Below are 62,847 nucleotides of genomic sequence, written 5' to 3'. Positions count from 1 at the left end.
CCCCCACACTCACTCACTTGTAATAAACTCCTACATGAGGTGCCACAATTAGTTGTACAGAGTTACATGCTTTCACCATGCCAGCAGTCTTGGGGTGTGAGTCTGAATACCAGATCCACCCAATGTGAGTTTGTTGTTTGGTTTGTCAGCACCAGAGTGGCAAATATTCTGTATCACTAGCGCCCTCCCGGGACACTTTAAGTTGACATCCTGTAGTACTGTTCAAAGTGTAGTAACTAAATTCACTCACTAACTACTTCAAGGTGGTGCTAAGTGTAGCATGAAAGTTTGATATGAGGAACATTTGCTTTCCTGTGGTGGTAGAATCCCACTTGCTGTATTGGGGCCCCCAGCAGAGCCTAGCTGGTATACAAGTTGATGATGTTCTGGTAGAATCCCACTTGCTGTATTGGGGCCCCCATCAGAGCCTAGCTGGCATACAAATTGATGATGTTCTGGTAGAATCCCACTTGCTGTATTGGGGCCCCCATCAGAGCCTAGCTGGTATACAAGTTGATGATGTTCTGGTAGAATTCCACTTGCTGTATTGGGGCCCCCATCAGAGCCTAGCTGGCATACAAATTGATGATGTTCTGGTAGAATCCCACTTGCTGTATTGGGGCCCCCATCAGAGCCTAGCTGGTATACAAATTGATGATGTTCTGGTAGAATCCCACTTGCTGTATTGGGGCCCCCATCAGAGCCTAGCTGGTATACAAGTTGATGATGTTCTGGTAGAATCCCACTTGCTGTATTGGGGCCCCATCAGAGCCTAGCTGGTATACAAATTGATGATGTTCTGGTAGAATTCCACTTGCTGTATTGGGGCCCCCATCAGAGCCTAGCTGGTATACAAATTGATGATGTTCTGGTAGAATCCCACTTGCTGTATTGGGGCCCCCATCAGAGCCTAGCTGGTATACAAGTTGATGATGTTCTGGTAGATTCCCACTTGCTGTATTGGGGCCCCCATCAGAGCCTAGCTGGTATACAAATTGGTGATGTTCTGGTAGAATCCCACTTGCTGTTTTGGAGCCCCCATCAGAGACTAGCTGGTATACAAATTGGTGATGTTCTATTGATTGTAGCTTTCCTACGTTTGTCAAAATTGTCATATCACTCTAAACACACAAATTCTGAAAACATGTTATTGAACAGAAAACATGAAAATTCAGTTTCATTTCAGATAAACTGTTCATCAAAACAGTTTTGGGAAGACTGTCAAGTTAGAGATTGACAGATATTCTGGTGTACTTCTAATCTTTTGGTCTTTTGTTTTTCTGACATTTAAATGAAATTTATTAAGATGATGAGTCAGGAATCTGTCAGTGTTACTACAGCCACACTGTGTTGAGTTGTGTCCTAGCTGCTCACTGAATGTTTTCTATGTGGTTTTGCATGATATTGTTCTTCAGTTTGCCTTAGGTGTCTTTCCTCTCACAGCTACCAGCCACACCCTCATGCAACTAAAACACTGATTTCATTCTCATTATATACTATGACATGAAGTATTTTTTTGCAACTATACATTCTTTATTGCAATGAATACTCTTTACGAAATGTGAAACCATTCTGAAAATGTGTGTAATGACACTCACAGCTATGCAACCCCCTCCCCTGTTGTCATAGCAGTGTATGACATAATCAGTGAACTGTTGCTCTAAGTCAGAAGTTTATTAAAATTACATTGGTGTATATATTGTTTTCAGTTCACCAATAAAATAGCACAGAGACAAATTTATGTTATGTATTGCTGACAGAAAAATGTAAAAGTTACATTAAACTAGAATCCTTTTATGGGAAACTGTATGACTCCACTCTCAGGTTAGCAACAAGGTCAGGTGAGCAACAAGGTGTGTTCTGACTTGCTTGTTATTTCCTTGGGACTGATTAGATAAAGAATATTTTAATAATTCCCAAACACATCTTACAAACTGTCAACTACTTATGACTTATACCTTAAACCATTTCAACTTGAAAAACATGCACATTATTCACCGTATTTCTTTTGAAAAGTATGGAAAATGTAGAGTGGCATTTGCAATTACATGTCCAGATACAATCTGTCAAAAAATAGTCTTTAATTTCGAACTGTTGAAAAGTTTATGTTGAGAAGGAGTACTTGGTAAGGGGCCATAAAGACTTTTGTATGTAATGTAAGGATGTGCTAGATGTTAGAGGGTAGTTCGGCAGAAACGGATCTGTCGAAGTCATCATGTGGTGCTACAAAGGAATGGTGTAGTTACTGTGGCCATCTGTCTGTTTTATGACATGACTGATGTGTATGACAAAGTCATTTTTCATGATGGTTATTTAGACAGTGGGAAGCAAGGCATGTACCAGTAGTCGGTAGACTAATAACTAGTCTCTGAAATGAACATGTTTTACAGATAAAAACACTTTAGGAGAAAAGGACCTGAGACTTTATTTTCAGAAATTGTGGAAATCAAGACTTACATGGGCTTTTATGGATATATTTATTTCTGGGCCTATATGACAGTCTACAGTAGTCATTTGGTATACTTGTACACTGCTACTGCATCTCCCTGCTTGACCTTAAACACACAACAAGTTTTTTGAACACTTTACATTAAAAGTTAATTTGTTACAAATGTTAAATATGAATCTCTTCAGAGTTTTAAATTATGCACATGTATAAGACTGTCATTTGATATAGTTTCATTAGTGATCGAAATTATACATATGTCTGATTGTCTAGTGTTAAGCATTTCATTTAGTATATTCAAGACTTTATGTGTCAGTTGTCCTCTCTCTTGTAGATAGTTAGCCTGTGGAATTTGTGTGGTCAGTTATTTTGTTTCATTCATGAAAATTGTCTTTCATAAAGTTGGAAATAATAATATATTGACCTCCACCAAAGTTATTTACTTAGTTGGGATCTCTTAGTTTCTTATTATCCATGTTATTCTCATCTTAGAGTTGTCACATTTCCCATCCTACCAGTGTGCCAAAAATTATCTCAAAGAAATTATGTGTCCACATATTCTGTAACAGCTACTGAACTAGTTGAACAAAGTTTGGAACACCCCCTCCAAAGTTGCCCATCCTGTTTCCCTGAGACAAGATCAAAGCAACATGGCTGTCATCTCTTGTTGCATAGTTCCTCCTCCGTTCTGCCTTGCCTGGTCTGTCCATCCTGGCATCTGGTAGTGGCAAGACAACCCAGGACACAACACACAGACCACACTTCTGCTGCCACACATGATAAAACTTGTTCATTTACCAATCACCCCTCCCTCCTGCCTGTGTGGACCCCGGTGCTCACTGTCTAAATTTGGCTTGTGTTTGGTGTGTGTTTCGCCAGGCGTCCCCTACAGCTCTGTGACGGGGAAGGGAAGCCTACTACTTGCCAGTCAGCATGCCCATGTCAGGCCAGTCATGAAACCGCTTGAGGTAGGTTTTTTTCACTTTTATTCAACTTTTGACTGTTTAAACTTTGTTTTAAAGGTGTGTGTGGACAGAGAGGAAGAGTGGAGGTGAGGAGTTACAAGTTAAAGTGATAAATCAATGATTATTTGTGTGAATGAGTCCCATGTTTGGCTCACGGTTCAGTGGTAGGAATCGCAGGCATCTGTAGATGGGATATATACAGCACTACGCATCCTTGGCTCGTCTTCAGAGGTCATCATCAGTCTTGTGTCATTCTACAGTGAGGTAAACAAGGGATGGTACAGACAGCATCCATACTTCATCAAATGGACAGTGGAATTGTCTAGTCAGTTTTGCCAGATCTTCTGCGACTCTAATATTTGTTGAGAAAACTTGGCGAGATGGGGAAGGGAAGTTTGTCAGATGACAGTGTAGACAGTGCAGAGATAGGATGAGAGAGGAAGGGGCTATTTATAGTCCACAGATGCTAGAGATGGGAGCTGGAGAAATGGGGCTTGGAGATGAAGTTTCATGACACTCTCCCAACCAGCTCTCAAGTTATTTGAGCTCAATGTCAATATATCTTGCTATGGCAGGAAAATGAGTTTCACAAGCTAAAATGATTGAGATGGTCCTAGTGCGTCCCATGCATTCATCAGGCACGTTTGTCCCCAGTAGCTGCCCTTGGTCCCCAGCAATCCAGGCCCCATGTCAAAGAGTCAGTTAATGACATTCAATCACCCTAATCACTAACTGAGTGATGCCACTACTGCTTATTGTCCACCACAACTTGGCTGGATTTGTCATAGAGATGTATTGTCTGTCCTTGTAGGGTAGACATTTTTGTGGTATTGATCAATATTGATCATGGGGACTCATTACCCCGATTGAGGTCTCTCTGCCTGTGGGAACCCACCAGCCGTCAACCAACCCTTCAAGATGGTCTGTATATCTTCTTAACAGAAAACTTCCTATTATGCCAAAACTATAATCTGCTGGACCACAAAAAGACGTTTATGATCATGTGCAAGAAATGTCAGTGCAGGGTCTTTTGTTGTTGCATCAACAACTTGACAGAGAGCTGTTTGGCCAAATAATCACTCTGTTCTTCTTTCCTCCCTGTGGTGTGGCATTCCTCCAAACCCAGCCCCACCAGTCCCAATTAAGAAGATGGAATCGAGCGAGTCTGCAGTGTGCAAATGACACCCAGAATCAGAGAGTATTCTCGTTTAGCTTCAGTCAATGGTCACGTCAGTGACAAATTCCTGCTTTAATCTGATAAAACCAAACTCTGATTCCAGCAACAACATTTTGGCTGGCAGAGTCATCTGTCTTCCCAACTCCCCAGACTTTGATTTGTCAGTCGTGACATGAAAAATTCCAGGTGTCTCCATTCTGTGTCAAAGCAATTGTATTTATGTCCTATAACTCAGCATCTGTCCTTCTCCCACTGTCTCTCACGACCACATGACACAAGTATTGACAAAGAATAAAGAATTGTTCAATTACTGCACCAAACGAGGGAGCATCGGGAGTAGCATGCCCAGCCATGTCTGTATGTTTCTTGGATCCACCGGGTCATGAAATCAGCAAAGGTCAAGTTATTGGATGGTTCAGTTGTCCCTGTGCAACCCCATGGTAGAGATTTATACCTGGTAGTGAACAGTACTGGGGTGTCCACTTATTGAAGCTTCCTCACCCAATACATTCACAGCAGCGGAGGAAAGGAGATAAATCAAAATACACAACGCATCTGATTTACAGGTAGACACAACCCTCCCTGCATCATAACCAATCAAGTGGGCTCTATAGAAATCTGTTCAATATATCAGCAGCAATTCACTCCACAGCTCAGGGGCTTTTAACAGGGAAATTATAGATAATCTGTGTGCAAACATAACTGGATGTGGATTGTATGGTGTAATGAATACATGGCAATATTTGATGTTGTAGTTTGACGTTTCTCTTCCCCAAGGAAAAGCTAATAATAACCTGACAAAATAATATTGAAATATCATCAGTGGAGGAATATTTTTTTTGATGATGTTAACAACATCAACAAGAGACGATAGAGGGGGAGTTATGATAGGAAATACAGGAAATTTAATACCTTGTGAAGGCTAAAGAGGAGCTGTACATAGAAAGTTTATGAAGACAAGAGTAATATTTTTTGTATATTCAGACTTAATTATTATTATCATTATTCTTTTTACAGTTTCTGTGGTTGTTATGTTTCTAGGAAATAATTTTATATTATAATGAAATTAAATTATTTAAGGAATTTGATGTTTTAGTTTCACATCATAGTAGAATGTTTTATAAAGATCGTGGTAAACATACAACATAACAGCCTGGAACAAGTGAAATATTATCTTATATGATGCAAGTAGTGGCTACTTTTTACTAAATTACCATGTATTTGATCAACAGCTTTGTGAACAAGAATCTAAATCATCTTGTTATTTAATGAAATAATTTGTTGTGAAATTGAAAGAGTCAGGAATTCAAGCCCTGCCTCCTTCTTCAAATCCCAGGATAATTGTACTGAGCTGATTTAAAGGGAGTGCTGTTTAGAATTCTGTATTCAGAACTGATAGTTCATGTTTTTATTTTTGTATTTATGATTCCTCTCTTTCGAAAGAAATCTGAGATAAATGATTTGATCTTTGGGAAATTCAATGAATTAAGCAATATGCAGTATTACAAATATTCTTTTAATACATGTACATTGTGGCAAAGTTAGATAATGAAATGAACAAAAGAATAATTTTGAACACAAACTGCTCTAAAGTTCACTGTTAAACTGTTTTAAATGCTTTCTGTTAACTATTTTAAATATTCACTGTTAACTGTTTAAATGTTTTCTGTTAACTATTTTAAATGTTTACTGTTAACTGTTTTAAGTGTTTACTCTTAACTGTTTTAAATATCTACTGTGAACAGTTTTAAGTGTGCCTGAGGATAATTCTAGAGTTGTTTTTAAACTATTTGAATGTCTAGGTGAAAGACTGCTACTGCAGCAGTTCCCCCTCCTCTGAGTCCTTCCTACAACAAGATGGGCTGTACTGTGTGGGACTATGCTGATACCGACATATCAGCACCCACTAAATATCTGTTAGCCTCACACGATAATAACTAGTTCCTTCAACTTTTCTCGCCTGTCCATCATCTCTCATCAAATTTTCATAATCATTGACCAGCAGTGGAGTGTTGAGTAATGTTATCTTTGTGAGGGAACATAATCTATGTGCAGTTTTTGTTAATTTCCTCTGAGCCCTGCCCCTTCCCTCCTCGGACCTTACCAGTGGCCGCCCGCCTCCTTCACTACCAGGAAGCTCCAGATCACTGTTATTAAGACCATGACAATAAAAATCTGCCTCGTTAGGCCCGAGCTAGAATAACAGTCTCGAATGAAGAATCCGTGCCGAGAGAGGGAGGGCGATCGAGAGAGTAAGAAAAAACCGTCCACATCAATAATGAGATGAAATGAAATTATGTGTCTAACATGCTCGACAAGTTCGCTCCTCATTTATGGCTCGCACATTGGTCCATTACCTATACTCCATGCCTCCCGCTTATTACGCAGGGCATCTGTCATTTAGTAACAGGGATTTTTGGAATTGTTTCTGTTTAAGAGAGAGGCTGGAACACTCTGAGAGGCAATGAAGAGTTGTCAGACCAAAGTTTTTCCTCTGGCTTAAAGTGCCATCCTCTCAAATAAGGACAGTTTGTGTATTTCCACACACTAGCTGTATCCCTCCAAATGAAATAACTTTTCAAAATAGCAAACATGTATGTTTTGGGAATTACACAATTGCATATCAACCTGCTTTACTACTAGTGCTCTGAGTTACCCCCAGGGAGAACAAAGCAATGAATATTCATGGTCGTGGCAGTTTCCATCGCAGCATGGACATACGGATGTTTGACAGACCTCCTCGACTACCAAACCTTCACAATGTTATACGACATTTTGCTGCTATGAAATCGGAGTTTTCTATGAAAACAGCGTTCTTTTTCCAGGCCATCCGCTGTACACACCCCAACTGTTTGTGTGAATGCTTCTCCCCTGGAAAGTCCTGTCTCCGTCAGTGTGAAACATGCAAGCATGGTTGGGTCTCTCACGGTAAGTGTCTCACACCTGTATATAACTGCATAGATATTTCATCTAGCTCACCTACCTATGATAGATACATGTGTTGTCTGTATGGTTTACATGTAATTGTGTGACAGTATGGCAGAAGTCAAAACTTGACTTTTCTGTATGTGTTAACAGGTTCTGCTTGAGTAGTTGTGCATGTGGCATTGGTAGGTAGAAGTTGATTACTGTCTCTCATACAAAGACGGGATTGCCTGTAGTTTTTCACTTCTGAAGACATTGGTACACATGTACATTGGTACAGAGTTCTGAATATATCAAAATATATTCCATGACTGAAGGACTCTGACACTTTAAAACATTTATGTTTTGAGAAGTATTTAAAAACAAATAATGGGGGGAAGTCACACTAACTAGTTCTGAAGGACATGCAAGGATCTCTGTGAGAAAGCAGGTACATGTCAGCTATGGAATGGCACCTATCTACATACAGCGCATATATTACTTTTGCTCTCTTCTAATTTGTGTAGGGACAGCCAAGAGGTAACTTTCTTTCATGTGGCAAAACCCTTGACAAATTCTCATTGACAAGAACTTGTTGTACATTTCAAATATTTAGATCATGCAGTGTATTTTGGAAAACGAAAGATTTCATTCAACTGTCGGTAATTTCACATGGAATCGGTGACGGAGATTGTTGTGTGAGTTGAGGAAGCATGACAAAGCGGCATCATACTGTGTTAGTGGAATTCTATGCTGTTCTTTATTTGTGTGTACTTCTTCATAATTAAGTTGTATGTCTTCGTTTTAAGATAAGCAAGTAAACAATGAAACAGAATATATACAGCAAATGATGATTGATTGATTGATGTAAAACAGTTAGAAATTGCACTACTTCCCATGAGCTTATTTCATTATTTATCCATTTGCAGATTTTGATATTTTTTCATGTTTTTCAAATAACAGGATACAGCCAAATCTACCCTTGATATGAAATCATGAGAAAGAAATTATGTTGCTTCTGTTTGTTCAAAACATATTACATAACATTGTCTTTGAAGCCAGTGGCGTTTTACACATTATATATCACTTAAAACTAAAGGAAATATGTTGTCCTGTTCTATAACATAGCAGGTAAAATTACATAGCCCTCAAATATGATAGTAATTAAAGTTAAATTGTTTAAATACCAGATCAATCAAAGTTTAGAATGGTCAAGTTCAAAGAGGCATGCATTACCTATATAAATCGTGTGACATTGTTTCTCAAGGTTAGGTTTCTCTGTGTATCGAAGTTAATGCTGTTGAATGTTCGCCCATCAAATATGGTTTCTAATTCACACTTTTAGAACTTAATCAGCTCAGATCATATTTGACATATAGCAATGTTTAAATGTTTAGGGTGGAAGATAGTGACTAGTGGCGCAGGGGGCCAGGAAATGATGTGGGTGAGGCAAGTTTGTCATCTGTCAGGTGCCATCAATGCCTGCCTGAGAGACAACACCAAAAGTGATTTTCCAGATTCTAAGATGTGCCAGATTTACACATATCTCCAAGGGAGATGCATGGCAAGGATACCATGATTGCTATATTTGCAAAATCCTTGATATATCCCATTTGAGAACTATTATTCTTTGTAATGTAACATAACGCTGTAAGTCCATTATCTGCAAGATACAACTTGAATAAATGTATGTTTGTCATGTAAGTAATACGTAGAATGATTGCACACGTTGATGTTGCCATTGCAACTGAAGAACGGTTTAAATATGTTGAATAGGTTTGAGATCATTTGAAAGTTTCATTACTTTCTTATATCTGATCATGTCATACTAAAGATGCAGACATGAGAAGTCTATCATCACTTATAATCTATGACAGCTTCCTGTGTTTAAATACAACTTAATCCCTCTTATTAGGGTGTGCAATATAAGCATTTGTACGCCATGCTGTTAATCAAGTTATCACCTCTATAAAGTCCTCTACAAGTCTATTATGCAGGTGCTTGGATCGGTGGGTCACTTGGAGCATATTTCAGTGGCAAACATCATTTACTGGTGTAGGTGCATTCATAATGGTTTCATTAGCAACAATATTGGTTTGGTTAGGGGTTATTAACATCTTTGTGGAGCTTTGCAGAAGAGGAGTTGTATCTTCTTCTTCCATTCCTGTTTACTGCAAAAATATGAGAAACAAGGAGGTACTGGATTGACTCAAAGAGGAATAATGTCTTGAACAAAAAACATCACATTCATGATTTTAGTTTTTTTCATGATTAAATGGATGGATTGGGTTACAAATTGATGTGGAACATGGAATGTGTTTGTTTCATTGTGTTTTGTAATTAAAAGGTTTGTTTCTGGTCTGAATGTAGAACATTTAGTGATAGAATGATCAGAAAGTGCAACAGTTCCTCTGATATGTTATAGGAAAGTGACATGATCATACAAGTGAGTTTAAAACCTGTATACCCTAAAGTTCCTCTGTTCACATGCCCCCCACACTTCTGGTATGTTAAAAAGCTCCTGGCCAGGAGACATGGCTCAAAATTGGAAGAATATGGCAAAGTAATTCCCTCAAAGACATTTTGAAGCTTTCTCTTGTTATCAGAAGTGATCCAGCCCCATTGATTGTCCTGTTAGATACAGTTAGGAGATAAGGCTGTTGCTAACTGCCACCAGACCGGGAATCCTATCCCAGGCTCTAATCACTTCCTGGTGTTAATTGCTTTGTGGTCAGCTGTGGGCCTCTTTGTTTAGGTAACAGATGAAAGTACATACTGGTACTGGTCGCTGGACAGTAGATACAGGCTTGAAGCATAGTGCTCTAGAATTACTACATACAGCTGGGTCAGGTTATGGCAGGAAGGTAATGCGCAGTGATGCAATCAACAAGGCGCTTGTCTTGAGGGTAATGGGGCATGGCTGTGGATAATGCTGCTGTCTTTGTTTTAGGCTGGGATTTCTAATACATTCCATGCTTGGTTATTCTTTGGTTTGGATAGTTAGTGAAAACTTCCATACAAAAATTATTGGTAATGAAACATTGATGAAGTCAGGATAAGACAAGATAGATAGGGTAATATATATTGCAGAAACATTCCATTTTTTACATGCATTGTTTAAATGGCAAGACATCTTGAATCACATAAACTTTTACAGACTTTAATACACATAAACATACATAATTGTTGACAGACAATATTAGATACAAATCAGGATTTATGAAATTTCATCATGGCTTTAAGAAAAAGAAGCTACATTATGTAACAAGGTATTTGTAGTACAACAATGTGCATGTAGTTAGTCAATATATATGGTGAGTGACACATTTTCCACATGTATCACTGCCATCTTGCAGCTAATCAAGATAAACGAATGTGTTATGTATATCATTCAAAAGTATAACTCAAGATGGAACTGTATCAGATAGAATGAAATGATTAATCTTCCTCTCCTAATACATTATATGTTGTCAACAATGTCCATTCCCCTTTGCCATATGTACATTTTGAATGTCTCTTTCTTTTTTGAACCACAAGGTTATCCCTTCCTACCCTGTCTACTGCTACTCAATGTGTTTGTCTGTGAACAACTTTTGATAACTTTCAAGAGCCAAAATTTGCTGTCTGGAGACAAGATGTATAGATGGGTAGTTGTCTCCCTTGACCTCTAGGGAGGTCAGTAGGTGGTAGGGAAACAAACGTCCCCTGTAATCTACAGTGAAATCCTTGATTTTCTCATAGATTTAAGCACTGGTCAATCAGAATCACATTGTTGTAGTGTAACCTGATTTCTACTGATTGTGGGCCTGGCGAGACAGATGTAACACAGTACTAGCAGTGTAAATGTCACCGGGGTTGGTTGGCCCTAGGAAGGGCTGTAAGTGATAACTAGAGCTGACAGACTCCAACTACAGGTCCCCCTGCAGGATGGGGAAGACAGTGGAATTACCTCACTCACCGCAATGACCACATTGATTGCAATCCTATGGTCTGTCTGGAGCCAAGGTCCAATATTGACTTCTCCCCTTTAAACTAAAACACCTTGGTAACACTTTCATGAGTGAAGGGGCAAACATTTTGTAAGTCCAACATGGCAGCTATCAACCTGGTGGCATGCATTCTGGGACTGATTCATTCCCTTTGTGGCCAAACACTGATTAATGAACAGACATATCTGTTGGCTACTTCATGACAATTTTAGAACTTTATACAGTTTTAATTCATTTAATTTTGCATATTTGGCTCACTATTTTGATCTGTTGTTGATGATTGATGATGTCTATGTTTCATGTAGGTGTTGTTCATAGTAGTTAATTGCAGTGGCCCCTGGCTGAGTGTGGTTGTAACCAAGCTGTGTCTAGGGAAAAGTGAGTCCAGGAGATAGTGCCAGCATCCTCCTCATTCCCCACACATCCTGCCTCATCAGTTCAGTCCTAATCTTCTCCGTGTCCATCTGTGTCCAGCCTTTTTTCTCCTCCACTGCAGTTACCATCTCTGCTGTTCCCCCTGATCTCACATTGACTGCCTGGTACTGTCCTACTGTCAAACTTCCAACTCACCATCTAATCTCATTTTCCTCAACACTTGGCAGAATTTGTCACTATTTGTGGCAACATCAGATGTTTTTTGAGAAATCTTGCTCTTAATATTTCATCATTTTGGACATTGTTCTTTTTTTCATTCTTTTGAAGTGAAACTTAAGAAGTTAAATTTTAGTTTCTTTCTTCAATTCATTTTAGGCCATTTTACAAGTAGAAAAAGAGTTTAATTTTCAAGGAGTAAAATCAGATGGGACACTTCTGTTCTTATGTCATCAAAGCCAACTTGTTAATAATTGATCATAAGGCAATCAACCCTTTGTCAAGTTGATAAATCAGCGTGTGTGGTCTGCTTCAATAATAATTCTGGCTCCTCTTTTACATTGTCCAATTATACAAAACTATTTACGAAACTCAATTTTCCAGTTGTTACCATTTGTTGAATATTACCTTCATTTAGCATTGTTTATTAGTAAATGGTAAGGCTCAGCTACACACAGGGGCTTGAATGTCATGTTTATGTTCAGCTAGTGATGGAATGCACAACAGCAGGACAATGGAATTCTTTGATTCCTCTGAGTCTTGTCTTCCCATGCAGTGATGTTTGTCAGCTTCCCCCTCCCCTATTCTTCTGGTGCTGCCCCTCACCCCCCTTCCAATCCCACCCAATTTTGCTATCCCCTCCAGGCTAGTGTCCTCTAGCCCCTCAACACAACTTACTACTCTTCCTTCGGACAGATGTTTCCTTGGCATTTGGCTTAGTATCCAAGACAAGTCACATGCCCATGTATGGCTGAGCTGCCGCCAGTGTTCACGGTGATGTAGGGGGGAGGGAGCCTGTCCGCCTCTACCAGTGTTGCTGATGTGTGTGCTGCTGTGTCCTTGCTATCCCTCATCAGAACATCCTGCCCAGGTCCTATCTACTCAAGTCTGGGTGTTTATAAATGATACAGCCCCCATCTGCTGTTGACGTCTGCTGGTGGCGTCTGCTCCAGGCTCACTGTCATGTGCAGTACCTGCTCAGTAATGCTGTTACCTGTAAGGGAAGAGCGTTACCTAGTCCTCATATGTTCCTCTAGACAACAATTACTTTGTGTAATTATCAACAGTGATGTCTCATGTCCTTGTCAATGAATCACACAACGTCTGCTGTCAGTTTCCTCTGTAGTGATGCCACAAGGCCAGCTTGTTTCAGGGAATATTAATTTAACATATAGGGTTGAACTATCAGCCAGCTAGCCAGCACCATGGTCAGCCCATGTATTGCTGTTGGTAACAACCAACCAGTCATTTGATCGTGGATGTAAGCCAAGTCACTTCAACAAATGGCTTGTATTATATGCAGTTTGTCATTACCCATTAATGTATCTGCTTTTGTATTTGTTTATTGAACCTTGTGCCATATACCACATTACCCATTAGTTTCAGGGAAGGAAACGTCTTTTTGCACAGTTGCAATGGAATTGAGTAATTCATCATGAGACATAATTGTATCAGTAACAACACTTTTTCTTAGGTCTATGTAGAAGTTTTAGAACTTGTTTTATTTCACGTCCCTGTAATTAGATGACCAATTAATTATTCATCATATATCAATCTTAAATATGAGATGATGACATGCCAACAATACTTTTACCATTTAATCTACAAGATCTATCTCAGAACTTAGGAATAAAATGTAGAGAATAGAGTGAAGCCTGAAGTGAAATGTTTCCCTGCAGACTACGAGGAAGTGGGCTTGCTTGTGTCTGGTCCAGGCCATGTCCCTTAAGGCCCTAGTTACGTTTCACTAGTGCGGGATTCTGTGTTGCTATATATGTTGAGCAAGACGAGAGATTGTAAAATAAAGGTCACAGAGGTATTTAGGTTCTGGAGTGACACAGCTACTGCAGATGCTCTAAACAATGCTAATTGAATCCAGTATCTTTTTCTCTTTCAAAAAAGTCCCAGAAGTAAAACTCCATTTTTCGTCATCTGTTAACCCAGCCAGGGTCCTGTCTAGGGGAAAAATGGCCGTAAATTTTAAGTGCTTTGAGATCCCCAGGCTAACTAAAACTAAAATGGTTTTGTTTTGACTTTAGCACATTCAGGCTTGTAGCTGCGTAATTCTGTTTTTAAAATTACATCTGGGATGAAAAGCCACTTTGTTGACAGTCGTTTTATCAATTACGTGATCAGCATGGGAGTCATGTGCTTGGTAAACGATGGCAGCCTTACATCACGACTCGGAAATAAAGTATATTTGTGAAATCAATTACATTTTGTACATGTGCTGGTGTCACATTACGGGAATACACTCAGTTAAAACAACACTTGTTTACCACTGAAATACAGCCATGGAAGACACTATGGCTTCACCTTTATATAGTTCCTCTTTTTCTAATCATGAAATATATATTAACTCTCTAGTTTCATTCTCATGAAACTTAGAAAAAACTTAATTAGAAACAACATGCTTCTTGTGTGAAATCATCTGCCAGGAGACTTTCATATGACATAGAGGTCTGACAATAAATGAAAGAGTATGGCATTATGGTAAATGGTCATGACAGACAATATGTCACTTGTCACTTCCTCTAGTTGGATGAATTTATAACCTGTGTGTTGATCATTGTGTTTGATTTTGATATGTATATGTATAGCAGAAATCAAAAGAGAAAAAAGTAAAACCTGTAATTTGCAAATTTGCCTCCGTTTGCTGGTTGACTTGATGTATGAGTGATGTTTTATCACATGTTTTGCCAAATATGCTTGATATATCATATGGACTATCCAGGCAAAACAAAAAGTTGGCTGAGGGCATCAAATTTTAGATTCAGAAGACCACTGTTTCTAGTTGTCATATGCACCTGCAACAGTTTGTTCTAAAGGGGAAACAATAATTACTCCCATGCCCCCTCACCTAATCCAAATCTATGACAACTCAATGATACACATGTATTCATTCTTACTATTGAGGTTAAAAGCTTTACTTTGATGTCTTCTTCCATTGTAACCGACCTATGCATAATTCTACTTCATGAAACATTCTGAAACATTGTCTCCACATGATAATGATCTATACCTTTCAAATCAAAGTGAATGATAACCATTTAATATAGACAAACAAATTCTTAAAAACATTTGACACATTACCTGTCTTTACTGCAGTGACAACTAGCCTGTGGGAACAAGGGTAGATAACTCCCAGGAGAGTTGGGAAATTATCTGCCCTACTTCCACTGATCTGATATTACTGTTAACATAAACCTCCACTTACTGTACATCGTAGGGGCTGGCACTCTACAACTACACCATCATTGTCAGGTTTTGTCCTTCACTTACCGTACATCGTAGGGGCTGGCACTCTACAACTACACCATCATTGTCAGGTTTTGTCCTCCACTTACTGTACATCGTAGGGGCTGGCACTCTACAACTACACCATCATTGTCAGGTTTTGTCCTCCACTTACTGTACATCGTAGGGGCTGGCACTCTACAACTACACCATCATTGTCAGGTTTTGTCCTCCACTTACTGTACATCGTAGGGGCTGGCACTCTACAACTACACCATCATTGTCAGGTTTTGTCCCCTACATTTGGTCTATGGTGTGATGTAGAATAACATGCATATCATATTGTACCTAGTGGTCAAATTGGTTTCACAACTTCAAGTATTGTAGAGGCAAATGAAAGCAACATTTCAGCAGCTGGATTTGAGCAGTGCTTCTTGGGAGTGTTGTGAAGCAACAAATATAAAAATTATTTCAGTATTTTGGAAGGATCTATTTATTATGCAAATATGTAACAATTGCATTCCTTTGAGGATTAAACTATTTTTTTTTATTTATATTTTCAAAGTGACCAAAATGTTATTGATGATTCATTATCCATGTACAGACAACACTAAATTATTTCATGTACAACAGGATGTATTCACTCAGGTAGAAGCTTGTGAGAAGACATTACTTGATCCTTTTCATATTTTCAAGAGCTTATAAATGAAATTGTGCATCGAGATAATATGACAAAATAATCCAGAATGATTTATCGTCTTGCACTTCATCCAGCAATAAAGTTATGAAATCTCTTACTGACTTGGCCATGCTTATTTAATGCCATGCTAATTAAGGATCACATCATCATTAGAGTAGGGAAAACTTTTATAATGATAATTGTTCACTAATTGAGTATCAGTGAACATACAGTTCATGGCAGTTTAAAGCTGGAGTAAGCCAAAATTACAGGATGGAAAAATTAGTTGCAAAGATGTGAGTGTACTCTGTCAATGAAAGTGTTCTACTATTGAATCCCAGGTATTTGTAGACACTTGGCATCGGGCAGTGTATTACAGTTATTGACTTTCAAGGGAAACTCTTTATTACAATCACTTTCTTTGGTCATTAATAGTTGTAAAAATCTGACTTAATAATGACTCAACTTTCTCATCCAACATTTCCTCTGCAACTAAGAGCATATAATTCCACAAATAGAAATTGTTTAGATTCACAAAATTTCTAGATTTTTCAAGATGGGATAAAGAAACTGAATTAAATCATCCATATTTGCCCATGCCCAAACACAGAACATACGTCCAAATAAAAAAATAAGCAGTTTATAAAGCGAAAGTTTATATGTAGCTGCTACACACTTGATTATGTGACAATTAAAGAATAACATCTATATTCTATTATTTGAAGTTGGAAAAAGGACTTGGTCTTTAACCTTTCATCAATTGGTTAAACATTTACATTGTACTCTTAAGATCAAACATAATATTGGCATTTTGATATTGCTGTGTAAAAGGCACTTGTCATCATGACGTAATAGAATAATCATCCTGGGAACTATATTTTGTCTTGTGAGTAGGTAGCCCTGATTACCACACACAAGTGGTAGCAATGGAGGGCAAGAGGCTTATCTTGGTAATGTCCTGATTGGACCTAAGTATATCCGACTGTCAAACTTATTTATTTCTCAAGGTACTTGTAGACTCGTAATTCATCTGATTGTCAATAATGACCAAAGTTGGTAAAGTTCCGCAACGCAAAATTTTCCCGTTCATTGAATGTGAATGTCTCCTAATTGGATGATAACATAACTCTGTCGGTTTAAACGTGGACAAATTCATGCAGGGAAGATGTAATACTGACAATCAATGGAATGTCCCGATAATTGGCTTTACCCGTCTTTGACATCGGTCCCGACTGAATTGCTGTACTGTGTGCAGCGGCCGAAAAGACCACATCGCCAAGACAAGATTAATTTGCCGGCGACGTTGAAATATTTCTCAGATGTTTGCCCTGGATGGTCACAAAGTGAAGAGTCTAAGAAATCAGAACTTTACAAAATTTGCTGTCTATTAAGCGGCAAAGAGATGGGTATATTAGTCTTTTATTTTGTCTCATTTTTCTTCATGGCCAAGTGAAAATCAATATGAAGGCGCAGATTCTGCGGTGCATTTGTTTTCATCCTGTCACCGCCTGTTTGCGTCCATCGTTATATTTCGGGGGTTGATTGCGCTGACACTTGCCAAACATCCATATTAGCATGAATCATAGAGCATGGTACAGCCGGCAGGAACACACAGGCAATTGCCCACTCGCCAGGCCCAAAACATTACAGAGACTGTCCAAATACTTGGAGAAACCGTGTTTGTGCTCTGTCAAAAGAGATTGGTATAATGACCCACCTCATTAGGACAGCCACTCATAACGCCACAGTAACGATGATTTTTGTGACGGCACTCATTGTAGTCTTTGATTTCTCCTGCCTTTCCTGATGACAGCTCGGAAATCACACAGTCTCACACAAATACATTGCGATTAAAATTATGTTCGTTTCCGCGCAAATTTTCACCAACATTAGACATGGTTTTTTCAGTGATTGAAGACTCCAAAGTCTCTATAAACACTCTGTTGTCGTAAATGTCGTAAGGGAGTGACAAATGTCTCAATATTTTCTACTTATTATCGACAGTGTGTTCCAAGAAGACAAATACATGCAAATTACTTGACGGCACTTTGCTAGTTGTGAAAGGGGGATGTCACCACACTGTGGGATCTACATCTCTCAATGCACACAAGATCAAAGGTTACAAATAATTGGATGGATAAATTATCAAAATCTGAATTCAGTGAAAAAAATGTGTTTTCAGCCTAAAATAGTCCATCATTTGTCATGTTTCAAACTTAATTCAACTTCTTAGAGAAGTCCACTGGATTTTCATGGATTTTTTCCCCCTTCATGTAACGTTTGCATACAAACTAGTCCCAAGTTCACCCTCAAGTAGCTTTTTTTCTGTAAAATGTTCAATGACTAACTTCTGTTGACATACTAAATGAAAAAAATCATCCTTTAAAAGGAATCATCAATCTTTCATATATCCAAATTATGCACAACTAGTTAGATTTGTTTTGATGTTCAGTGAAAGTGATATGACGAAACACAAGTGGTCTTGCTCTGAGATATCCTAGCACTAGACACAAACTTTAGGCGACCACAATTGTTCCATCAGTCTCATTGTAGTAAACACTTCTAGCAAATACATAATGTTCTTGTTTTTAGCTTATAAACATTGTGTCTATTTTTGAGTGAGTGACTAAAGTATTTTGCACAAGAATCTTAAGTTTCTGATGAAATTAAGTAAATATATTTTGTTATAAAAAACACACTCTGAGTGGTTGATAGTGTGATAGCAACAATATCATGACATGATGCAACTGCTGCAAGTGAAGCCCTTGTTCAAGCTCTTGTTACATTGAGGCTTGACTACTGCAACAGCATCCTTTCAGTCCTCAATTTTAACCTCCTTGATAAGCTTCAAAAGATCCAAAACACCTCCACTCGCATCATCAGCAAGACCTCTAAACATGCCCATATAACATCCATGTTGAAAAAACTGCACTAGGTACCAGTTAGGGCCAGAATTGATTGACTTTAAGATTCTGTCTGACATCCAAGTGACTCCATGGTTTGGCTCCATCCTACCTGTCTGAACTCCTACATCCGTATGTCCCTGCATGCAACTTGCGCTCAAACACACACAATCTACGGGTCATCCCATCCTACAGTGATAAACTAACAACTAGTCTCTAAAATGAACATATTTTACAGGAAGTTCTTCGAGAAAAAATATAGAGTTTAAAGGAAATGGGCCCTGAAACTGTCTTTTGTGGAAATCTAGAGTTGTGTGGGCTTGGATATATTTGCTTCAGGTTTTGTATGACATACTAACAGATATTTGACCTCCTCATTTCTACCACCAAGCTGTGCAGTTGTAAGATAATGTTTTATAGAGATTATGTTGTATTGTGCAGTGTCCATCCAAAGCAGTGCGGTAGTTACTACTTTCAGTGTCATACATATTTGCATGTGCTGTGATGGTCCTGTGCCCTGACTTTATTGACTCCCAGCATTGGCACTGGTGAGTTAGGGACCACTCTGCTGGCTGTAGGAGGGTCACAAGACCTGCCCTCCCCTGGGACCAGTGGGGGTCGTATACAATGTAATTAAGACAACATAATAAATGTAATTGCCAGATGGGAATTAAGTGCATCAAGTCCTTGAATAATTTATTCCCACTGAAATTAATATTTTAGTTATTGTCCCCAAATTAACAAGATGACAAGCAAAGTAGGAGGCAATTAACATCTCTGTACAAAAGCCTAACGATGAGGTCGTTAAGGCTAGGCTACGTTTTCCAGATCTTGCTGAAAATGATAATTTGAACATTTTATTGTCATAGAGTTCTTTTCTGTGGGAGCCCATTAAAGCAATTGTTCCAGTCCAGAGTAGGGGCACATTTGTGTACTTGGCTTCGTTTTCTGAGTTTGGCAAACAGTCATGACATGGAATAGATTGTGCATATTTAGAGACATTGTGAGAACACTTTCATTTTGTATTTAGCTTCATGGAGATTTCATTATTAGCACAGACCTAAATACATTGTTTACATCTGTATGGTAATTATATAGATACAAGGCATGTACTGTCATGATGACTTGTAAAAGTATTTCATCCCAAAGAGTGTCACCTATACTGAGTGTCAATTTTTGCTGGGATACAGAGGCAGTCTGTCATCCCACCTACTTCACTCGATTTGAATGACACATCATAACATATTGTTTACTACAACTCCATGTCGCCATACTAAGAACAATGTCAGTTCATATCACCTCCAGAAATGCAACACAAATCAGAATTTAACTGGGTAATTGAAATGTGGAATGTGAACTGTGATGGTGTATACAGAAGATATGTATAGTAGTATATATTTCAGTTGAGAACAAGGATCATGTATGCTTGTAGACAATCTGGTATTGTGCTTGTGGAGCTGTTGGAGAGGACTGATGGTCATCTCTGATAACACTTTGTCACTTCAGTGAAGGGCGGTGTGGAGGAGGCAGAAGCACAGAATGTCTTTGTCCCTTGTATTGGACTGGTGTCAGAAACATGTGAAGGGTGAAATCTACACCCATGGCACCTGATTGCATGTCTTGTGTAAACATTTTGAAGGTCAGATCCTCCAGTGACATTTTTGTATGTGCAGTGTATGACATTCAGTTGACATCTAGGACATTCACCAACACACATGTACATGATAGCTGACTCTGTGTGTGTCACTCACACACCTTGTGGACACATATCTTGATCAGGAGGAATGGTAAAGGAATGAAATCAGACAAGTAGCACAAAACTACTGGCATCTCATAAGAACCATTAGCAGAATGTTGTAAGGATCTGTCCAACACACCTGAATCTAAATTGTCACAACAGATCACTGTGGAAGCCATAATAAATGTTTCTTAACATAAAGACATGGGGCCTCATTCTGTTTGTTATTTCTAACTGGAAGACCTTGTCTAGATGTTTATCCTTTGCTCAATGTAACTAAATCCTGTTGGAACTGGTCCATGCCTTATCAAGGACCTTCTATGTGACTGAGAGAAGCGGTCCATTATGTAGCTACCCTGTTACCACTATCAGGGACAGCCATGCATGGTTGTCATGGAGCCCACTGGTATCACCCAGCTGTCTGTGTGGGATGGGGAGACAAGATTAGTTGTCCTACCAACATCAGCAGCTCCAGCCTCCAGGCTAACCCTCCCCCCACCCACTAGATAAAGCTGACACTCTCAATGTTCCTCTGTCCCCCTACTGCACACTACATGCATTCTGTTAGTAAGTGAGGAAGGAGCTGTATTTTGTGTCTGTCTTTATATCTGAGAGATATCAGTTTGAAGTTCTGATTAATAGATAATTTTTATTGGTTTAATTATCTAAATATTCCAGTACTTATTATATTAGATTAAAGTTCTGTTTTCTACAGAAATATTGATACAAGAGTTCAGAAATGACGATACACCATCATCTGCTAAATTAGTAGTGAAACAGTGAGTGTAAATGTGCATTTGGAGATGTGTCATGCTGGCAGTTCCTCTACCCTAGTCATGCATCTGTGGCCTTAAAGTTGACCAGTGACAATTCAAGGATGTCCCATGATATAGTTCTATGACTTAGACACCCCAGTCAATATCACAGACCACAGACACCTTATATTGACCACAAGAAGTCCAGTTCTGGTGCTGGTCAGTGCTGACCACCCTTTGGCACCAGTCATGGAACCATTCTGTGTCTGACCCAGGCCAGAGGTGAGCCCAGTGGTCAGCTCTAGTGTAAGACACATTACACCTAGGGACTGACCAACTCCTGACCATTCCTCCATAAATCATCAGTTATGGGCTGCAACAGTTAGGGACAGGACAACTGTGGTCTACTGTGTGTCTATTAATTTCCCAGACCAGGCTTCCCCCCATTGCTGCTGCCATCTCCAATTGTTGGGCAGCTAACTGAGGACTTAAATCAACCCCACCATGTGGCAGCACCATCCTCCTGTCTGCCCACCTCATGCCACAGCTGTGTCACATGCTCACTCTTCCTTTGTCACAAAATTCATGTAGTCACATGATTATAAATTTCTTGCAGACATGGTTAAAATAATATAATGAGTTTCATCTACATTACACGTAGAAGTGCCTAAACATGAAAAGAAGGAAAATAATTGAAATATCGCTAGCAAGAAATGACCTTAGATATTTTTCGGGAATGATGTACTTCAGTAAAGAGTCATTACACAACTATAGATATAACACAATCATGGAGCCTCACCAGAGCCAGTATATCAGGAATGTACATACATATTATGGTTGATTTAAGAGAAGTATTCTGGAACGATTGGAGGTGGAATAAGCCTTCAAGGTTCATAGTATTTGAATGAAAACTTGCATAACACATTCTGAAGCCTTTTCATTTTCCTCTGTTATCTGAAGTTTCTACCCCAATCTTTTGAAGACAGGCCTCAGTGAAAGCCTCCTCCCATCACTCCATATCCAACTCAGGACTCCAAACACCCTGACAACCTTCTGGGACTCTGACAGTGCAGGCAGCTGCCATCTTGAAAGCATTTTGCCACTTGACCTGTAACCCAATCTCACCGCCACGTGCCGCAGCTGCTAAACTCTACATAGTGTATAAATAGCAGATGAAATGAACGACTTGACAAAAACTGGACTGTGATGTCACAGTAAGGAACTCAGAGAAACTACTGTATCCCCAGTTGCGGATGGTAGAGGGGATCACTGCCAGGATCACTGTTTAGGACATTATAATAAACAAGGTTATGTTCACCAACTACATCAAATATGGATGTTTTCTTGCACACAGAAGTGGCAGAATTAAGGCCTGAGTTTTATGCATGGTACAGTGGAAGATAGGTGTTATGCCTGCTTGTTGGCATCAGTCTGTCTTATCATACATGGGGAGTTCCAAGTTTGTCCGAAGTGAGAGAAGTTTGGTAAAAGTGTGTTCCGGGGAAGATAATGACTTTTAGGCATGCATAATCTTCTGTTTATATAAGAAGTGTCTAGCAAATTATCTTTCAATGTTGTATGACAGAGAGAAATACTCGGAAGAAAACAGAGTTGGTTTTTGGTTTAAGTTTCATGTTTACAGTGACTTAGTCTTACTGTGAAGAACAGGCCTGGTTTAGTTCTCCTGGGAAACGTCCTGGCAGTGAACAGATCAGTCCACTTCAGTGGAAATGGACATAGCTGTGAATGGTAGGGGAATATGAGCAGTGGGCTCATAGACATTGTGTTGGTGAAGTATGGGGAAGATGACACTACTAGGAGTGAAGGATGGGACTACATGGATGTGGGGAATTAGAATATCTCTGAGTGAGGAATTGGAGGATAAAACTACTGGGTGAAGGATGAGCATATGGCACTACTGGGTGAAAGATAGTAAGATGGCAGTACTGGGTGAGGGATGGAAAGATGGCACCACCGGGGGTGAAGGATAGGAAGATGGCAGTACTTGGTGAAGGATGGAAAGATGGCACCACCGGGGGTGAAGGATAAGAAGACAGCACTACAAGGTGAAGGATAGGGAGATGGTACTACTGGTGGAGAAGGATTTAAAGATTGCACTGCTAGGATGAAGAATGAGAAGATGGCACTACTCGGTGAAGGATGGGAAGATGGTACCACTGGGGGTGAAGGATAGGAGGATAGTATTATTAGGTGAAGGATGGGAGATGGTAGTGCGGGAGGAGAAGGATTTAAAGATTGCACTGCTGGGATGAAGGATGAGAAGATGGCACTATTGGGTGAAGGATGGGAAGATGGCACCACTGGGGTGAAGGATGATCTGTCAAGTGCAGTCAGGTATAAATAATCAGTGTTTGTACCTTTCATTGGAAGCTTGCATTTCTTGCAATGCTTGCTTACATGTGGGTCGTATGTTGGAAGAACATGAAGCAATGAAGGTTGATAGCTGAGAAAGATATGGAATGATATGACTGTCTCCCTCTTGTGTTGTGGACATGCCCACCAGTAGGCAGTGCTCACATTTTGTCAGCTGACTAATTCCTCCCTCTCAGTTACTGTGTTAGCAGAGCAGGGAGACACCCTATAGGCCTTTTATCCCAATCTCACTCCAGTCCCCTCATCTTTTAATACATTACATGATTCCACAAGTTTTTCTAAATCATTTTGCTGGGTATTTATGTACATTCATGCAGTTGCTATCCTGTGATGGTTTATCTGTAACAAATTTGAGCTGGTTGACTAATCCTCTTCGTGCAGTAGTGTGTATCTAGTGGCAGCGTCCGCAGAGATGTATGCGACTGGGACAAAGTGAGCATCTTTGGGACAGAGAGTCCATCTATCAAAAAAGTATAGGAAATTGACAAGCCATCTCTCTGTATGCTTATTTATGCCAAAGCACATGCCTGTACCGTCAGGCTAATTGAATTGTCCCTAAGACACTCGGCCTATATAATTGAAATGTCACATTGCTCTGTACGCTTTATTCCTATATTCTCGAGAGTAATGCCATTATGGCTGGCCACTCTTATTCCTCACGTAGACCGACGTGTCATCAGGGTTTGTTTCTGTCCCGTACTGGTGATGTCTGACCACATTTGCCCACAAGGGCACACAGGTGATTTCAGAAATAAAGCTCCTACATAGCCATCTCGTGATAATTAATTGTCAAAGGAACTTTGTACCCTGCGTTGTGACGCTTTCTATTGCTTTAATGGAGATTAGATGGGACAGTTCTATATGGGGTTATGTTCAGCTGGCACTTTATGTAGGGGAAGCTGTCATGTAAACTGTTCATGTTTGTGTCTTAGTGCAACAGGAATCATCCTTGGCATTGTGAATGTCTGGCCTTCAAAATATTATTTTCATGCTATTTATGTCTTGTATGAAAAGTATGGTCTGCTTATGAAGAGGGAATATACCTTATAATTGTTGCTGATCAAAATCATCCAGTAGCTATCATAACATTTTAGATTGAACTTCTAATTTGACATTACATAGAGATGACAGATGTAATTATAGAAGAGGACATCGTGATTTGCCATGCAAATTATTGCTGTTAAAGACAGGAAGCCTCAGCTTGTGTTAGTGAATACAACACTGTGAGGACAAGGTAGGGAACAGTTAGTGCAAGTTACAGGATGTCATAATGCTGCTTGCACTGGACATTGTGAACATGAAAAGCTGACTGTCATTGTCATGGAGACACTTTCAGTGGATACAAGTCGACAACTATGGTGTCACCAAAAGTGGTGCTTATCTTGACATGTGTTTTCTGGCCCCAATTTGCAGTGTTTAGGTGCTAGGTGTGTCAGAACTGAAGGACAGGAAAACTTGCAGTGTTTAGGTGCTAGGTGTGTCAGAACTGAAGGACAGGAAAACTTGCAGTGTTTAGGTGCTAGGTGTGTCAGAACTGAAGGACAGGAAAACTTGGAGTGTTTAGGTGCTAGGTGTGTCAGAACTGAAGGACAGGAAAACTTGCAGTGCTGGTTGTGAGAGATGAAAATGATCAGATGCTGGGGTTTAATAATGACAATACATGATAAAGTGACTGACACACTAGGGTCTTTTGAGATGTAAATATCCAATGTTAGGAATAAACACAGTGTATCTTTCCCACAAATGCTTGTTTAATGCAATGTATATGTCTCATACAACATATTTTCCATCACAAAAAAACGTTTGCTGTGATAACTTCTATAGGGCTTCTTGTACAGACTGTACAGTGTCCCTGTACATTATGCAGTTGGCCCGCAGATATATGGGAATTATCTGTGATCAGTGATCACTGTTCCTATCAGTGATCATATCCACCCAATCTTCTAACACCAAATGCACATTAACTTTAGCATTATGCATACTTGGGTAGCCTTCAAACTTAATAGTTCCAATTTTCACTTGAAGATTTGTGTTTCATAGATTTGATTTGTGCACAAAACCGGCACATTGTTGTGTCTCCTGGGTCCCTCTCCTTGTTATCTTCATCCAGACCAGGCCTTTAAATCCCATTTATTGCCAAGTTTACCAACTCTAAGTTCTTGCAATTTATTTCCATGGAGGAAAAGTGGGTTGTTTTTGCTGCCAGAAAGCACTGTCCAAATCAGGACAAGTTGCATTTATCACCCATCTCATTCATCCCACACTTTTTACTGACGTGAATCACAAAAGACAGTGACATTTACAGATCATTGCCGTGGCTCCCTGCTAAACCTTCGCGCAGTCACAGATTCCAGCAGTGGATGCAACCTAATAAAAATTCATATCCAAAGATCTGAATACTTCTTCGATGACATCTCAATTTCATTTTCCAATTTCCTGGAGGACATAGAGAAATTCAGATTTTTCAGGGCGACATTTCTTTATTTGGTGCAATATCTTAGTTTGTCACGTTCTTTAGCAATCTAGACTTGACGGAATGTCTTTGTTTTCGTAAGAGAGGAAATGTTATTCAACCATATCCCATGGTGTCAGTAACAAAATTTATTAATCTAATAAGCTTGATTTTGACATTCTAAAACAGAACAAGAAGTGTGTTGAGCTTGTAAGTGTTAACCCTACTGATGACAAACACTGGGGTGCACTTTCACGAATACATATTCATTATATCTTTTATCATTCATCTAACAACTTCTTGTGAGACTTATCTCATTTGAGATTTGTAATATCAGAAATCTAATGTCAATAGTGAACTTTTCAGGATTATATATCTTATTTATTAAAGAATTATAGCAGTGCTTGAAGTTTCTTTAATTAAGCTGATTCATTACTCAAGTGTTAAAATGAGGGCATTTGTGTGGAGATGTTTTATGGGGTGGTGTACTGTGTGATGCAGGTGTACCAGCTCTAGGGATAAGGAAAGGGCAGTTGGGTAGGGATATTGTTTAGATATTTGGGTACAATGATCAATAGTAATCTTTGGTGTCTTAAAACAAGAAAAGTATGAGTAAATAACTAAAAGGCAGGATATATATCATATACATCTAGAAAATCAAATATGAATGCTGAAAAGGTATCTCCAGAGATTGCTGGACAGTTAGTGCCAAAGAAGTGTACTTTTCATCTAATGGGTAGCATCCTGGGAAAAACACCACAATTACAGAATAAGCAGTACTGCTGTCTGGAGCTGTCTCTTGGCTTGCATGGTCTGTGTTAGTTATGACCTCTCCCCTGCAGTCTGTTGCCAGTGGACCATGAGACTCACCATTAAGACCCCATTTTGTCTCTGTTTATTTGGATAATAGGACACAAAAGTAGAAATCACTGCATTCTAGAAATATTGTCAATGACTTAAACAGGTAATGATATGGGGCCAAATGGCCATGAAAGAGGAAAATGTTGTTTATCATTACTATTGATAAATGTTATTACATCTATAATTCAGAATTAAGGAAGTGTCTTTTGATATTCTAAAGGGCATTGTCATGAAATATCAGAGTTCTTAAATCCATCATTGCCAAATGGAGCATGAACATTGGTTATTAAGTTGATTTGCTTTTTCCCTCCTCATTGAAATAAATTCTCAAATAAGGTCAATGGTAGCAATGTTTGTACAATGAATGGTAAAAAAACATGTAGAAATTAAGATAGATATTTTTATTTATTCCAGCAATTATAGATTTTCACATTTTGCTTAATGGCATCAGTCACATCCAAACAAGTGAAAGACACAGGAATATGTACATAACCTGTCAAATGTCTTTGAGAAGGATTTTGTCCCAAAGACTGATGTTCCTTCTATGGGGCATCACATGAAGCTTAGCATACAAGGTACTGATTAGTCAAAGAATGTTTTTCATTGTAAACTGATGGACAAATAGTGATCAAAGGGTGACAAAAAGTCTAATGACAGAAAAATGAAAGGCGTGTTTGTGTCACTGATGGATAAGTGTGACACTGTATGGAGCCAGGGTCTATTCCTCAGGTCCAGTCTGGGGTCACCATGGACACATGGGTAGCACACATTCCTGTCATTTTTTACTGGGCTGCCCAAATTAGGCTTGACAGACACAGCAGCTGAGGGGGGATGTTTAGAAGGGAAGATGCCACTGGATCCATCAGCCCCTCCTCCCTTCCCTGCCACCCCCTCCCCCACCTCCCCTGACAAGCCACACATGTACACAGAGTGATGATAATGATGGGGAGAGACGGAGAGACAGAGCCCTGTGGCTTCACATCACCGTAGCTAGCTACACTGAATTTGCATTTACTTTGGAAAACGTCCAGAATTTGAAGTTGACTGCCATTTGGTGTGTGCTGGATTGAATGTGAGGATGCTAGCAGAAGGTGGTGGCCCTGTCTCATGTTCCTATCTTGTCTGTTAACCCTCTCCATGCTGCAGGTACATGGGCCCAGCCCCAGGCCAGGAATACACATCTGTCTTCTGTTCTTATGTCACTGAAAGGGTGGAAGGTGTCTGGGAGATGTCCTTCTCCCATGTTTTTATCTTGTCTCTGACCTCTTTCTTAGCTGATATTATCATACTTCAGGAAAACCTAGTCAGGGTGTATCAGTTTCTTATTCTGTTAACCCTCTCATGGTCAACATATGGATAGATATTAGGTGAAGCTTTGACATCTTGCTTCCTTCAACCATTGTTCAACATAGCACTGCTGGAAGAACTCAGACAGGAGGAGCTAGGGGCAATGTTTATTATAATTATGTACATAACTGATGTTATCTTTTCAGGTTTATGTGTTTAGAATAAAGGTTTCTCATGAGTATTGTGAATTGCTTCAATCATTCAGTTGGCAATGATGGAGTAAGTAATGGAGTGCCAGGGAGAAGTGTTTGACAAGATGACCGCCATACAGCAGGCCTGGCAGTAATCATGTCCACTCCATGACTGAGGCAAATTTGTCATACCACTCTTTGAAGGAATTAGACCTGAATCATTACATTATCAGTTATCATAAACTTGAATTCAAAACATTTTCACTTCAACTTGTGTCCTTCACTCAAGCTCCAATATAAACATCTTGTAGGAGTAATTTGATTACCCCTGTTTTTTTTTCTCCATGTCCAGTGATATGCTGAGCCTCACACTGGCCCATCACATGAATGTTAAGTGGGACTAATTTGGTCAGAAAATAAGTGATGCAATCGTTTATCCTGATTGAATTATCGGGATGTCATTTCAGTTTGACATTCTGTCATTTGCCAGCATACCAAAGCCTTGGAAGGGGATCATCATTTCACAGAAAAAAGACAAATCTAAATTTAACAGATCTTGAAATTTTTCATATTTAAGTTCAATTTTAGGTAACTACCAATGATTCTCAAAAACATTCTTCAATTTGCATAAATAAACCTTCTCGATAAATCATGTTCAAAATTTGAAGACTGGAGTCTTTTTTTTCTGAGAGACTGTCGTCCAGATAACAATAAATCTTGCAGAGTGGCTGCACATCAAATGATAATGGGGACCTGTTTTGCATGCCAATGTAAACCGTTGTGAAATTAGTGTTATGATCGCTATCTGACTAACAGCACTTATAACTGATCCCTGATCACTCGGCAGTGCTTTCACGGGACATGTCGTCTCAAATGGCAGGGCTCATAATTTACAAAATTCATGACTTAAGTGACCCTTGCAGCCAATGTGAAATTACACAGGACCCTCCTGGCCTGGAGAGCCTTCTAACCTGGGTTACATCAGGAGCCACTTTCATTTGGACTCTCTCCCTGGAGAGGAGCTGGGTGCATCCAAAACAGTTCATTTGGTTACACTACATGCTGCTTGATAAGGAATAATTCTTTTACATGGATAGCATTATTATTGGAATATATCATCACTGACACTCATCTTTCTGTAGAAATTTCTCATGCAGGGAGAAAAGTGCACATCTTCAAGGGACTCCCTTAGGATTGTTAATTTGTGTAAGGAATGTGATGTGATGAAACTCAGATTACAGTTTCTGGTAAATACATCAATTACAAACCCTTTGTTATTTTACACTTTCATTTAGAGTAAGGGAGATGTGCATAATGTAGACATTTTCCAAGGATGGAGGGACTGACATTGCACCACAACATTCTCAGTTGATCCTTTGCTTCAGGTTACATAACTAAGGATTCATTTTGCTTACAGCACTGTGGACAATGACAAGGCCTGATAACAAATGAGGAAACCCGCAAAGAGACATCCAGAATACAATATATCTGTAAGAAGGAGGTTTTGATAATAATTGTCCAAAGAAGTACAGTTTATTACTTAACATATTACAAGAAACTGTATATTTCTACCAATTTAGAAAGGTATTAAAATATCAAATCAAATGAATGAGCATAAGACTTTGCATTCAGGCTCCAGGTAATAAGTAATTAATGAATGGAGTTGCATTCAGGTGCAAAAGTCTGACTTTACTGACCAACTTTACAGTTCCTGTTGCTGCTTTGAAGGAGAATGTCTTCGTCTCTTTTCACAAAAACAACCTTTACTGAGGTTAGCCGTAACTCCCATTCTTTACCACTGCACTACCTAACTTACTTACAGTCAACCTAGTGATTTGTGAAAGGAGGCCTTGATGTATGACATCATTTCCTGTTATGGATATTGCAATGTCACTGAATATTTATGAACCTGTATCCCAATCTACCCATGTAGATATATCATTCCTACCTGGCTGATGTCTCATTTCAAATCTCAAACCTCACTAAACATTTGTTTTTGTTATACTTGTCCCCCAGTGTCTGCTGATTCCAAGTTGAAATCAGTTTACTTGATGGCTGTTTACTTGAAATGTGTCCATTTCATTTCTGTGAATTAGATGATCAATGTGTTCTTACATCATCTTACAATGGAGTAACGAGAAACTAGATTGTGTTCATGTATGCTAAAGCAGAAAAAAGTGATGTGGGATAGTAGTCCATCCCAAACCTGTCGGTAAATGTCTTCTTTTGAGAAACACTGGATGGAACTGACATAGTTTGAATTCTCATCAGTCACTGATAAACATTAAAAAGTATTCAGTCAATTATCTTCCAGTCTTCAGCGTGTTGTAATCATATTCCTGTTTGATGGGGATGCGGAATTAACACGCTATTTCCTGATCAGCCTGGATATTCAGCCAGTAATTACAAATATCAGCCCACACTTTGCAAGATTTGAAAGAGCTTAGGCCTTGTATTTGAAATTGTAATATTCCTTTAAGCAATGTTCTTTTAATCATTGTTTGCTATTTCTAGCTCAGTTACCACCACCACCCCCCACCCCACCCCACAAAAAAAGCATGACAAAGTCTGGTATCACAGGCCCACACTTGATGCTGAGAAGGCAGACACTGAGGTAGTTCTGGGGATAAGCCATTTTATGGGTTATGCTGATGATCGGTTCTCATACTGAGACAGTGTTTCTCTGGAAGTCAGCAAATGCTTTGTCGTAACCACGAGACAAATTGTTGGCCTCAAATGTTTTCTCATCTTATTAAAACTTTCAAATTCCAGTCACAGCTTCTCTGATTTTAGGACATCTGGTACCTTGCTTTCCACGTTTAAAAAAATGTAATTTTCTTTCTATTAAGTACCCTCATTCCATGTTAGCCAAAAATAGTCACCAGCAAACAGATGGCTTTCCCTTATGACTTCCCAGGACAGAGATAGCAGTGACGGGTGTAATGTGGAGGAGGAGGCACATTTCTCCCTCACCAGAGTTGGAAGGCAGGGCATTCCTGTCATGGCTTATCATAGGTGTGCAACTGTTGAGGGGTGGAAGACAGGAAAAACAGACACCATTGGTTAGGGAGGAGTCGAGTTTCAACACTATCTACATGAGGCTCATTTTCAACAGTTAATGTGTTGAGGTCAGTGAAAGAATAGACAGCAGCAATTCTGAACCAGTACCAAACCTGTAATTCTTGTTCATTGGTATCATCAATACTTACCTACCAGAACCTATCTTCTGCATTCTACTTTCAGAAAAACCTCTTTTTTAAATTGACTGTCCAGCTTAAGTATGATCACTATTAGTAGAACAGGGCTATCGTACCTAAGAATTGAAGATATTTTACAACTGAACCATGGATACCCACTTCAGATCTGTAGATCTCCTTTGACACTCAACATTGCTACCTCCTACTGGGTCTTCCATCAAATCTCAAAACAGCAGTACCACACATAAGATCTTAAAATCTCCTCAGTCATAAACTAGTTAGCATTTGATCTCAAGATCTTTTAAGACCAATCTGTCCGTATTTTTTTCTGCCACCCCTAAACAAGATGTAAATAAACAGTTGCAGGGTCAGCTGTGAAAGAAAAGTTGTCACAATGTACATTAGAACCTGAAGCTGAAAAAAGTTAGGTACTCTCTTCCTCTAAATAATTACACAAAAAGTACTAATAACATTTTGGCTCTACAGTTCCAAGTATGGCAACGTTACTGTGTTGGCTGAAGCAGCCACATGGAAGATCTTCCTTTCATATGGTGTCACTTCTGCTCAGCACATATTGTAGTCAGTGTAATGAGACAGTAGCAAGTGAACATCATTACATGAGATGGCATCAAGTTAGGCCCATCTGAATGTCCAGTCCCCCAAACCTGATAATTAAATTCTAAGTCACGAGACCTTCCAGGCTGACGCCCAGTCGACAAACTTCACTTTTTTCAAATAACATTGCTTAATTATTGATGGACAGTGGATTACAAAAAAGGAGGGCTTATTTCTTTGCTGTTGGACACAGAGACAAAACACCCGCAGTCCTGAAATATAATTATGTTAGTCACAGGGGACAACAGTTGCTGGGGTAGACTGTCGATGTGGCTGCAGGCCTATGCAGATGTGTTGTCAATGTTGCCGTGCATGAAGGCAGTCAGCAGGTAGATGTAATGAATTGGCTTCATGTCCTGACCACAGGCAAGGTACTTTTCATTATTTTACACATTCTGTCTTTGGTTGTAGGGAAAACAGGACAAATCAAATATGTCTTGAAGGTCCTTTACAAACTTTTTCCTGAATGGCAGTTTCTTTGTAATTGGAAGTGACTGGGTTTTTTGACAATATGCTCAACAGAATGAAGACTTGTTGAGTCACTCAAGTAGAGATATTGTTGTGGTTTATCATAAGTTGTTATAAAGTTTAGGATATGGGGTTCAGAGTTCTGCACTGTGTCATAGCACTGGTGTTCCACACTTTCAGAAAAACGGGATCTAAACACGTTTCTATTTTAAAGCATTGTGGTTGGGAATTAAAGAAGCAAATTGTTTTTGTAGAAGTGTGATTGTGTGTTTGATGTCCAGTCATGTAGTGCTGGTGTTATTGTTTCTACATTATTATGTCTGTGTGCTGGGAGCGAAGCAGGCAAAGATGAGGATTTATGTCTGACAGCTCTCTGAGTCTGTACGTCTTCTTGAAACCAAGACTAATTTACACTTGCACATTTCTTAGCAGAGATGATGAACTCCTGAGGTATAGGCCATGTGTGACAGTTAGCTGTGCAGCAATAGGTACATTGAGATGAACTTGATGGCTGCAGTATCCATGTGACTTTAAGTGCACATGGACCTCTGCTGCCACCATTACTGCAGGTCTTTTGAGCATTTACCAATTACTAAACATTGGGACAGCAATTTAGACTGCACCATTAGGCACCATAGCAGTGAGACAGCGATGCAATCAGCAGGGACCCCATTGAAATTTGAAGGCGCTGCGTGATGATGTGTCTTCTAGCAGTTGTGGTCCAGTGTTGCCATCATTATGCAAGGTCTTTTGAATGTTTCCTCAGTAGCCAAGACTAGGACAGCGATTGTCGCTGCATCATTAGCCCTCCAAGCACTGAGACGGGGTGACTCTCTCTCCCCCAAACGAAGCCTTGGTTGACTCGCTCACTCACACTGATCCCAGATCAATAGTGAAGATAGAGATGGTGGGGGACGTGGTCCCCAATGTCTGTGGTTTTGGTCGAGCTATTCGCCCGACTTAACACGCTAGTAATAATGACATGAGGCATGTAATAGATGCTCATTGGATGATGGGACATCTCGCTCATTTGGTCGCATGGCATTTTGTATCATACTGATGTTAATTTGATAAGGACGGGATGTGAGGCTCTATTTGAATATTGAAGACAGTCACTTTGTGAGAAGTCTTGATTCCCCCTGTCATAAAGCCAACCAAGCATGTTTTTTTGTCTTCATATCTCTCTAAGTAGGCGTTAGTCATGTATGTCCTGACATTCAGCAACACCATGATTCATCTGCCACATCGAGGCTGGTGGGTACATCCTGCTAGACAATATACAGCCACCACATCATATGGCATTGCAGATACAGACCAATCATGTGCACTGTTGTCATATGTCAGGGAGAGTTTCTGCAATATCACTTCCCAGAAATCAAGAATTTTGCCAATTACATCAGTCTTCTGACAGTGTATTGCAACAATTTGTTGAAAAAGGACAGTAATTTGTCCCATGTGTTTCCAGTGAGTGCTGGAATCAATATCAGTGTCTTGGTCCTAACAGTGCTTTGGTGATATGCAACTAGTTTTGTGTTAAGACACAAATTTATTTAAGTGACCTATATGTCATTATATTATTTTATAGAAATTGACACGTCCACATGTCGACATATATGGACAGAGCGCCATTGTGCCATATCTCATATGCTCAATATTCCCAAGAGCCTCATAGCAAGTAGTTTGCTGAAGCAATTGTGCTGATGTTGAGTGGTCCTATGACTGTTCTCATCTGTGCAAAGCCAAGGGTCAAGTCAAGTTACATAATCTTCTTGTCATACCATCTTGTAACAACTTTCTGTAGTTCTGAACCTAACAAAATAGTCAGTACTGGGAAGTGCTTCTAGTAATATCTCTTAGAGCCATTTCTAGTATACGACTAGGAAGTTATTTGTGAAACTGACAGGAACATTTGTGTGTGTGTGTGTGTGTCGGGGGGGGGGGGGTGCTATGGGTAATTATGAACTGCTAAACAGGTGTAAACATTATGTTGGTAGGCAAACAAAGTGGTATTTGAATTGTCAAACTTGCTGGAACAACTCCAAGTCTTGCCCAATTTAAAACAATATTGAAAGTACTGTGACATTTACCAGTTGCATATCACTGTTAGTCATTGATGGACATCAGGGCAGCATATGGGGAGACACTGCTTTGCAGTTGATAACAATACCCATGGTAGGGGGATTGCTTTGTGTACTCTCTTGCATGCATGTTGTGTCTGTGGCCATTTCACCATACCTCTATCCATCCAGGTTTACTTGTTGGAACCACTTTCACAAGTGCGAACTTTCTTTCTCCTTCTTAACATGGGACACTTCTAGATTCTATACTTTTCTTTGTCTTGTCAAAAGAGAAAGATGGCCTTTTTGGGAATATTTCAGGAAATTGAACATTGTAAAAAGCTGAACAATTTTCCCTCTGCGTATTGAATGAAATGTTATTCATTTTTGTCAAGGTTGTTTTTACCTCTTTTTGTCACAATAGGAAATTAATCACGGGAACGTGACCCATGCCAGTTATCTGTGTTGGCCATTGCCAGGCAAACAGTAATTGACTCAAGGAATCAGATACTGTCTTCTAGAACAGGTTTAATTTTATTTCTTTTTGAGACTGACATGTAGTTGTCCATTCTGGTGTGTAAACATAGTAACAATCACATGATCTCGCTGCATCTGTTGTTATCATGTCAACATCTTGGACAGTATGATGACCATTGGTGCTTGGGACTGTTTCCTCCACAAGCTTCCCCTCATGTGGAGACCGTTAGTGACAGCTGGTTAATGACAGCTGCGTTTCCAACAGTTTCTTTCAAACTTCACATTTACTGCTAAGGCCATTAAAAGTAAGGACCTATCAAACTGATTGTTCACATAGCAGTAATTGTGTTGTCCTTGTTTAAGTATAATTCAGCAAGATTTAGCATATGATGAGCTTTTGTAGGGAAACATGCACAATTGTTGTACTTGTAAGTCTGAGAGATGCAGGTATCTAGTCAGTGATCCAAACAGATACATGGCAGGCCAAACATGCAAGGTGACATTCTAATCTCCTTTCTTATGACCCTCAGTCCTGAAGGCAAATTGGACCAGAACAGAGTACAAACAAGTGGCTGGAAGCTCCAGTGTCAGATTGGGTACTGCTTCATTGGTGCTTAGGAATGTTGAAGCATTCAACTTTATCTTCATGCTGCAGTGTTTGAAACTTAAACTGTCTTCCATTTGTAGGAACAACATACTGAATGTGATCCCTTACTACAATATGTACTACGCCATTATGGAAATGGGTAGACTAATGCTCAGTCTCTGAATATATATAGTATCAAACATGTCCATTTAGACTGAAAAGGAGCCCAAGGGAGACCAGAACCTGAAGAAATCTAGACTTGCTTAATTTAAGGCTTTAGTGAAGAGTGCTTGGAAGTAGGGAAAATAATGTGGTTCAGGTACTGTGAGACAGACTAGAAAGTGGGATGCTAAATTACTTAAAGCCTGGATGTCTCTGTGATTTCAATTATCACACCACTGCAATAAAATGATGTTAGCAAATGGCACTTCAAAGTTGAACTGACAGCGTAGCTATGTCATAATGTCATCACATTCAGCCTGGGAAATGCTGCAGTCCTTCTTCCAGTCAGAAATGACCAAAAGTCCCATGTCCAGTTTTGGTGAAGGGTATGTGATGTCCTGCACAGCTGCTGGTCTCAGGTTCACTGTTATGCAGGGTTCAAAGGAGATGGGTAATGGCGTGCAACTGGTCCTCATGGTCTTTCCCCCATCCGTCAGCTTGGGGTAATTAAAATGAGGATTTACCTACTGGAGACACATTCTAGAGATAGGCACCCAGCTGCAGCTGTTGGGTGGATCAAGGGGAGGTCAACAGCATGTGGTGTGTTCACTTCCTTCACTTGTGAACCTTTACCTACTGCTGAGATGTCACTGGTGGTGTCCGATATCACTGCTAGACATCCCTGCCACTTCTTTGTATTTCAATATCATGTTCACATATGGCTTTTCCAGGAACCTGTGTACAAACTCTTGATTAAAGATACTTTTCTAAGACAGTGTTGAAATGAATGGGTTTTATGATCTAGGAGCCTAAATGTACCTACCCTATAATACTGAAAAGCTCCATTTCTAACCTCAACCTCAACAAAAGTCAATTTGCAGGAGGTGTCAACAATACATGAATTCAGATACTATTTTTCTATTCTATCCCTGTGCAAAAAGCCCACAACATGACCAGTTGATTTTAGTGCTCTATCAAGAGTATGTCTATGGAGGTTCCAAGTTAATTTATTTTTTTTCAACATGACTACTAAACACCTAAGAGCAAGTCAGGCCTCTCCCTTTGTCTCCCCACTCATTGGATCACGACACTACCGACAGCCCCACACCACACCAGGCAGTGTTTTATACCTCAGTGGAATATCTCAGCAATATAGCTGTATAAATTCTGCATGTACACACACTAGATCACCTTCTCTCCCACACCTGACACTGCCCATGGCATGGACCGGCCCACCTCCAGGGCTAGGGGGACGCAGGGCTGGTAATTACCAGGTCTCAAGCTTACTTGGCTTCCCAACATTCCTCACACTGTCTGCTGAGAGAAGTTAGAAAGGGATGACCTGCCCGTCAACCAGTAGTGTTACAAACAGTCCTTCATTCAAACCCTACCTGAGATGCCAGACCTACTTGTCCTGAACTGTTCAGGTTGAGCTGCTCACATGTGAAGTTTGTGTCTGATACATGCCATTCTAAACACCACTGCTCAGCAGAGAAACTGATTTAGTTTAATGATGATAAGTCATAGAAAAACTACCTTTCAGAGTTATATTGCATTAGATTTCATTCTTAACCTTTTCTAAGTTTAACTTAATGAAAGGAGTGAAGGAAGGAAAGATCCCTAAATGTCCTGTTGCATGCATTCCTTCCAGGTAAACCTGTTGGTGAACTCAGCCGCTTGGGTAACTGTTTACCCCTGAGTGATAGGCTGAAACAACATATCAACGCATGTCTCATATTGCAAATCAACACAACACTTTTATCATCAAATTCTAAGAAAAATTACAATGACATAAACATGATAGGTTTCCCCCATGTTTGTGAGTTATCTATCTATCCCATCTTTGAGATATCTATTGATTTTACCCTGATAAACTAACCGGTAGACTGGAGAATATATGGGTAAAGCATGCTGTCAATGGCCTTCATGTGAGATCCCAGAAGTCACAAGGAGGGATGGAGGGAGGGATATGGACTTAGTGGGCATTAGCGGTCAGAAACTGGTGCAGCTGTTGCTTACACTACTGGAAACAAGTGTTTCCACATCCCCAGCCACCAGGCTGAGATTCCGCTGTCCTAATATGACATTCTTTTTCAGTAGAGTTGGGAACAGGTTTATTTTAAACATGATTGATAGCGGAAGCGTGGTAGTGAGTTGGATGACATCAACTGAGTGTAACCTCTACTCCAGTAGCTGGTGGCAAGAAGCAGTCTTCACTGCTGGATAGTTGGCTGGTGTATATCTTCACATTTTTTTTCTTCTTCAGATGCTCTTCCTTTTTCTGCAGCGTCTCATCACTTAAATCTTGCTTAACAGGCTCCTCTGGTTCCTCTATAGACCATCTCATGTCAGGAATGACAGATCTCACTTTGTTCACCAGTTTCAGAATAGACAAAGTTTGAATATCAAAAAAAAACATCTACTGATGTGAAATATCAAAGGTGTTACATGAAGTACTTTTTGCGTTTTTTTAAACATATTTTTGAATTCATTTGCCTGGAAGAAATGAATATGTATGTAATTCATCTGCATGAGGAAATATGAATGATTGAAGAAAGAAAGTTTAAAACAAAGGACAAAGTTCTCATTGTAAGGTGTGTCTATTTGAACTATTGCAAATGTTTAAGTTGGGTGTATTCTGTAAGCAGTGGAACTATTGGATATCATGTATAGGGGCCTCCTCCCTCTGGGTCCACCCACAGATGACAGAGTTATAGCCAACTGTGACAGCAGGGGCTCATGTACTCACTATCCCCTGTCCCACATCTCATACAGATAAGGGTAGTTCATTATATTGCCAACAAGTTCCGGCATAAGGAAGTGCACGAAATATGCAGTGATTTGGGCCATATCTTTGATGTTGATAGTAACCTCAGAGGAGGGCTTGGAGTGTGACACAAGAGTGGTATATTATAGCTGGTGATGGAGGCTTGCGGGTCCCTTGATTCACTGTAAACAAACTGCACCAACTCTCTGGATATGTCCACCCTCTACATGCTGGTCACATGATGCCTCAGGTCAGAACTCTTCTGGAACCCAGCACCTATACACATGCCCATATCAGAATATTTAAGCAAACTTCCAGCAAGATGCAGATTTATCAATGGAATGCTTGTCTCAGCTGCTGGTAGCGACAGGAGGTCTAATAAATTACTCTTCATAGCTGTTATCTTCCTGGGCCTGTACACTTTCACCAACACATCCATAGATACTTTACATACATAGGCTTTGATCCCTAGTGCAGATTTGGCGACACTCTGGGTTGAATTTTTTTCAAGAAAAAGAATTGTATGTATCAAAAGGCATATCATGTATCTCTCTGCTTCAACATGGATTGAGCTGTATCTGAGGGAGAATCAACAATCACCAGTCAAGTGAGACTTGTGTCAGCAAATGTAATTTGCAATACATGATTATTTCTGCATATGTGCGAAATAGCTCGTAACAATTTCATGGGTGTTGGTTCATCGTGAAAAGATTGACATGATATTTGACGATCTTCAAAGAAAAATGGAATTGCTGCTTGAACAGATCCCAATCCAGCAAAGAGATTTGCGATGTCTTTGCATTTGAATTATGCACATTTGAGGAGATAGCAGAAAAAAGAGTAGCTGACAAAGGTTTTTGGTCTTCACTGTATTCCCAATTTCTTCAAGGTAGAAGTAACTCTATATTTCTGTACTGTCTTTTTGTGTTGTAAAAACGTCAAAGCCATGGTCCAAAAATAGTCTCCTCTTCACACACACACACGAGCCAAGTCAGAGCAAAACTTAGTTCACCCAATTAATCTCACAAAAAGGGGATGTGCTGCACGGGACAACATCGCAGTAAACTTTGCCACCTTCGTCATCAACAGCAGTACCGCGATACCATTCAGCCAACAGCTGTGCCAGCCTTGATACGGCTGCTGCCATTTGGTAGGAACAGGGTTGGGGAGGGTTGCAGGCCACATGTATCCACACGGACAGGTATTCTGTGTGCTCCCGACCTACCCCATATTCATCATACAGCAGACATCTATACCAGATAAATAACCTCAGTATGGTTAAAATGGGGTTGACAGTTTGCTATACAAGTTCTTGCTATGACAGTGGTTCCAACTACTTTGCTGAATTTGTCTGACTAGTGAGGATGGAAAGTAAATGGGTGCGAGCAGAGAGGGAGAAGATGTGGAATGCACCAAGTTATACAATTAGTGTCAATAATCATTACTGACTACATCTGAGGGCATACGGCCAGCAGTCGGATGGAGGTATTAACACAATAATTTGTGATTTCACACCTCTACAGACACTTTGTACCTAGCCACTCTCCAAACAGCTTAGTTCAGTGAGATCAACTGGGGGTGTTTGTACAATACTGGATGAGGTAAACAGTAGTTTACTTAGATAAGGATGAAGATATTTGATTATGTACAATCTGTAGGATCTTCACCAAACTGATAACCAGGGAGAATGTCAGCTCTGAAAATTGATAAAATGGAATATTTTTTTGTGCATAAAAGAACATGGATCTTTAATGTTTTGAAAAATTGTAATTTGATAACATTTGTCAAAAAACTATCAGACAGGTCAATAATATAAAACCAAGTTGTGATTTGACCCTTCTGAACATGTATGGTCATTGTATCATATAAAATGAAAGTGATAATAAAACAGTAAATCACAATTTCCAGATAAAGAATGTATGTGACATGCATACTACATGCTAGAGGTGCGAGGGATCCCCATCTTACCCAGTGCTATATGATTGTGTAATTGTATTACAATTGCCTACTCTATGTGACGCGAGTGTCATGACAGGAACACCTTGTCAGTGTGTCGTGTTTGTGTCACTCACAATCCCTGCAGGGAGCAGGACTGAGGTGCTGATCACACCAATAAGTCGCTCCACTCAAACTATGTGGTGATTGTTGACAGAAACAGACAAATATTAGCGTATTTCAGAATTTTACATTGTGTCAAACAAGCTTGGAAATATGTGGTAATTTATCAATACTTAATGTCCCCTGCCTTTGGTTTTGAATATAGTACATAATCTCTTCGCACTCCAACTGGTGAATCCCCAGCCTCCTAAAGCATGTTCTTATGGAAGCATTATCAGGTAGTAGAACTTTGTTGGATGTCCTCTTTTGAAGATATTGTAAAGTAGGATGTCCTCTTGTGAAGTTATTGTCAAGTAGGATGTCCTCTTGTGGAGATATTGTCAAGTAGTAGGACTTGTGGGATGTCCTCTTGTGGAGATTTTGTCAAGTTGTGGGATGTCCTCTGATGGAGGTATCGTCAGTTAGTAGGACTTGTGGGATGTCCTTTTGTGGAGATATTGTCAAGTAGTAAGACTTGTGGGGTGTTCTCTGGAGGAGATACTGTGAAGTTGCAGGATGTCCTCTTGTGGAGATATTGTCAAGTAGTAAGACTTTTTATGCCCTGGGCATGCAATGCAGGGGGATATAGTCGATGCCTCATCCGTCTGTCCGTAATCATCTTGTTTCCAGAGCATAACTCGGAAACCGTTCAATATTTTTAGACCAAACTTGATAGATATAATGATCTCAACTTATAGTTGTGCCTTTTGCTATTTACAGAGTTTGGGCATTTTTATTTTTTTTGTTTTTCCATGGAACATTTTGATGTTAGTCTAATGGTGGGGCGAGCTTCATTTCTGGAGAACTCAAAAACCATTCAATATTTTTCTGCAAAACTTGGTAGATATGTGTGGCAGGCCCCATAGTGGTGCCTTTTGGTATTTACAGGTTTTTGTGATTTTTTATTTTCTTGGTTTCCATGGAAACGGTTCGGACTTAGTCTCAAAATGGAGGAATGGGCTTCGTTTCCTGAGAAGAACTCAAAAACCGTTCAATATTTTTCTGAAGAACTTGGTAGATATGTGTGGCAGACCTCAAAGTGGTGCCTTTTGCTATTTACAGGTTTTTATGATGTCTTATTTTCTTATATATGAGACAGATCTTGAAATGGTGACTTTTTCTGATTACAAATATATGGCATTTATATTTTTCATGAATTCCATGGAAACAATTCAGACTTGGTCTAAAAACACAAAAAGTAGTAACTGTTGGATGATTTGTCCTTTCAAATATGTAGGGGATATGTCATCTTCTCATGACTCTTGTTTGGATTTCCTGTTGTGGAGATATTGCCAAGAAGAAGGACTTTTTGGGATGTCCTGTTGTGGACATTTTGTCAAGTAGGATGTCCTTTTGTAAAGCTATTGTCAAGTAGGATGTCCTCTTGTGAAGATATTGTCAAGTAGGATGTCCTCTTGTGAAGATATTGTCAAGTAGGATGTCCTCTTGTGAAGATATTGTCAAGTAGGATGTCTCCTTGTCGATATTGTAAAGTAGTATGACTTTATTGTTTGATAATCAGACTTTGTGGAAAATCCTTTTATGTTTTTCTGTGTTTTGTGAGGGCTGGGAAAAGGAGATGTCTTTGCCTTCATGGAGTGGGTGTACAAGGGATGTATTCCCATGCTAGAAGGTGTCTTCTTCGGTAGAGACTTGATGTATTCCTGTGTAGATGGTGTAGCCCTGTGTAAAATATTTGTATTGCTATGTAGTAAGGATGTATTTCTATTGTGAGAGTTGGTGTATTCCCATGCAGATAGGTTGTATTCCTGTGTGGTGAAGGTGGAGGAAGTCAGTGTACTTCTGGCAGGAGGTAGGACTGATGTGACATTTCTTCCATGTGCTAGCAAGCACATGGTCTGGTTGGCTGGGTGTTATCTACTGTAATGTCTCTCTGCCATACATTCCTGGCCAGCCACTGCTCCTTGTTTTTGTCATGTGCTTGTTTGCTTTGTTTGATAAAAGCAACCACACAGTAATAACATAGTTGTTGAAGATTCTTCTGCGATCAGAGTTGCTATCATGGTCGCACAGTCCCAGCAATCTTTTGTCATCTGCTTCATGTAATACCTACAAGCGGAAGCAATGACAGAAAAAAACTCCACAGATTCTCAGCATGATTGTAGGATTAGAGGAACGTGTGTTTGGAGATTAGGTTACAAAATACAATGTTTAGGGCTGGTTATCAGATGTTTTTGAGTCATCTTATCCTGTGTTTTGAAGACTTTGAATCTCTTGGGGGACTTCTGGTCTTGTTTAACCAACAATTCTGGGTATGTTCCATTTACAGTGTTGAGATTCACTGTCTCTAGTTTTGACATAATTACACCAATCAAAGAATGTTCAACAGATCATAAATGCACATAGCGTTACTAAACACATTTGAAGCAGCTATTTATGTGACGTTAAGTAGCATAATCCATCTTTATCTTGCAGTTCATCTATGACCAATTCCAGCACTGTCCACAATCATTTCCTGGAAGATTCTCTTAGTGTTTGACAATGGTTTCTCATCCCTTTGTTTTCACTATCATCACATTCATCAGGTTTCCTACTGTAGTTTCTTAAATAGATTTTTGGACAAGGTTTTCAAGGTTTTGACTGTATCAGCAAACTGCACTGAAAGAGCAGTATAATTATGAATGCTGAAAGTATTTGAACAAACTTGTGTCATGTGTAGAAAATTGGGACTGACTTTGTTGTTTCCATGATGACCATGCAGACATTGGGCAAACAGGAGCTGATCCACAGATGACCGCCATGAGGTGTCTGATAGTCCGCATGGATGACAGACATGCTGCACTTCAATACACCCATGTTCAATTATTAGTTTAATGTTTATAAAGTGTAAACTTAAAGGATGCAGGACCAGCTCCTGTTTGCTTGCACCAGTTTCGTACAATAAGGCAGATATCTGGTTAGCATCTGGAGAACATCCACAAGTGAATTCTGTCAACAAATCTCTTTAAATTAGCTTTAAACAAATCCTATTAAACATTTATTGATAGAGTTGAGAAAACTAATCGGTAAATGTCTTAAACATGGAAACGACTGTTATTATCTGACCAGCTGTCATGTGTTGCAACATTATTTGATTATAATATATTTTATGTACATTCACAGATGAATTAGCATGAGACAAATGTCATGACAGCCAATTGCTAGAGGAGACACCATATCTCATCATTAACAAATATCTAGAAACAAAAAAAAAACATCTGTGAAATCTGTGTTCAGTTATGTATGAATCTGGTGTTTGGGAGTCAGGAGACAGGGTTGCTGTCATCTGTGTTTGCTAGCTGGCTGTAATCCCACAGATATACACTGATGTGCATAACTAATTGCATTGATTCCGGGGCAAAACCGAAAAAATTTGAAATAACCTGTCAAGCCAGATTGCATAATCAGACATAAGCAGTGGTGTGTGGTGTAACAGGCATGGAGTGTATGGCAGCCATGACCTCATACAGGCTTACTTACATACTACTCTGTTGTGTTTGGCACACAGGGACACGTGTAGCTTGCAACTCAGATGAAAGTCACTGGCAAGATTGTTAATTAAAATTCATTGGAGTTGAAGATAGACCAGGGCACACTAGTTTAATATTGCAGTGCTGTGGCTGCTACTGCTGCTACTGCTGCTACTGCTGCTACTGCTGCTAACATTTTCCAAAGTATATCAGCAAAAGCAGAAGTTTTGGTGAACAAATAAAATTGCATGAGCAAATTCCAATTGTTATTTGTCAGTGAAATGAACTGTGAAAGAGCCTGGCCAGTCTCCCATCTGCCCAAGACATGATGCTGCTACACCTGGTGGTATGTCAAGGAATATTCCCTTCCCCACAACTGTATATATCTGACATTTCCACACTCCCCCCTCATTGCTGCCACAAGACAAGATAGTGTGACTCTTGTTCCCAGAGCAGGCCTGTCTTGTGGGCTACAAATAGACTGGTGGCCAGGCCAGGAGATTCAAGGGGGGAAACTCTGTAGTAATATGGACAGTGTTACCAGCCTGCTTACTCTGTTTGGTGGTAGAGCAATTTATTTATCAGAAAACTATATTTCATAGTATGTGTTATTTGTTAGTGTGATTAATTCCATTCTTACATTTGGATGGATTATCAATAATGGTATTTCTTCAATGCCTTTTCTTTCTACAAAACAAATATCATCACACAAAATGTAAAACAAATATCATCAAACAAAGCGTACTTATTGTATACAACAACACACAAGTGATGACCATGATCATCTGCCCCTCACAGGTAATGATATCTCCTCCAAAATGCACTGCCACATGTAGTATTCATTCAGACTCACACCCCTCAGAAGGAAAAGGGAATCTTTGGGGTTTTTTTCAAATAAATTTGTTTTCTTAATTTAGTATTTACATGGAGTTATCGTAATGTTGCAGGAAGAGGAGGAAGCACTGAGCTCTTTAAGTTATAACTATTGTGTCTACACCATCTGCTTCAGGGAAGAATATCCCTTTCCAATAGTTAAAAAATATACAGAATTATTTCTGGGGTGCAATGATTGGCATTGATTACCTATGTTCTTGCTATTAAAGTGATTGCTAAACACCTCTTGTGGAATGGTTCATTTCATCATAGCACAAGGACAGGATTAGGACAAAGCCTGTCTCTTTGACAAGAAAATAATGACAAAAGCTTACACAATGCTGAAGTATTGATTGGGGTGGTCTCACTTTGATGTGTGGCATCACTGATGCAGCCAGTAAGGTGGGGTGGGAGGTGAGGGGAGGAGGAGAGGGCAGAAGGGAGACACACTATGCAGCAGTCATGGCACCCAGTTAAGAGTCAGCTTGAGAAAGTTGACAAACTCATATTAATCATGTAAGATTCAGTGTTATCTTAGAATAATATACAGAGGAGAACAAGTGGGTATTCAACAAGTTTAGATATTCTTCAATGTGTCTGTATTAGGCCAAAGCAATAAATTATTCTGTTCTTGTGGGGCATTGATACAAGACCTGGCTGTGTGTCAGTATCACATTATTTGAGTTCACATTACATGTTTCCCAAATATAGCTGTCAGAGTGATTATCAGACTAGAATGTAACAGAAGGGCATGATGAAATATACTCATCAGAAACAGAACCAATTGGCAAATCTGTACTTTTGAGTCAAGATTTCTTTCCTATCTTTGATATTTTCTGCTCATTGAGAATGCCCTTCATTTTGATATGATTTAATGATAATTGATATGTAAAATAGGCTATATATATTCTAACGTTAGTGAACAGTTGTAGTTATTTTTCATGTTGTTTGCGATATTAGATGGAACCTATGTTAGTATGTAGATATGACATCACAATATGATTACCTAGTTAGATACTACTGCTTGATGTGCCTTGAGGTAGAGTGGCTGTCCAAAATAAGTTTAGCACAATGTGAAATATGCTACATGGGCTGATGATAATGTATGTGACCATACACACATAGTTACAGTCTGGTGTGAGTGAGTCATGCACCAGTCCAGGACTCCTCCTGCTCCAATGTCCACTGTCTCACAGTCACCCAACACTAATTAGTGCAGCCTTTATTCAATAACTCAGCTGTTGGGTGAACAGACACAGGATATGCTCTGGCTAACACAGAAACACATACTTAATTGAATTTGCCCAAGCAGGGGAGGCCATTCATGCCATGCAAAGTAGGCCCCACTGGCGCCACATGCATGTGTGCCATGTGTGCATAGAGTAGATGGATGGAGACAAGGATGTATGGGGTGATAGGGTTTGGGTGTCTACATTATGGTTGTAGTGGTGGCAGTGTAATATCAGTGCTGGTTCATAACACTGGACCAGTATTCATTTCAGTTTCACATAACTTGCAAAAGTCACACCTCAAACATTCATTTTGGTGTTATGGAATTTTAAAGGTGAGAGGAGATATTTCTTTTATCCTCCATCCAGTGTAAACTATTATGTCTGTGATAGTAACTTGAAGTGGTAAACTTCAACTGTCTTTATTCTTTATTTACTGCTCTATCAGAATGCTTTCTTGTGTGTCATTAATCACATGATCATTCTACCAAATCAACCACTCCCAAGAGTTGACCTGCCATACCTCCATGCACAATAAAGTACTCCCTCCTTCCTGGTACTGTCATTGGTAGCATTGTTCTACTGCTGCCTTGCACCTTTAGAGGGCCCCAGTATTTGGTAGTAGTGATGCCACATCTGCAGCCATCCCTCCCTGTTGGGACCCCACCATTCTTGAAATAGTGCTACCAGTCTTGACCATGGTCCTTGGGCTTCCCAGTGATCAGGTTACCCCCTGTCCATCACCAACACCACATCAAAGCCAGGCTTGACCAGGGCCAATATGGGGTCAGTGTAAGAGATACTGCACTCTGGTCTCCAAACACACAGGACACAATTAGAGAACTAGAGCTGGTCACCATTGCATAAGATTTCTCAGAGCAACACTAATTAGGTTTAGTCATGTGCAAGATGATCTCCTTTGCTTGGCCTGCAATTGGACAGTCAGTTTGGTTTGGGACAAATTTTGTTGAAAGGAGACAAAATCTCAACGAGCTGAATTAACCGAATTTTGTCTAGCATGGTTTGTGAGATGCTCTTCCAAGTTTGACTAATGAGTTTAAATCATGTGAGAGATATGTAGCTGCATTGAGGAAAGGGATGAGGAGAGTGACGGGTAATATGCTCTACTTCAAGCAGGCTCAGCCACTCAATGTATTAGACTGCATTAAATTAATCTCACTTTGAACATTGGTCAAAACTGTTAACTTTCTTAACTCTGTTAACTGTGAACTTGACTTAGCAATTATCCTTACCATTACATTCCGGATTGAAAGAGTTAACAATAATCAAATAATCTAATGGACTATATAAAACAGAGTTTTTTACTTAATGTGCTATATCAGTATTCGTGAACGTTCTTGTATCTTGCATGTGCTGTATCAGTATTCGTGAACGTTCTTGTATCTTGCATGTGCTGTATCAGTATTTGTGAACGTTCTTGTATCTTGCATGTGCTGTATCAGTATTCGTGAACGTTCTTGTATCTTGTATGTGCTGTTGATGTTGCTGTTGATGTGGTGGTTGTTTACAGTGCTTTTTGCCTCAAAAACGAGAACTTGGTTTTAAGTCTCAAATTCGACCTGCTGCCCTATCAAAGTGTCCATATCCAGGTGTCCTTGAGGGTGGTGTTTTCTTGTCCTCTGTAGTCATCAAACAGAGCTTTCTGTTTTCTTAGACAACATGACCAAGGTTGCTGATGACACTGGAGCAGTCCTAACATCAACACCATTCTTCAGCCCATTGTGATCAGGGTGGCTGCTCAGTGGACGTGCTGGTTATGTAATGCAGCATCAAGTTCACCACTGCATCATGGGTAGGGCTGGGGTCAGCCATGAAGTCTTTGAGGTGTGGGTGCCATCCAGTGTCACCTGACACCAGGAAAGGCACTAACCACTGCCAGATGGGGAACAGGACAGGTCCACTCCTTCCTCCAGCTGGCACTGACACCCAGCCTTCACCTGTCATTGGTGACATTTCCCCCACCCTTTTTTTCACTAGCCTACTCACTACACCCTTTAGTGTATAGTCTGAAATGATTTATGTTTACTTCCTTTGAAGTTTTTTCATATGTTCAGATATGGAGTGTAAACATAAGTAAATCATACAGTGTTTAATAGAACTTCTCCACTTTACCATTTACTGCACCTATAGTTCAGCATTGATGATTAGGAACCCAATCATTACCAACTTGACATAATTTAAGACCTGGAAGCAGTTCCTGCCTTTATCTGTTGCTTTGAAACCCGATCTATCTTCCACCCTCCATGTGCCTGTCACATGACTAGAGGATGGTTCCAGATTGGAGGAGGACATTCTGGATGTCTTCTTCCCCCCAGCTGAGCTGCCCCTCAACAGGAATCACTCCCTCCACCCCATCCCCCTCCCCCCACCTCTCCTGCTGCCCAATGTAGCCTGTCCCCTACCCCCTCCACTGTCCCTACTGTGTAGGAGGCCCACTTAGCTCTGGTGTCTGTCTTAGTTCCTGTCACAAGCAAGGACAGTCATTCTTCTGCCAGTTCTTTGTGTGAGAGGAAGCAACAGTTGGTGACACAATTGCCTAGATGGGACGTGCACTCTGTTTTCTAAGACGGCATATGTAGTGGACTCTCTTGGTCTCCACTGACAGTCAACTGTTGCGTACTGGCATCAGTGTATGTATTATCTACCATTATGCAAACAGACTTGGTCTGTTCACTTGCTCATGTCTTGTGTTTGACATTTACCAAGTCAAGGCAACTATTCTTATAAATGCTGTTTCTGTTGTCAAGTTGTTCATCACAGCATTTTGTCAAACGGAGAATCATCTTATTCTTCTTAGTTTTTTTCAAAGCATTCTCATTATGCTGAGTGAAATTCTTTGTGTCATAGTATCATCATTGTTGAGGCATATCAGTGTTTATAACTGTTTGAAACTAATGTCAAGTGACTAAGTTGTGTTTTGCCATTTTCAGCTCTTGACAAGCTCGGCTACGCACACTTATTCAACCTCGGGATGCAGGTGGAGGTTGTTCAACCCAACATTGTTTTCGACATTGCAAGTCTGATGCTTTATGGAGCTCAGGCAACACCAATTCGACTGAAAATTCTTCTGGACCGTCTGTTCAGTGTCCTCCAGCATGACGAGGTGCTGCAAGTACTCAATGGCTTCGGATGGACTTACGAGGACTATGCAAGGGGATACATCCTTCAGGTAGGGCAGGTAAATCCACTTTGATTATATCCTTCCTGTTTTTACCAAATTGTGTGGTCCAGTTATAAAAATAGCAATTGGAAGTCAAATGTTTGACATGATCAAAGAAGTAGTGTAATATCAGGAGATACACAGACTGATATGTAGGCCAGAGAACACACTTCAAAGAATTCCCTTTGGGCTGGTTGGGTATGACATTAGCTGTATGATGACACAGTAACACAGAGTCACCTTGCAGGTGGAGGGTAGAGTCGGGGTGGAACTAAGAATTAGGGGTGTGTCAGGTGGAGGATCGAGTCATCTTGGAGTGTGTCAGGGTGGAGAATAGAGTCACTTAGGGCTGTGTCAGGGTGGAGGGTAGAGTCGTCTTTGGGTGTGTCAAGGGTAGAGAGTAGAGTCACCTTGGTGTGTGTCATGGTTGGAGAGTAGAGTTATCTTGGGGTGTGTCAAGGGTAGAGAGTAGAGTCACCTTGGTGTGTGTTGGGGATGGAGAGTAGAGTTATCTTAGGGTGTGTCAAGGTTAGAGAGTAGAAATCATCTTGGGGTGTGTCAAGGGTAGAGAGTAGAGTCACCTTGGTGTGTGTTGGGGATGGAGAGTAGAGTTATCTTGGGGTGTGTCAAGGGTAGAGAGTAGAATCATCTTGGGGTGTGTCAAGGGTAGAGAGTAGAGTCACCTTGGTGTGTGTCAGGGTTGGAGAGTAGAGTTATCTTAGGGTGTGTCAAGGGTAGAGAGTAGAGTCACCTTGGTGTGTGTTGGGGATGGAGAGTAGAGTTATCTTGGGGTGTGTGAGGGTAGAAGGAAGTGTCATCTTGGGGTGTGTCCAGGTGGAGGAGTAGCATCACTACAGTTGATGACCAGGATGTTTTCAGTTAGAAACTGTTCCATTAAGATTGTTCACTTGTGCCTCCTTGGGTGAGTTATGCAGATGGGCTTAAGTAGATTCATGTGTGTGGTGGAAGTATACGTCTGATAGGTAGGCAGACCTGTCATTACTGTAATCAACACACAATGAGGTCAGTGACTTACCACACAAATACCATTTCCGGCTTTGTCTACCTTTTACAAAAACACTGGAGTGACCAGTCAAATGTAAGGATGTTTGTTGCCAAATATTTTTAAGAAATCGTGACAGTGTTTTTGGGTAAAAGGTTGGTAATTTCCTAATTTGAATGTCTGAAGTTGTCATTAATAGTATTTAAGAACAGTGGAAATTGTGCCAACACTCAGTTACAGGTATATTGTGTCTCTGTTGCTTGAGTGTCGTGTTGATGTAGATGTGGAAATTTAACATGTCTGTAAACATCTTGAGTATGTAAATATCATTCTACTTATAATTACATATTTGAAAGTGACAAGTAAGATGTTTCATTGACTTCAAAAATCTAAATATCACTGATGCTCAAACATAACTAATTTTATTGCACACATATATTTATAGTAGTAAGAACTAACAGCAAACTGCCATTACCATCAAACATGGGGTTGCATAATGCCATTTAGACATCTGTTATGCATCCACACCTCAGTATTTACATCACACATGTCTATAATCTCCTGGACAACCAGCTGATGATGTTGACATAAGCTTCAGTTATAGACAACTGGAACACATTGCTGCTTCCTGTCAACAGCCTTATCTCTGTGTACCTTTCCCTATCAACATATGCAAATTGCCTGCAGGGGGTAGATAACTGAGTTTTACCCTATGAAGGATTTGAGTGACAACCTTTCTCTTCTACTGACACACTGTAGTTTATAGGAGGTTGTTTATTGGGTCATCTCCACTAGTGCATATGAATCTAATGTATAGAGCTTAGGACAATGGAATAACATTTTCTAAATGTAGAACACTGTGTGATAATTATGGAGTGTAGTTATTTGAGCTTGCATTGCTGTCTTTATCATCTTTGATGAAATGGAGACATCTTAGAGAATAATGCACAGATGCAAAGTGTAAGCAGAATAAGTTTTAGAAATGTTCAGTCCCTGGATTAAAATGAAATGAAAATATGAATACCAAAACAAAGTTGTTAACAGCTTACCTGAAAGATGACATGTAAGTCAAATGGCCAAAACTTGCATCTATCACAAGTTCATGATTGCAAATATTACGGTTTTATTTCTGTCTTAAGTAGAACATGCTTTTGATAAATTTGAGCTATGTGTGTTTGTGATAAAAGTTGTCTAATTTACAAGGTTCTTGCTAAAGAATAAAACAATTCTTCCCTTGTGACAAAAGTTAGAAACAGTTGGTACATGTCAGTGTTATGTTTCAAAGCTCACAACAGTTGATAGTGGCAGCCATGGCTGTGTGTTGGACCAGAGCTTACCTCCTACATGTGCCATATGGCATATCTGTCCCTGTGTCAGTGAAGATCAGGACTGTCAGAGACGCCTGGAGCAGAAATGTAAACACCAGACCAAGCAGCATACAGGAAGTGCTCTGTCTTGTTGAATCCTCCTTGCCAACAATATACCCAAACTGTCAGTCACCATCTTCTGTTGCTATGGTAACCCATTGACCACTCTAACAACATAAGTATTGGGTCTCAGTAGGTAGTAAATAGATGTTGAAGATCATGAGGTCTGGTTTGTCAGTCAGGGATGGGTCTGATGAGCTGGCCAGGTGGTAGGTCTTAATGCAGTCACTTGCTTGACGTGCTCGGACACCATGAATAGAGATAAGATGGATCTGAAGTATGTCCAGAAACACACAGTCAAGCATCAGACTTCCTGTGCTTTTGAATGTATGGAACTGTTTTGAGCGAAAAAAGAATATGCTTTCATATATGCAAATATTGTGCATATAGATATTGCGAGATGCTGTGAGTATGGACTATAAACTATAAATGTAGATCAGTGTCTGTTAGCATGGAGGGCTAGCCAGGTGCTGACCATATATGTCTGTGACAGATATCAGTCCCCTCCCCTTCACTGACCTCTATGGTCCCTTCATCATCAGTCACACACAGGGGCACACATCCCACCCAGTAAATGGGAAGTGGATGTTTGGGAGCAGCAGCTTCTGTTCAACACCCAAAGGTGCCTTAATGATGATACGACAGTCCCGGGAGATGGCATGTTATCAGAGGGCTGCTCGAATGATGTATCATGGCCACAAGGCAGTAAAGAGACTTTTGGTCTTTTTCAAGCAGCCTCTACAGTCTTCACTGGGGTGGATTACATTGAGTGGCCTCAAATCCTACAATGTTCATGAAATATACAAAAGACTTGTCATTCATATTGTTCATGATATTCACTGTTCGTCTGTATCAGGGCCCTGTAGAGGCCTTCAGTTAAAGCTACATTTGAAATCTTTGTCATTCCAAATGTTTTCAAAACTTTTTTAAAACGTTGATCATTTTGTTGGGTTTACACAGCCTTGACTGTGACATTAGAGCTGGATAAGCGTACATCCAACAGCAGGCAGACAGGCAGTAACTCTTCTTATCATAGTCCACTTAGTGATGGAGGGAACATGGGGGCAGCCATTAGTGCCACAGAGGGTCATGTTTAATCATGGATCCGATTACCTACAGTGACAAGGGTTTGATCACCAGGTTCCCCAGATGGGGCCAGCTGGGAGTGGAGGGCACGGAAGGTGAGGGGAGGGGGTGGGGGGCACCTTGGGAGTGTGGGGTTGAGATAAGAATAAGTATGATCATATTTCATGGCAATCTTCATCTCTGCATCAAAATTTGAGGATATTGGCTTTACCTAACACATGGACACACCAGGTTCCTCCAGATACCAAATAACCTGTTAAAAATTTCACCAACTGCATATCAACAAAGGAAAGGACTTACAGGTTTCATTTGTTCAGATAATTGAATGTTACTGGGTGATAAAACTGGAAAATCAGCAATTATTAAACATTCTGCATAACTTTGAGGTAAAACTTGAACAATTATAATGAACAGCATGGTCCATAATCCTAAAACAAGAATCATGAAACAGAACTAAATCATTTACCTGAAAGCAAAGGATATTAATGGGCCCGTAGATTGAAGAATCAAGCCAATTACAAACATTCTGTAGTTAGGCTGTTGTAAAAAATGTGTCTGGAAAGGATTCAATTTTTGTGCTGAAGGACAGATGGTTGTTGTGGGACTGTGAAGAAGCGAGACTTGTATTTATGTCCTGTGTAAATGGCAGGTCGCCTTCAGTAATGATGTTTACTACCTTGGCTGTACAAGGGAGCCTGGCGAGGAGATTACCACACAAAGGACCAGTGATGGCAACAGCCATTGTCTATGTAGACTTGCAGACAAGGATCACTTGCTTAGATTAGTTGGTGGAGAACTCGCTTGATTGTGGAGCTAAATGGAGACACGATCTGGTTAGGAAATGGATAAGTGTAATTCTGTAGGATCTGGATTTGATTTTTCAAAAAAGCGGAATGTGATTTTGAAAGGTTTAGGAGCAGATATTTGTAAATTTAGGGGTTTGGTAAATTGTAGATGTAAAGTAGGTGTTGTACAATTAGGGACCATGCCTTAACACTGTCCTCAGGAGACAGTGAGGGTCGTGTCTTAACACTGTCCGCGAGAGACTGTGAGGACCATGCCTTAATACTGTCCCTGGGAGACAGTGAGGACCATGCCTTAACACTGTCCCTGGGAGACGGTGAGGACCATGCCTAACACTGTCCCTGGGAGACAGTGAGGACCATGCCTTAACACTGTCCTTGAGAGACAGTGAGGACCATTCTTTAAGACTGTCCTCAGGAGACAGTGAGGACCATGCTTTAATACTCTCCTGATAGGCAGTGAGGGTCATGCCTTAACACTGTCTTGGGAGACAGTGAGGGCCAGGCCTTAACACTGTCTTGGGAAACAGTGAGGGGCAGGCCTTAACACAGTGAATGGCAGTACTGCTCAAGTAAACAGTGTTTAGTCATTCATCCTACAGTGAACCACTACAGAATTGCCACAGAATAAATGATTGACACATAATAAATGCAAAAGGCATGCAGGTCAATTAAAACCCTGATTATAAATCAGTCAAAGCCACAGTTTTGACAATGCAGTGGAATGGGTTTACTCCAACTTCAACAGTATGGGTAGTATTCCATCAGTGTGTGGGTCATAAATCACTTGTATGAAATTCACAAGAATACTTTGATACAGGCAATGGGTGTTAAATCACAAATACAATACATGTTAAAGGCCCTGGTTGGCACTAGGTTAGGACATTCACATTTGCGCTTTTGCAGTTGATATTTTCTGAACAGAATGTTATTTTCATGCATATGTCATGAAAATTGAGATAAATGTCAGGCTATTTTAGGAATTCTGTGTTTTTTAAATAAAAGCATTTAGCAATTCCATAAAAATATCATTGTATCAATATGTGGTTTGTTTTATCTGTGTTGAAGGTCACCATGTCAAGTTTAACTGACTGGCGAGAGACCTGTTTGTAAATATCAATCAAAACTGTGTTCAGTATTAATCTACTGAGCTTCTTCTCAGGGTATCACCTTGCCTATCATAACTACTTACTTGGCCTACCTGCAGAAATATTAGAAGAAAATCATGATGAATGATGCCATTCTCTGAAATGTCATTTGGAGTAACAAAGTCAAAAATGTATTCATTCCAATTTTTGTAACACTGTACCAAACTTTTGTGAACGAATAACAGTGCTAATTCCCCTCACAAACAAACAGGTCTGTAAACAACTCATAGCAGCAGAACACTCTATTGTATGGTCAGGCTTTTGTTTTGTCAGCTTGATGATATCCCAGTATTCTGATCATGTTGTATTGTACAGATATTCTCCATGTGAGAATACTTCCTTCTCTCCAATTCAAATGTATCAAATGTCATACTGTAAAATAGTTTATGTGAACCAACGTTTGTTCAGAAGAACCTGAAATGATTCACACATGTGGTTTGTTGAGCCAAATTGTTGGTGAAAGAAATTCATTGGTGAATAGTTTGTCTGTTCCATACTACAAGTTATTGAGTGAGATACCTGTGAAAAGGAACTGTCTAGGAGTAAATGATGAGTTGGTGTATTGCTGTCCTGCTTCAGGGAGCTGTGTCAGGCTGTAAGGAGATACATCCAACCAGTCTGTCCCACTTTGTCCGGGTGATGTATTGGAGAGCGATATGATCACAGTCAGGGAACTGTAGGGGGGCATAACAGGCAGGGAGAGTAGCTGACACACTCCAGCTACCTACCCTACCACCTCACCACTAGTTAGGCAGGCATGTTAAGTACCCACAAGACAACTGGTGATGATGGCTATACAGTGAATGAATATTTTTCCAAGAAATACATTTATTGATTCAAGTTCTTTATTCAACTGATGTTGGCATTATTTCTGATATGGTACTTTATTGCTTTGCATATTTTTCTCCATATTATTTATTTTGAGAATTTTTCCACTATATCGTTATTTGCAGACCTGTTGTGAGGCTGTTTACATGATATCTTGTACATTCTCTTGTAGGACTCAAATGGCCGTGTTCTGGACAAGTGGACAATTGCATCCCGTGAGGAGGAACATATCATTCTTCAACAGTTTTTACGGTTCGGAGAGACCAAGGCCATTGCTCAGGAGATCATTCTTCAGGACACCAAAGAGAAACAAGACCTGTACATCAAGCAGACAACACGGGCAGAGTCAGAAATCAAGAAATTCATTGAACGCAGCAATCTGAGCACCACACAGGGCCTCATTCGACCTTATGAAGCAAGACCTTTGTTTGCTGGACGTCTTCCGCTCCTGCCTCCAGGCAGCCGACTATTGACACCCCCTCTCTTGCAGACCAGTTACTCCCCAACAAGAGATATTCGACCTCTGGGCATGCCTACCTCAAACGCAACTTCCACATCCGTCTCCCCCCTTGGCCGACTCCAGACTATGCAACCCTTTGAGTTCCGGCGAGATCAGACAAGCCCAGACCCAAGTCCCAACTCAGTTGACAAACCAGCAGCAAGCTCCTCCCCATCAAGTGACAGTCCAAAGAACCTTTGTTCAACACCTACATCTATCCACTCAGCACCCTCCCCAATCATGTCACAGAGGAATCTTGATAGCAGTGAGAATGCAGCTGTGCCTGGTGGCATCTGTGTCATGGATGATGATGATCAGTCTCTGGGGGCTATTGATTACTCAACAAAAGAAGACCCAGCTTCACCAGACTATGACAGTAAAGCCAAACATTTGAGAAAGTCGAACCACCCAATCAAGCGTCAGTGGACACCTTCAGCTGGGTTTGGACAAACATTCATTGGGCCGAATGGTAAGAAGCGTGTGCTGTGTACAGCTTGTAACAAGACATTCTGTGACAAGGGTGCTTTGAAAATTCACTACAGTGCAGTTCACTTGAAAGAAATGCATAAATGCACAGTTGATGGCTGTAACATGATGTTCAGTTCCCGCAGAAGTCGCAATCGTCACAGTGCAAATCCCAACCCAAAGCTCCACATGGCAACTAAGAGGAAAGACATGAGTGACAGTCCTAGACCTTATGATGATGCCAAATCTGTCAGGATGATCAACAGCCCACCAACAATGGTAGTCCCTCCATCACTGCTCCCTAGAGGTGCACTGCCCGGAGTGGATGCCCAAGGCTTGATGAGAGCTGATCCTGCCTTTTTTGTTGACATGAACAATCAGTTTGCATATATACATGCCCCAGATAAAAGACCAAGACTTGAAACAGATGACACTTCAGATGACAATCACGATGAACCAAAGGACCTCAGCAACCATATTGTAGAAGAGGGTGAGCCACTAGATGAGGAGAGCAAACAAGAGTCCAATGTACAGAGAGGGGGTAGTCGTCGAAAGAGCAATGCTCCAACAAGGTGTGCTCAAAATGATGAGATGTATGTGATGTCAGATGATAACTCAGATGACAAAGATCCTTCAAATGGAAAACCTCTCACAGGCAGAGGTAGGAGATTAGCTTGTAAGGATGGCAGGTCTGAATCAGATCGCCATCCACAGGACTCATGCATCAAGTCAGAACCAAAGGATGAGGTTGAGCAAGGAGATGGTGAGAAGGATGAAGACATGGGCTGTGGTAATGGCATCCACTGTGGACCTGAAGACAAACTACAGTTAGACCAAGACCTCAAAGAGCAAATAAGCAGAAAACGAAATTCCATCAATTTCCCAAAGATTGCATCGCTTTTAACCAACTCCAGCCATCAGAACAATAACAACAACAGTAGCATTGCATCTGATGATAGTCTGCAGAATCACTCTGCTTCTATCCATGAAGCTAGTCCATGCTCTTCTCCCTGTCGTTCTGACCAAGACTCTGAAGATTCATGCATAGAATCAAATACAAATGGTCACCTAGTTGAAGACTTGGAAATTCCAATTGACAAGACCAATCCCCAAAAATGCCTGACGTGTGGAAAGATGTTCCAGAACCAGTTTGGAGTGAAGATCCACTACAGGAATGCACACATGAAACTTGTGCATCCATGCACAGTTGATGGCTGCAGTGCTACATTTCCATCCAAGAGAAGCCGAGACCGTCATGCCTCAAACCTAGGCCTTCATAAGAAGTTGCTGTCATCAGATGACCATGAACAGGATGGAAATTCCAGCACCAACATGCAAAACTTGAGAGAAAATGTGCTGCAGTCCTTGTATGGTCCTGACTTCATTGAGAATGAGACTTGTGGGAGGAATGGGCACCTATCTCCATCAGCCTCTGGATCAGCTGGGTCAGAATGCAACTCTGATGATGAGCTAGAAGAAGATGAGATCCATATCAATGGCCATGCAGGTAGTGATGACTCATCAGACATATCTGTCTCATGCCATCTCTGTGAGTCCAAGTTCAGGGACAACCTGGCATTAAAGGAACATTTTGAGAATGTACACCCAAAGGAAATGTTTCAGTGCACAATCAATGGATGTGAAAAGATATTTTCAACTCGTAAAAGTCGGAATCGACACAGTCAGAACGATGGCCTCCACCGCCATCTGCCCATGGGGAAGAAGAATGGTGTGTCCTGACCCATGTGTCAGGAAGACTAGACTCTAGCAACCTCAGTGGTTACACCATATGGCCACTTCTATATATGCAGCACTTCCGTCAGTAGAATATTCAGTGTCTTCGGAACCTATGGCATCTGTGTGATGCAGTTCCATATTTCTCTACAATAGGAGAACCATTCTCATGCAATACGGTCACTTGGCCAATTAGTTCAGTATATGCATTTAGTTTGTAGTGTCAGTAGTTGTCTACTACAGACTTGAAACATTTATAAGCAAACTGTGGTAGCAGCACTAGTGTTTCTCTAGGGTTTTCCCAGAAGCAGTGCCTCTTGAACTCTAGCACATGACTCCAGAATGATGGAGCAGAGAAAGCCTTATGTCATGTGAGTGAAGTCCTACACAAAAACCAGGAACTATGCCCTAGAATAGGAGTATATTGTGCTGTGGACCTCAAAGACAAGGTGGGCTTTAATGTAGAGTGAGAGTCTGTAATGTGAGTGAGTAGACTTTAGACTTTCTTCATCTGTAGGATGTAAGAACAAGCTGAGACAATATACCTGTGAGGAGGACAGCGTTCTAGAACACACCTCACATAGTACAATTGAGGTCAGCATCATCATCACCTCAGAGACTAAGGGATTGTGTATTGAAGCAATAGTTTGATGTGGGCATCTGGCTGACTAATGTAGAAGGTTCTTCTGGATCAGCTACAGAACCCATGTGTGCCATAATGGACCATCAGTTTATATATCCATGACAGCTATCACTGCATGGCTGGTCTGGGTGAGAGGCTGAATTTTCATCAGTATTATAATTCCTGCATAATATGCAGAGATGTGTGCCTGCAATTCAGTAAAACATTGCTATATCTGATAAGATTGGTAAACAACACCCTGTAGGTCCATTTGACTTCCTTTGGATAACCTAGGGTACCATTCTTTATATTAGGCCACAAAAACTAAAATCATCAAATTTTAACATACAATAGAATTCCAAAACCAGCTGGTTATATGTGAAACTGCAGGTGTTAAATATGAGACCTAGCAAGTGTTTTGCTGACTGGTGCAGACTATGGAGGAGACCCTACCTGAGGGACTCAGCATATCAATACCACATGTGCAATGGTCAACTATTTATTTATTGAATCTATGCATGTTTTAGCAATTTAACACGTTATATACATGTCATTGTTCATTTGCCATCACTTACCCACATCATGAATGTTGTTTTGTGCATTTTATACCATGTTTGTAGATGATCTCAAGATGAGCAAGTTTACTGACAAATGCTTTTTCATCATATATAATCACTTCCAACCCCAATTTTACATGACAAATATGCACATATTGTAGCATCGTACATATTATGCAATCATAGCGGGAAATGACCGCCTTATCAATAGCAATTGTTTTAGATCTTTTGATCATTACACATTAGAGATATAGTTTATTCTCTTCCTTTGGAATATTTGGACACTCTTGTCCTTATGTATTCATCTCTGTGGTCTCATTACTGTATACACAGGAGACCCGTGGTTCTCCACCTTTCTACACTTATTTATTCCTCCTATCTTCAACTGTCTATCACTTTAACTCTCACCACAATCCTTTCACCTGATGCCTGTTGATGGTACACACTGGGAATTGTTTCTCTTCCTTGTTCACTTGGAGCATAATATTTCCCTTCAGCAACCAAAAACCTTTAAACTGAATACCTGTATATGTTAATACCTGAATTTTTTTGTGTTATATCATGCCATCAATTCTGGTGAAGACAAAGGGCATATGAGTATTTAGTAGTGGGGGGATGGGAAGATTGCGCTTGTGTAAATCATAGGAAAAAGCCTTGAGCTTCATTATTCCATCTTCCCAAACTTTGCGATCACCTACTTTGTGGTACTCATCGTACTTTATGCTTTAGGGCACAGAATAGTCACACTTATTTGTTTTTATGGTGCTATTACAAAATTTAACATTTGCAATATTTTTCATACCTTTCAAACATGAGTGGATTTTTTTTCTGTATTCCTAAGTTTTAGTTGGTTGTTTTTGTGATGGTTAAAGGTAGCAGTTGTGTGCTCAAGTGATTATATTGTCATTGTTTTGCCATTATTTTAACATACATACACTCAGGAATATATCAGATTTATTAACTAACTTGGTTTTAGTGTGTAGCAGTAGATTTGCTGAAATGTGTATCAGGATTCATAATAATCTGCATAAATTAGCATATCATTTCATAAATCCATTTTAGCTGTGCAATATTGCATTATAAATACATCATACCTCAGACATGTGTGCAATCAGCAGTGACGGTCCCATGGGTAGCGATATATAGATCTTACACTTTGTTTCATTGGGCTCAAATCAAAACTTGTATTTTTAGATATTTTTTTCAGTTTGAACAATACACAGTATACACAGTTAGCCTTAGACATCACTAAGACTAAAACTTCCATGATTGTAGAGTGGGTCCACAACTAAGAAACTGTGCAGAAACTGATTTGTGTGCCATACAATGTAGTCTGTTTGTCAGGTGGTTGGTCACATGTGGTTCCAAACATTGGACATTTGTTGGTGGGTTTCAGTATTTATTTTTGTGTAAAAATATTATTTTATGTCATTATTTATTTCTCATTTGTTTGTAAATGTTAATGCCTTGAAAAACAAAATATTTATATTGTTGGTATGGTAACATTGGTTAGTGATATTTGTTTTAAGACAAAGTAGAAGAAAACAATCAGAAAACATAACAAAAAGATTTCGTTCTTGTTTAATACTCAAGATACAAGGATGAAATTGGAATGGTATGGGTAGTACTAGTCAGGCTTAATGTTGAATTGTAAACATTTTCCAACATTGTGTTTTGATGTGTTTTCATTATGTTGAGAAGGAAGTTGGTAAATTAATATATAAGGTAGAGTTTTATGTTTCTGAGATTCATTGTATGGTTGTGCTAATTTCTGATAGATATTGTGTTTTATGTTGAAAAAACACTACAGTACAAATGTTTTGTCAGTTATTATTTATTTGCATGTAAATGATGTATGTGCCCATTCACAGTATGCCAAATCAAAGGGTTTTCTGTACGAATCAGCTTAGAATCTATGCACATTCTTTACAGGTTTTTTTGTAATAATGATCCATTGATATGAACTATTATCACAATGACTGTATAAATATTATTACAATATGGTAATGTATATGAAATGTAACCTTTATCTGTTGTGCATTTATTAGGGCTGATGATCTGCCAAAATAACTAGTTATACTAATGTAAAATAATACATTATTGATACACTTTGGTGGCTTTTTGTAAAGTCTTCTTGGAGTATTACTTTTTTTAGTAAATTGCCAAAACGTTATTTTGCCAGATCATCCTTGGATCAAAAACACATGGGAAATAGATATTGCTGTGTTCTCGCAGTCAGCATACAGTTCACACCTGACTGTTTCAGATCCTCTCAGTATGTCAAGGCTTCCCTTGCCATTGTCACTTATTGGTTCATTATGGGTTCATAACTAAAATACACGACCCTCCTGAAGAAGGACACAAACACTGGTCCTTCTGTCATACACATTTCCAAACTTTAGTTCTGTACTGATGTAATCAAATTGAAATAGCTGAGTGGTTAATGAGCAAAGATAGATCTCAGTGAAAATCACAATAGCTTAAACATGAACTTAACTAACAAAAACACTCAGATATTTACATTCATCAGGAAAGAACATTATACATTCAAATATTGTTTTGAAAATTCAGGAGGATGTACTTGTATTTAACAATGAAAGATATATTTCATTTCTCATGTGAATCCCCTGTAAAGGGGCACTGTTGGAGCTGGCTGAAGAGAGAATGTTTCAAGATGGCAGTATTTATTTCATGTGTGTTGTTGAGTGTATCCTTGTTGAGTTATAGTAACTCAGTGTCATTGTTACTTGATTGCTTCCACCCGGAATTTGCCAAACTCAGATTTGTTTACCCCTGTGATAACACTTTTGTTGAGAGCATGCTTGAGTGATATGGAACTGTCAGTGCCATCAAACCAGGAAGCCAGATCAAGGCGTCTACTGTCTAAAATGGAAGGAAATGCTTGTAATCTTTGTCAGCAGTGACCA

At 39.9% G+C, this 62,847-nt stretch overlaps 1 protein-coding gene across 2 annotated transcripts; it reads left to right on the top strand.

The window, feature by feature from the left end:
* The first annotated feature begins 3,355 nt into the window (after positions 1-3,355).
* Positions 3,356-58,831, top strand: LOC137278171 (zinc finger protein basonuclin-2-like). 2 transcript variants are annotated; one of them, XM_067810358.1, is made up of 4 exons: positions 3,356-3,414; positions 7,414-7,516; positions 49,519-49,757; positions 56,216-58,831. In XM_067810358.1, the coding sequence occupies exons 1-4, from the start codon at positions 3,400-3,402 to the stop codon at positions 58,745-58,747; spliced, it is 2,889 nt and encodes a 962-aa protein (XP_067666459.1). In that variant the 5' UTR covers positions 3,356-3,399; the 3' UTR covers positions 58,748-58,831. The 2 variants fall into 2 exon arrangements, with proteins under 2 accessions (XP_067666459.1, XP_067666458.1); XM_067810357.1 differs by having other exon boundaries at positions 49,519-49,766.
* The last annotated feature ends 4,016 nt before the right edge of the window (positions 58,832-62,847 follow it).

Source organism: Haliotis asinina, chromosome 3 (assembly GCF_037392515.1).
Source record: "Haliotis asinina isolate JCU_RB_2024 chromosome 3, JCU_Hal_asi_v2, whole genome shotgun sequence".
Lineage (NCBI taxonomy): Eukaryota > Metazoa > Mollusca > Gastropoda > Lepetellida > Haliotidae > Haliotis > Haliotis asinina.
The sequence above is the reverse complement of the archived record's forward strand: the minus strand, read 5'-3'. Positions and strand labels throughout refer to the sequence as shown.

Excerpts from the sequence above, each read along its gene's own strand:
- LOC137278171 (XM_067810357.1), top strand. Across the intron at positions 7,517-49,518 it reads GCATGGTTGGGTCTCTCACG|CTCTTGACAAGCTCGGCTAC; the intron begins GTAAGTGTCTCA and ends TGCCATTTTCAG. Across the intron at positions 49,767-56,215 it reads ACATCCTTCAGGTAGGGCAG|GACTCAAATGGCCGTGTTCT; the intron begins GTAAATCCACTT and ends ATTCTCTTGTAG.